Genomic DNA, 61518 nt, shown 5'->3' with positions numbered 1-61518 from the left:
AATGAGGATTTAGACACAGAATCTGCACCTAAATCCTGAACATGTGCTCATAGCTTGTAGGTTATACCCAGTTATTTATCTGAGAGGACGGAGCGTGACTCCCATCAAAGGGAGAATCTCAAGACACCAGATGTGGCATTGAAGCCCAAGCAGGAAGACATGTCCACCACAGGAATGATGGCATGTAGTCACTGAAGAAGACATGTTTTAAATGGATTGGTCCATCTTGCACATTGATAGCATATCTCTAAGATATACCACGGATGTCAGATAGGTGGGGGTCCTACATCTGGCACCTGCACCTATTTCTAGAATGCGGCCCCCAAAGTGAGCGAGGGTGCACTGCACTAGGGTGGCCACCCTACATACACTTCTATGGGGTGCTGAAAATAGGCTATCGCCATCTTGGCTATTTCCAAAACTCTCATAAAGGTGAATAGCAAGGTGTTTGCGCTTGCGCGGCACGTTCTGAATTCACTTCTATGAGAGTTCCAGAAATAGCTGAGTTCTTTACAGGACTCCCATAGAAGTTAGTGGAGAGCACGCCACGCATGTGCCATGGTGATATGCCACCAATGTGTGAGAGGAGCAAACCCCTTTAAGGGGTTAACTCATGATTATTATTTAAAAAGAAATCTGTAAAAAATGGAAATCAGACATATAGTACATGATAATCTCTCTGTGACAAAGCTATAACCAGCCCTATACCTCACATGGATCCAGAAATCTCCACATTCATTGCTGCAATTGCTCTACGTGCCCTTTCTGCAATGACACTCTCCCCATCTCAGCTCAGGAGCCTCGAGTCCTTTCTGCTGTAGCACTTCTCCTCTCACAGCTCAGGGGGGAGTTTCTTTTCTGCTGCAGCTCTCTCCCTATCACTGCTCAGAAGGTGTGTCCTTTAGTAGCAGCTCTCTGTATGTAACTGTTACAGCTTCTAACAGTACTAATGGCAGTTGAAGGAAGAAATTGAGCATGTGCAACCACCTAAGAAATGCTAGGTGGACATAGAAAACTGGAAAATAAACAGCGGGTAGCTCTATGCTAATTTATTTTATTGAATAACTCAGTAGCTATACTAAATTTCTAATTACGTATAATTTCAAATATTTTGAGATCCAGGTGCTGGTTTGAAAATTATAAAATATTTTCCATGGGACAACCTCTTTAAAGGGGCAGTCCATCCAAAATTGATCTTCTGCAATGTTGTGGAAACTCTTTAGGATATGATAACTTTTTGTGAGTAGTGTATGTGGATCTTGGTCTCCTCGTCCAAGATCCACATACACTACTCACAAAAAGTTAGGGATATTTGGCTTTCGGTTGAAATTTATGGAAAATGTTAAAAGTTCACACTACAGCGATAATATATCATGAAAGTAGGGCATTTCAGTAGAAGCAGCAATGGTGATTTCCTCATCTCCAACAATTTATTGAAACAAAAGCCAACACCAGTGGTGGGTCTACCTCCACAAAAATGTCACTGTCTCGAAAACTTGTCATGTGGCCTTCAGCATCAATTACAGCTTGACAACGATGTCTCATGCATTTCACAAGTCGACTTATTGTCTGCCAAGGCATGGCATCCCACTCTTCTTGAAGGGTGGCCCTCAGGTCATTGACTTTCTGGGGTACAGTGTTACAAGCCTCTACACGGCGACCCAGCTGATCCCACAGGTTTTTAATGGGATTCAGGTCGGCAGAAAATGCAGGCCACTCTATTTGAGGTACCCCAGTCTCCAGCAGCCGTTCCCTAATAATGCGACCTCAATGAGCTGTTGGATTGTCCTCCATGAAGATGAAATTTGGCCTGTGTTGTTCACGCAGAGGCACAATGACTCGATTAATGATGTTATTCAAGTAGTATGGGCTTGTCACTGTACCATTAACAGTGTAGGGCAGTTCTGTATGGACTAGACACTCCTGCCCACACTGTAACAGCACCACCACCAAATGGTCATCTGGTGACAACAGTGACTGATGCATAGCGCTCTCCTTGACGTCTCCAACAATGTTGGTGGCCATCATTTCTGCTCAGCATTGACTTTCATCAGTGAACAGCACTAAGGCCTACTGGTCCCTCATCCTGCGTAGATGCTCCCTGGCCCATGCAAGACGATGATGCCTGTGGTCAGATACCCTTCCAGGTCATCTAGCATGCAGACCACGCTGATGTAAATGGTTTTGAATTGTCTGATGTGACACTTGGGTGCCTCTCACCTTCCTTAAATGTGCCTGTAGTTGTGTGGCATTCATCATCCGGTTCCGCAGGGCATTGTTCACAATGAAGCGGTCATCAGTGTGGGATGTGGCTAAAGAACAACTCTTCCAGTCTCTCTGTTGCAATCTGCTGATGACACTCTGTGACACTATAAGCTCAGTGGCCACTTCTGTCTGAGAACATCCTGCTTGAAGCCTTGCAATGGCCAGGTATTGTTGATCAATTGTTAGGCGTCGTCTTGGTCTCATTATGTCAAAATGTGAACAGCATGTGGAGTACAGTTTAAATACCAATTCTAAGTAATTTATTGGCCGATTCATGGATCAAACACTGGTTGTGAATTTTGTCATCAACCACTTCCCAACCGCCCATTGACTATAAACCTCCTGGGCGGTTGGGTTTATCTCTGAATGGACGTTCTGGAACGTACTTTCAGAGATGGCAGCTGCACGCTAATTGTGCAGCTGTCGAGCTGGGGGCCTGCGGTCAGTAACAGCAGGGCACCCCAGAGAGAAGGCAGTGACCGTTCTTGGGTGTCCCTGCTTTCTAGATCACTGTATGCTATGCCGCTTCCTGTCCCGGCCCGGTGGTCATGTGACCTCCGGGGCCGTGAGAGTGCAGGAGCTGTCGGGTCTTCCATAGACCTCAGTCCTGCGCTGTAAATGCTGTATAGCCTCTCTGGGGGGTGTATTTCCCTTGTAACTGGGGCTACTAGGTCATCCCCAGTTACAGAAGAAATCAATAGTAAAAAAAAATGAAGTTAAATGTCCTCTAGAGGTCTTAAATGACCTTATGGGGTACACAAAGTGTAAAAAAATAAATAAATATATATATAGTGTTTTGAAAAAAATAAAAATAAAAAGTTTCACATAAAAAAAAAATTCCCCCCAAATCCGTTATAATATAAGAAAAAAAAAAGACAGATTTTGTATCACCGCATCCACAATGACCGGCTCTATAATAATATCATATGATCTACCCCATCTGGTGAATGCCGTAAAATAAATAAATAAACATTGTGCCAAAACACAGCTCACCTCCAAAAAACATAGTTTTAATCAATTAAAAAGTCGTATGTACCCCAAAATGGTAGCAATAAAGACATCACCTCATCCCTCAAAAAATGAGCCCCCACACAAGACCATAGCCAGTAAAATAAAAAAAATATGGCTCTATGAAAATTGCAACACAAAAACATGATTAAAAAAGAAAGTGTTTTTATTGTGTAAAACTTTAAAATAAAAAAAATATACATATTTGGTATCATTGCGTCCGTAATGACCGTAAAAACCATATGGCGCTTCTTGCCTTCTGTGCCCTGTCGTGTGCCCAAACAGTGGCATATGACCACATATGGGGTGTTTCTGTAAACTGCAGAATCAAGGTAATAAATATTAAGGTAACATAACATAGTAACATAGTACATAAGGCCGAAAAAAGACATTTGTCAATCCAGTTCGGCCTGTTTTCCTGCAAGTTGATCCAGAGGAAGGAAAAAAAAAAACTGTGAGGTAGAAGCCAATTTTCCCCACTTTAGGGGAATAAAAAATTCCTTCCCGACTCCAATCAGGCAATCAGAATAACTCCCTGGATCAGCGACCCCTCTCTAGTAGCTATAGCCTGTAATATTATTATGCTCCAGAAATACATCCAGGCCCCTCTTGAATTCCTTTATTGTACTCACCATCACCACCTCCTCAGGCAGAGAGTTCCATAGTCTCACTGCTCTTACCGTAAAGAATCCTCTTCTATGTTTGTGTACAAACCTTCTTTCCTCCAGACGCAGAGGATGTCCCCTCGTCACAGTCACAGTCCTGGGGATAAATAGATGATGGGATAGATCTCTGTACTGACCCCTGATATATTTATACATATTAATTAGATCTCCCCTCAGTTGTCTTTTTTCTAAAGTGAATAACCCTAATTTTGATAATCTTTCAGGGTACTGTAGTTGCCCCATTCCAGTTATTACTTTAGATGCCCTCCTCTGGACCTTCTCCAGCTCTGCTGTGTCTGCCTTGTTCACAGGAGCCCAGAACTGTACACAGTACTCCATGTGTGGTCTGACTAGTGATTTGTAAAGTGGTAGGACTATGTTCTTATCACGGACATCTATGCCCCTTTTGATGCAACCCATTATCTTATTGGCCTTGGCAGCAGCTGCCTACCCTGGTTTTTACTGCTTAGTTTGCTGTTTATTAAAATTCCTAGATCCTTTTCCATGTCAGTGTTACCGAGTGTTTCATCCTTTAGTATGTACGGGTGACTTGCATTATTCCTTCCCATGTGCATAACTTTACATTTGTCAGTGTTAAACCTCATCTGCCACTTATCTGCCCAAGCCTCCAATCTATCCAGATCCCTCTGTAGCAGTATACTGTCCTCTGTAGTATATATATACAGTATACTGTCCTCTGTAGTATATATACAGTATACTGTCCTCTGTAGTATATATACAGTATACTGTCCTCTTCAGTGTTAATTACTTTACAGTTTAGTGTCATCTGCGAAAATTGATACTTTACTGTGCAAGCCTTCTACAAGATTATTAATAAATATATTGAAGAGAATAGGGCCCAGTACTGACCTCTGAGGTGCCCCACTAGTGACAGTGACCCAATCTGAGTGTGTACCGTTAATAACCACCCTCTGTTTTCTATCATTGAGCCAGTTACTTACCCACATACAGACATTTTCTCCCAGTCCAAGCATTCTCATTTTATATACTAACCTTTTATGTGGTACAGTGTCAAATGCTTTGGAGAAGTCCAGATACACGACATCCATTGATTCGCCGCTGTCAAGTCTAGAACTTACCTCCTCATAGAAACTGATTAAATTCGTTTGGCATGACCGATCCCTCACGAAGCCATGCTGATATGGTTTTATTTGCTTATTTCAGTTGAGATGCTCTAAGATAGCATCCCTCAGAAAACCTTCAAACAGTTTACCCACAACAGATGTTAAACTTACCGGCCTATAGTTTCCAGGCTCTGTTTTTGGACCCTTTTTGAATATTGGCACCACATTTGCCATGCGCCAATCCTGTGGGACATTCCCTGTCAGTATAGAGTCCGCAAATATCAGAAATAAGGGTCTGGCTATGACATTACTTAATTCCCTTAGGATACGGGGGTGTATGCCACCCGGTCCTGGCGATTTGTCTATTTTAATCTTTTTAAGTCGCTGTTGTACTTCTTCCTGGGTCAGACAGGACACTTTTAATGGGGAATTTATTTCAACATTCTGCATGTCATCTGACAGTTTATTTTCCTCAGTGAATACATTGGAGAAAAAAATATTTAACAGCTTTGCTTTCTCCTCATCGCTCTCTGCGACTCCCCCCTCATTACTCTTTAACGGGCCGACACCTTCAGATTTATACTTTTTAACATTTATATAATTGAAGAACATTTTAGGGTTAGTTTTACTCTCTTTGGCAATTAATCTCTCAGTCTCTAGTTTGGCCGCTTTTATTTGTTTTTTACATGTTCTATTTATTTTTTTCCTTATAGTTTTTCAGTGCTTCCGTGCTACCTTCCTGTTTTAGTGTTTTATATGCTTTCTTTTTGTCATTTATTGCTTTCTTTACAGTTCTATTTATCTACATTGGTTGGTTTCTTTTTGTTCTTTAACCTTTTATTCCCATAAGGTATGTACCTCTCACAATGAGATTTTAGGATGCTTTTAAAGATATCCCATTTTGTGGCTGTATTTTTATTTGTGAGGACTTTATCCCATTTAGTTAGGCCTATGGCCTCTCTTAGTTGGCTAAATTTAGCTTTTTTGAAGTTTGCTATTTTTGTTCCTCCCTGTAGAAACGCTCTCTTGAATGATAATTGGAGGGTTATTACTTTGTGGTCACTATTTCCCAGGTGTCCCCCAACCTGCACATCTGTTGTTCTGTCAGGCCTATTGGTTAATACTAAGTCCAGTATGGCCATCCCTCTAGTCGGGTGCTGAACCAGTTGGGAGAGGTAATTGTCTTTGGTTATTGCCAAGAACCTGTTTCCTTTGAGATATACAAGTTTCAGTTTCCCAGTCTATATCTGGGTAGTTGAAGTCCCCAATAACCACCTCATTATGATCTGCCGCCTCGTCTATCTCGTTTAGTAGTAGATTTTCTGTGGACTCCGGTATATTAGGTGGTTTATAGTAAACTCCTATTAGTAATTTATTATTGTTTTTAGCGCCATGTATTTCTACCCACAGTGACTCCACATGTTCATGTCCCTCACTTATATCTTCACGGAGTGTGGGCTTTAGACAAGACTTTACATAAAGGCAGACCTCTCCCCCTCTCCGGTTTTGACGATCCTTTCTAAACATACTGTAACCCTGTACATTAACTGCCCAGTCATAGCTATCATCCAGCCATGTCTCAGTTATTCCCACTGTCATAGCTATCATCCAGCCATGTCTCAGTTATTCCCACTGTCATAGCTATCATCCAGCCATGTCTCAGTTATTCCCACTATATCATAGTCCTCCTCACACATCACCAGTTTTATTAGTCAGGCTTCTGGCATTAGTATACATACATTTGAGAGGTTTATGTATATTTTTTTACTCTACACCTTTCCTTCTGAACTGTTCTAGTCCCTCCTTCCATTCCTCCCCCAGTCCCATTACCTTGCCCCCGGTCTCTATCTGCTCTATCTTCCCATCCTATAACATAATTACCCTCCCCCCCAGTCCCTAGTTTAAACACTCCTCCAACCTTCTAGCCATCTTCTTCCCCAACACAGCTGCCCCTTCCCCATTGAGGTGCAGCCCGTCCCTGCGATAGAGCCTGTAGCCGATAGAGAAGTCGGCCCAGTTCTCCAGGAACCCAAACCCCTCCTTCCTACACCAGTTCTTGAGCCACTTGTTAATCTCCCTAATCTCCCGCTGCCTTTCTTGTGTGGCCCGTGGTACAGGTAGTGTTTCGGAAAATACTACCTTTGAGGTCCTTGCCCTTAGCTTTTGACCTAAATCCCTGAAATCATTTTTAAGGACTCTCCACCTACCCCTAACTTTGTCATTGGTTCCGATATGGACCATGACCACTGGATCTTCTCCAGCCCCTCCCAGTAATCTGTCAACCCAATCCGCGATGTGTCGAACTCTAGCGCCAGGAAGACAGCACACTGTTTGGTGATCACGGTCTTTGTGACAGATTTCCCTATCTGTTCCCCTAATAATTGAGTCTCCCACTACCAGCACCTGTCTGGCCTGCCCTGCTCTCCTGGTCCCCTGCTTACCGGAGCTGACATTCCCCTGACTGTCAGAGGAAGTGTCTGGCTGCGGCAGTGCCATCCCTGGACTGACATCCCCCTCATCTGCCAAAAGTGCAAACTTGTTGGGGTGTGTCAGATCAGGGCTAGCCTCCTGTCACGGCTGAGGATGGGGGAAACCCTCAGCCGTGTGATGCCAGGTGATGTAGTGGCTACTCGGCCATGAGAACAGGATAGGGAGCAGGTCACCTCCTGACGCATCCCTAACCTGACCCTAACTCCTAACCTGCATGGGCCGACCTTGATGGTAGGAGGACCCATGCGCAGGAACCTCAGAGCCCTGACTTACCCTCCGCAGGTCCCTGAGCTAGGAGCTGGGTGAGACGACCTACTCCTCCTAGGCACGGAGGAGCAGGAGTCTCAACGGCCAATCTGTTGGGCAAAGGGGGACATAAACAGCCTTACGGGAATAGCAGGCGAACACCAAGTTCCACCAACCTGCCACAGCCATGCTGACTGGATCCCTGAGCAGACAGGAATCCAGAACCGTGAGCTGCAAAAACGTAGGAAGGTCCCAACAGAACAACATACCACATCACACACATAAAGACATCAACAACACGGCAAACTTTAACATAGCAACAATACTTTATGACCACAGGGGTGGCTCTCACTGGCAAGGAAGATGGAGGTCACAGGAGGCTGCTCCAGCAAGCATGGCTGAAGCAACCCACTGAGCCATGCTAAACACCCAGGCTATATAGGCCAAGAAGCCACACCCCACAGTCGGACACCCCCAGTGACATCACACACACACTGGGAAGGGAGTTAACCCTTCCAGCACCACAGGAGGGAAACTCAACATAAAGGGGAAGTGACCAAACTAAGATCACACTGTGGCTGTTGCCGCAGGCAACGACATGGGTGTCAGCCGTCCTGGGAGACAGCCCGAAGGCCAGGACACTGCCACCACATGTACAACATACCAAACGTTGCCACGGGCAGCCACAGAGAAAGGAAGATGTCAAAGTGCACACCAGACAACACAAAGTGCACACCAGACATACAAACGTGCAAACACACACGCACACAACTCCCAGGGAACCGCACACATCACTGTTGTCCGCGGCAACTGCACTTGAGGCAAACAACAACATGCCCCAAGCTGCTGGTGAAACAACTACCCAAACCGCGGGCAACTGTATGCGGCTCCCAAGGAGTCACGGCCATAACCGTGGCCGTGACACCTCCCTAGCACTCTTCCCTCTACTCCGCTTTCTAACTGTTACCCAGCTAGCTACCTCACTTTCCTCAGCCTCCTCTCTGTCACCCTCCCCCTCATCTACCCCAAAGAGTACTTGCTCGGTGAGAAGCAAACTCTTTTGCAAATTGTCAATGCCTCTCAGTGTTGCAACTTGCCCATTTAGAGACTCGATTTGCGATTCCAAACGGGTAATTTGCTCACATCTTGAACAAAGATATGCACCCTGGAACTCCTGTTCCAGGACTGCATACATCATGCAAGATGTGCACTGGACTGCGTTGTCAATTGTGCAACACATACTAAATGGGGATTACACCAGCAAAGCAAAAAATACATTATAATGTAGTACTAAGAAACTGGCTAATTACAGTCCCCCACTGAAGTCCCTGAATCTAAAGTCACTTAATCTTAAGTCACACACTTACGCAACCAGACACTTAATCAACCACGCGTCGCGGTCAAACTCGCGTTATATAGCTCCTTATATAAATAAATATAGATGCAGCTCACTACACCAGCCTGGTTTGTTTTCCCTCATGTTCCGTTATTTGTCTTGTCTATCTTCCCAGCACGTATCCTAAGATTAGGGACTGCAGTCTAGTTGTCCCCTGTCATTAGGACTTGCGATGTGAGGGTGGAGCGCAGTGGTCACTATCCTCCCACCTGTGTGTAGTGTACGTGACCGTCACACCAGGTTCTGATTTGAGAAATGTATCATTTTAACAGGACAACTAGTTTAAAGGGACGGTCTACTCAAAATGCATCATCTGCAACGTTGTGGAAACATGTCATAAGAAGGCTTTGGCTGGATGTACCCTGTATATGATCAGGGAATGAGTTAAATTTGTAAAGTAAACAGTTGAGGCCTACATATCATTAAGTCATTAGGTCTGCTGAGAAATATTTCATAAGGACATAGCTGGGAAAGTACAGCTTCCTTAGGACAACAAGCGGGGGGGGGGGGGGGGGGGGGGGGAGCTCGGCACATGACATATATAAAAGGGAAGGGTCTTGGCTATAACTTTATCTTGAAAGTACTTGCTGCTTCTGGAAGACCAGTGTAAACTTCTTGAGGCCGCCATGCGTGTGCCAGTACTACTACTGCTGGGAATGGTGTCCGGGCTCTGTAGCAGTGATCAGTCATGTCCGGGTGAGTACTTCATGAGCAACTGATCATTACTCTTTAGGCGGTGTTCACAGGTTATAATATGATTCTGTGAAAATTAAGACAACAGTAGCACAGATTTATGATACCACAGCCATTTTACGACAATATTAAAAAAATAATATGAAAAAAGGAGAAAAGCAATGCATTGTGTGAACACAGCCTTAACCACACGTCATATATTAATATGAGGGTGAGTCAGAAACCAGCACAATATCAGTAAATGAACTTATACTGTGTATAAATGTATCTTGTATTTGTTCCTTTGGTCTTCATTTAATTTCTATTTGCGTGTTTGTTACATGCTTGTAATATTTTAGCTGTCCGTTATATGCGTGTAATTTTTTTTTTATTGACAGAAGTGAAAGTTTTAGGTATCGGGGACACCGACAAATTGTCAATTCTTCGAGGCTGCCCTGGTCATCCTGGCCTTCCAGGTCAAAAAGGAGATGTTGGGGCACCGGGAGTAAAAGGTTGGTACAAAGATAATAACTATTGATGTTTATGGAACTCTTGTATATCGCCATGTGTTTCATTTTATAAAGTGTCCCTCTACTCTCATAAATCTATGAATTTACAATAGGTGGGCACACATACCATAGAGGTAGTCCATGCGGCTGCTATGGGGCTCGAGTTTGGTTTTGACCCCATTGTGATGGATGGTGAGATCTGGCACAGGGATGTGGTGGCGTCAAGCAGCCTAATTTTTACCTTTTGCTACGGGGTTCCTATTGTCTGTGTATCACGCTGAATGTAAGTCTATTGTATTGCTATTTTTTTCCAGGGCAAACAGGATCTGAGGGAGGACCAGGAAAAGTTGGACCTCCAGGAGAAAAGGGTTAGTAAAGAACTTTAACATATAATAATATATTACAATGTGAAATTCAGATAAATCTGTATTCTTTCGTTAACTGAAAGCATGGCAAGGGTGTCATCTTTCTGGTGCCTTCAACTTTTAAGGACTTACTGAGCCATGGCTCCTGAGACTTTGAATAAGGCTGGCCATACCTATGAGATAGCTGTCAGAAAACATATCTCCATGTTCCCCTCATAAACATTCCCGCTCAGCTTGGCCAGTTCTGCATGTGTAGGGAATGGGGAGAGGGGGTAAGTTGCTGCCAGACAGATCTGGTGATGGCTTATCTCCTTGAGAACAAAAGATTGATTTCATCTGCTTGATCCTCGTCTCCCATAACATCTGCTGGCGTGGGAGAATTGAGAACCATACATGTTACATGGTTGACAAAATCAGCAAGTATTGGCTGACATTTATCTAATGTCTATGGCCATCTTTACCATCGGCCGTTGCATTCCAAGATACATGTCACCTTTTTGAGAAGGTTCCAGGAAGCTGAGATATTGCTAGCTGTTTGGTGCTCTGACCATTTTTGTGCCCTCATAGAAGATGTAAGATGCTCATTTCTCAGCTGATAGCAGAGGGATGTTCACATGATAGCCAATGATCGGGAATGAAGGTTCAGGTTCGTTCACATGATTACTGTCCTGTGTAGAAAGGCCTTTATACAGCTCTGCGCTATAAGAACTCCACCAAACAGCTCCACATATCTCAGCTTCCTGGTGCTCTACAGTGTGGAATATTGGAGTCAGAACTCCAGTCAGAACTGATCATGTTTTATGGATTCTAAATATGTTGTCCACTTTGACATGGTTGGCCTGGCCCCACAACCAGAGGGTCACAAGATCCCTTGCTGAACCCAGGCTCTGATACAATAATGAGCCCAAGTTCTCATATAGTTGGTGGAGATTAGTGTTGAGCGCAAATATTTTAATCGTGAATTTTTATTGCAAATATCAGCACTTCAAGAATTCGCAAAAGAGTAGAATATAGTGCTATATATTCATAATTACAAATATTCTAGATTTTTTTAGCACTAGATAAACCTCTAATCTTTTTTTATTTATTGTATATAGCTTCTCTTTATCCTTATTATGCTATTTATCATCCATACCTTTTTATTTTATAATTATTTTACCTATCATTAACAATATCATTTTATAGATGCTATTTTATTTTTAAAATAAATCATTCCCTATAACACACAAATTTACAATTGTTGTCACCCTAATGATAATGATCTAGGTTCGCAGGTCCCCCAAGCTATCCAATTCAAATCAAGCGACTTTGAGGCTTACTGGTTCTCAGTCAGATGAGTCTGGAATGTCTCACTGTACACAAGGCTGCCATTGTAAGGTATGCTGACAGTATCTGTCTCATGGATAGATTGTCGGCTTGCACATACCCAGCCATTGGCATATAGCTTTTGCGTGATTGTTTTTTTTTATAAGTAATGAAATTGTGCGTGCAAAATACATGCATATTACATTGCTGATTTTTGCAATTGCAAATATTTGAATTTGTGAATTTATGGTGAATATTCAGCTAAAAATTCACAAAATTGACAGAAGTAAAAGTTTTAGGGATTGGGGACACCGACAAATTGTCGATTCTTCGAGGCTGCCCTGGTCATCCTGGCCTTCCAGGTCAAAAAGGAGATGTTGGGGCATCGGGAGAAAAAGGTTGGTACAAAGATAATAACTAATGATGTTTATGGAACTATAGAATATCGCCATGTGTTTCATCTTATAAAGTGTCCCTCTACTCTCAGAAATCTATGAATTTACAATAGGTGGGCACACATACCATAGAGGTAGTCCATGCGGCTGCTATGGGGCTCGAGTTTGGTTTCGACCCCATTGTGATGGATGATGAGATCTGGCACAGGAATGTGGTGGTGTCAAGCAGCCTAATTTTTACCTTTTGCTATGGGGTTCCTATTGTCTGTGTATCACGCTGAATCTAAGTCTATTGTATTGCTATTTTTTTCCAGGGCAAACAGGATCTGAGGGGGGACCAGGAACAGTTGGACCTCCAGGAGAAAAAGGTTAGTAAAGAACTTTAACATATAATAATATATTACAATGTGAAATTCAGATAAATCTGTATTCTTTCGTTAACTGAAAGCATGGCAAGGGTGTCATCTTTCTGGTGCCTTCAACTTTTAAGGACTTACTGAGCCATGGCTCCTGAGACTTTGCCTAAGACTGGCCATACCTATGAGATAGCTGTCAGAAAACATATCTCCATGTTCCCCTCGTAAACATTCCTGCTCAGCTTGGCCAGTTCTGCATGTGTAGTGAATGGGGAGAGGTTGTAAGTTGCTGCCAGACAGATCTGGTGATGGCTTATCTCCTTGAGAACAAAAGATTGATTTCATCTGCTTGATCCTCATCTCCCATAACATCTGCTGGCGTGGGAGAATTGAGAACCATACATGTTACATGGTTGACAAAATCAGCAAGTATTGACTGACATTTATCTAATGTCTATGGCCATCTTTACCATCGGCCGTTGCATTCCAAGATACATGTCACCTTTTTGAGAAGGTTCCAGGAAGCTGAGATACTGCTAGCTGTTTGGTGCTGTGACCATTTTTGTGCCCTCATAGAAGATGTAAGATGCTCATTTCTCAGCTGATAGCAGAGGGATGTTCACATGATAGCCAATGATCGGGAATGAAGGTTCAGGTTCGTTCACATGATTACTGTCCTGTGTAGAAAGGCCTTTATACAGCTCTGCGCTATAAGAACTCCACCAAACAGCTCCACATATCTCAGCTTCCTGGTGCTCTACAGTGTGGAATATTGGAGTCAGAACTCCAGTCAGTCAGAACTGATCATGTTTTATGGATTCTAAATATGTTGTCCACTTTGACATGGTTGGCCTGGCCCCACAACCAGAGGGTCAGAAGATCCCTTGCTGAACCCAGGCTCTGATACAATAATGAGCCCAAGTTCTCATATAGTTGGTGGAGATTAGTGTTGAGCGCAAATATTTTAATCGTGAATTTTTATTGCAAATATCAGCACTTCAAGAATTCGCAAAAGTGTAGAATATAGTGCTATATATTCATAATTACAAATATTCTAGATTTTTTTTAGCACTAGATAAACCTCTAATCTTTTTTTTATTTATTGTATATAGCTTCTCTTTATCCTTATTATGCTATTCATCATCCATACCTTTTTATTTTATAATTATTTTACCTATCATTTACAATATCATTTTATAGATGCTATTTTATTTTATTTTTAAAATAAATCCTTCCCTATAACACACAAATTTACAATTGTTGTCACCCTAATGATAATGATCTAGGTTCGCAGGTCCCCCAAGCTATCCAATTCAAATCAAGCGACTTTGAGGCTTACTGGTTCTCAGTCAGATGAGTCTGGAATGTCTCACTGTACACAAGGCTGCCATTGTAAGGTATGCTGACAGTATCTGTCTCATGGATAGATTGTCGGCTTGCACATACCCAGCCATTGGCATATAGCTTTTGCGTGATTGTTTTTTTTTATAAGTAATGAAATTGTGCGTGCAAAATCCATGCATATTACATTGCTGATTTTTGCAATTGCAAATTTTTGAATTTGTGAATTTATGGTGAATATTCAGCTAAAAATTCACAAAATATCATGAATTTGAATATTGCCTATGCCGCTCATCACTAGTAGAGATTCCATGGGCACTGTCATAGCAGACCAAAAAATATCAGGATGTATAATCTTTCTTTCCGGCCTGCATTTTCAGATCTTTCAAACCATGGGCATTTTTGGTGAAGTCGGATTGTACGTTCTACCATCTACCTGAGCGCTGAGGGGGGATATGGAAGGACAACTGCTCTAATAATACTCCTTTACATTTATATATATCTTTTCCTTATAGGAGAGAAAGGAGAAAGAGGGGCGACTGAGCCAGTGTATGGTAAGTTAGGTGTCTAAAGACCCCATTACACGGGGCAATGGTCGTCCAAGTGATCATTCCCTATCATGGCCCTGTGTAAGCACGTCCATCAATCAACAAACGAGACAGCGCTCATTTATTGTTAATCATCTTTTATGTGAACATAGAAATTATGGCTAGTCGCCAGCATATCCCATCAGTTAACGCAGAAGTGCTGCTGACAGATACGCAAACCATATGAGGAACTACGACCATCCTCAAATACAAATTGAAAAATATGAGCAACTTATGGTCCCATTAGACGGATCAATTCAGTAGGCAATTGTCAGGAAGAAAACCTTCCTTTCCGGCAATCACCTGCTCATCAGTGGAGGAGATTGCTGCATTTACATGCAGGGATCTCCTCCACAGTATTTAGACAACAGAATTTTCTGCCGGCAAACAGCGATTTAGATGCCTGCACAAATGATCCAGCTACCCGAAGAACGAACATTTCACTCATTCATTGGGTAATCGGCAGAACCTTTTCACCACCAGATAATCGCTAATGAGCGGATTCTTAGCCCATGTAAAGGGACTGTTACTATACACTACGTGCAGAATTATTAGGCAAATGAGTATTTTGACCACATCATCCTCTTTATGCATGTTGTCTTACTCCAAGCTGTATAGGCTCGAAAGCCTACTACCAATTAAGCATATTAGGTGATGTGCATCTCTGTAATGAGAAGGGGTGTGGTCTAATGACATCAACACCCTATATCAGGTGTGCATAATTATTAGGCAACTTCCTTTCCTTTGGCAAAATGGGTCAAAAGAAGGACTTGACAGGCTCAGAAAAGTCAAAAATAGTGAGATATCTTGCAGAGGGATGCAGCACTCTTAAAATTGCAAAGCTTCTGAAGCGTGATCATCGAACAATCAAGCGTTTCATTCAAAATAGTCAACATGGTCGCAAGAAGCGTGTGGAAAAACCAAGGCGCAAAATAACTGCCCATGAACTGAGAAAAGTCAAGCGTGCAGCTGCCAAGATGCCACTTGCCACCAGTTTGGCCATATTTCAGAGCTGCAACATCACTGGAGTGCCCAAAAGCACAAGGTGTGCAATACTCAGAGACATGGCCAAGGTAAGAAAGGCTGAAAGACGACCACCACTGAACAAGACACACAAGCTGAAACGTCAAGACTGGGCCAAGAAATATCTCAAGACTGATTTTTCTAAGGTTTTATGGACTGATGAAATGAGAGTGAGTCTTGATGGGCCAGATGGCTGGATTGGTAAAGGGCAGAGAGCTCCAGTCCGACTCAGACGCCAGCAAGGTGGAGGTGGAGTACTGGTTTGGGCTGGTATCATCAAAGATGAGCTTGTGGGGCCTTTTTGGGTTGAGGATGGAGTCAAGCTCAACTCCCAGTCCTACTGCCAGTTTCTGGAAGACACCTTCTTCAAGCAGTGGTACAGGAAGAAGTCTGCAAGGTAAGAAAAACATGATTTTCATGCAGGACAATGCTCCATCACACGCGTCCAAGTACTCCACAGCGTGGCTGGCAAGAAAGGGTATAAAAGAAGAAAATCTAATGACATGGCCTCCTTGTTCACCTGATCTGAACCCCATTGAGAACCTGTGGTCCATCATCAAATGTGAGATTTACAAGGAGGGAAAACAGTACACATCTCTGAACAGTGTCTGGGAGGCTGTGGTTGCTGCTGCACGCAATGTTGATGGTGAACAGATCAAAACACTGACAGAATCCATGGATGGCAGGCTTTTGAGTGTCCTTGCAAAGAAAGGTGGCTATATTGGTCACTGATTTGTTTTTGTTTTTGAATGTCAGAAATGTATATTTGTGAATGTTGAGATGTTATATTGGTTTCACTGGTAAAAATAAATAATTGAAATGGGTATATATTTGTTTTTTGTTAAGTTGCCTAATAATTATGTACAGTAATAGTCACCTGCACACACAGATATCCCCATAAAATAGCTAAAACTAAAAACAAACTAAAAACTACTTCCAAAAATATTCAGCTTTGATATTAATGAGTTTTTTTGGGTTCATTGAGAACATGGTTGTTGTTCAATAATAAAATTAATCCTCAAAAATACAACTTGCCTAATAATTCTGCACTCCCTGTATAGTATCCACATTTGTTATGGCTGATTATCTGTCCGTGTAAATGGATCCTCAGTGAGAGTTGAACCTCTGCTCCACCAAGGGTCCCCCTGACAATAAGTTGACCACAAGGTCTTCTGCTGCCAGGACCCAATGTGATCAGTTGTAATTTGTGAGGGGACCTGGGAGCAAGTGTTTAGTTCCCCTACAACAGCACCACAGGGGAGATCAAGTATTACACAGTTTCTATTGAGATTGGTTGTTGATTATGAGAGGGGTCGTTGATCCAGGGAGTTATTCTGATGCCTGATTGGAGTCGGGAAGGGATTTTTTTTTCCAAAAGTGAAGAAAATTGGCTTCTACCTCACAGCCGTATTTTGCCTTCCTCAGGATCAACTTGCAGGATAACAGGCCGAACTGGATGGACAGATGTCTTTTTTCGACCTTATAAACTATGTTACTATGTAACTCAATGGTCTGTCTGTGCTCAGAAATGTAGGGTCTTCTGAAATGAAAGATGTTCTTTATAGCTGCTTTCTGCTTCTCGTGATAGGTGACAATCCTAAATGGAGAACCCTATCCTTCTATTAACTCAAAATTGACTAAAATAATTTTTCTATATGTCTCCTAGCTGCCAGGAACTGCAAAGAAATACGACATAAGGGTGCAGTCCTCAGTGACTGGTACACCATATACCCAGATGGCAGCCGGCCCCTGAAGGTCCTGTGTGATATGGACACAGATGACGGAGGATGGATTGTAAGTATATACAACATGTGAACGGGAAGTCACAAGGAGGTAATTTATTAGGAAAATATGGATCCATTACGACCATATAATTTCCTATGGGATTAAGCCTTAGCTTAGAGGGGCTGAAACATCATATTTTACTTTTGTATAGTTTCTATAATAATGGAAGCCTTCTAGTAGATTCTATTATTTAGACCAGAACTATTCCTTTCTTTAAATGAACTGCAATGAATAGGCATGTCCCGATTATCTGGTCGTCTCTTGCCTTTAGGTCATACAGAGACGTTGGGATGGGTCAGTAGACTTCTTCCGCACTTGGGATGCCTATAAGAAAGGCTTTGGAAGTCGGCTAAGTGAATTTTGGCTGGGGAATGACAATATTCACCAAATAACTTCAACAGGTAATGAGGAACCCGTAAATCATCTTCTTATAGATTTTTTTCTGCTCGTAGCTGGACCCTTTACTGTGTATCAAAGGTTGAAGGGTCTATAAGTGGCTGATGCTGGCTTGTTATAGACTTGCTGACCTGGAGCTCCATTATTTGAGGACACTGCTCATCATCTTCCCTGATTTATGAAACTATGGGAAGTAGATTAGGTTAGAGTTTTTAGAGTTGAACTTACATGAGAGCCACACTATTCTGCAGATCCTCCACCATCTCTCTCTTTGCCATACCTAATGACTATGTAGGACTAAAGTAGGCCATAAACATAAGACAGCTGTTGGACTAATGCTACTCAACACCCTCCCTATCTGAATCATGATAAGTACTTCTCAGATCTGTTCTAGTAATTTCCTGGTGGGCCGATGCCCAGGAAGCCACGCAAGGCCTCCAGACAGGTACATAAAGATCTGATGCTCTCAGCATTAAATAATGTAGGAGCGTCAGGCATTTATGCACCTGGCCAGCGGCTGCAGGCGCCCTCCTGAATTTAGCTGTATTGCTGTCCGCAAGACGATGATACAGCTTCATACTGTGTGGCTGGCGGCAGAACTTTGTGCTGCACTGTGGTATTTGGGGCGGTATTTTGCTCTGCACTACAGTACTGCTGGCCCAGCCTTCTAAGTTCCCAGTCCACCCCTGCTAGTGTAACAGACAGTGGGCATGGACCCACTGTGCCAACTAATCAGAGAGACAGGTCAACACAACTTCACTGGTTAACTAGACAACCAAGAACTTAACGCTCAGGCGCCCTTCCATTGAGGGAGCTGCCCTAATTACCCAAGGACAGCTGGGACTAGTTGCCTCCACTTGTAGAGCTTCCTAGGGGGTGAGGGCCTCACAACAGACTACACTGCTCTACATGGATGGTAATGATATTATCCTGCCTATGATATGCTATAATGGCTGAGGAGCCTGCCAGAAACACTTGCCAATATATAGTATATGCAAGTGCCAGAGCGTAATGTGTAGTGATATAGAGAGTAAATAGGGGAAAGCTATATAAACCCTGTTTATGACCTAGTGCAGGGATGCCCAACCTGCGGCTGTCCAGCTGTTTTAAAACTACAACTCCCAGCATGCTTGAACAGCCTACATCTATTAGGGTATGCTGAGAGTTGTAGTTTTGCAAAAGATGAAGGGCCACAGGTTGAGCATCTCTGATCTAGTGTATTAAAACTTTTATTTAATAAAGTAAAAAACTTTATGTTTTAATACCTAGGTCATAAACAGGGTTTATATAGCTTTCAGCTATCTAGTCTCTATATATTTATTGTACCCTAGGTCGAACAGGGGGAGATTTATCCTTCCCTATGCACCTGAAAAAGTCACATGTGCTATAAATTGAGGCATCTACCACTTTTTGTCGTCCTCGCCACTTTTCTGAAAGGGGCCGTGGCAAGGGCGTAAAAGGGGACCTGGTCATCCGCTGCAACAAATTTCAGTTTTCTTGTGTAAATGAAGCCAGTAATCTACGGCAGCTCTGAGCTATTGGGCGCACGGACTACAGGAGGATGAGCCTTATTTAGGACGAGGTGTGCATCTTTTCATAAATTACGGCATCCTCCGGCAACGCAGGGGATATCAAGACAGGCACAGAAAACACCAGTCTTGATGAATCTCCCCCATTTTAGAACAGGATGCTGGTGGCCATTTTAAATGATTCCTGCAGAACCCCTTTAAGTACCCTGGGACAGCCAGTAAAATGTAGGGGAAGACTTAGGTCAGGCAGGCATCGGCCCATTCAGGAAGCACGCACACACCGTATGAGAGCAGGAAACAGACTGTGCAGAAGACAATCCTTGCTATGGGAGAGGACGAGCAGAGACAGAGGCGACTGGCCAGTACAGAAGAGGTGCGTAAGACAGCGTCCATTCCCGCCCAGGAGAGCGGAACATTGGTGGGCATGGACCATCGTGCTAACATCTGGTCCTAAGACCAGGTATTTAACAGAGCCCCTGGCTTCAATGTAGGGACCTGTCCCAGATCTCTGCTGCACTAACGGTTGCATAGACTGGTTTACTCTGAGTGTGGTCTTCTCTATGTTGTGGGAATGAGTTGCGTTTTGGAAGCTTAGGGCCATGCTTTTGTAGCCATTTTAGTTTCTAATTTCTAAATGTCCTGTGTATATCTTTTTCTAGGAACATGGGAATTACGTGTTGATCTACAAGATTTTGAAGGTAAAATGGTGTTCGCCAAGTATGCAAGCTTCAAAGTATTGGATGAATCGGAGAAATACAAAGTATTAATAGGACGGTTTCAAGAAGGAACTGCAGGTGAGACACAATTTATCCAGAATGTCCTTCACAGAGGTTGGTTTAAAAGGGTTTTCTGAAATGTTAATACTGATGACCTATCCTCTGGATAGGTCATCAGTATCTGATCAGTGGGAGACCAATCAGCTGAAGATAGGTCATCAGTAAAAAAGAATCTCAGAAAACCCTTTTAAATCCATAAAAAAATAACCTCTAGTATGCTGACTAGAAGGAAGCAGTAGGCCTACAGGTGGCCCTGGAATAATGTCCCTCTGATAAATTGATTGTTCAAGTTAAATTCTGACTTTGCGATATTGGCATTCTACTCTTCCACATTGGTGGGCATCTTGCAAAAGTGGTTCTGCTGCCACAATGGTTGTCACTTTTGCAGTACCTTCTCAGCAACACTCATTTGTTAAGGAAAGGAAAATTGCCAGCAAAGGTCTACAGCATGAGAGCCATTCTATGTCGGCTTCCTAGACCCCTATAGGACATGGGACAATGATAGAATATTGGGCCCACAATCTTATATTTACTATAGTGAATCCTTAGGTTTTAAGGAGTTGTTCTGTTTCCCTATTAAGGAATTCTAATTATCCGCTGTTCAAGATCTTCATCTCCAGAGTGAAGCGATTATAAGGAGTGTCTCTCACTCTGGAGGACTTGTCCTGTCCTGTAAGACACAGACAACCCATTAGTTTGAATAGGCACTGTGCAATGCCTCACTTCCCCTGTGGTGGCGCTGAAGGAAAACTGAGCAATTACTGCCAGACCTCCCCACCAACTATGTGGTTTCCTTATTGTCAAAGGACCATTTCTAACAAGCAGGGAATGTTCAAAGCAGAGAACCCCTTTAAGTGGAATTAAACATTGTAAAGTGGCTGCAATGGGGAAAGGAAATCCAGTCCTGGTTGGATCCATTCTCTTTGTTACAGGGTGAGAGAACAAAAAAGTTGGTGGGGAACTCGCTCAAGGGTGGTGGAAAAGGAAGGAAAGGAAAAGCCTTTGGGTATGATGACATGGATGCGGCCAAATCCTAATGGCAACATGGCCGCCCCATGTGGTCGGACCCTTTCTGTCCTTGATGGTAAAACTATAATTTGTGGTGCATTTTGAACTTTGCAACTGGGCTCTACCTCTTCTATGTACATCTCTACTTGTATAAAGTGGAGTTTTCAGTAGAATAAAGTCAGTAGATGTGAGGATGTAGACTGGTGACTCTTAAACCGTTCTGGTATTTGTCTCTGTCATTTTGCAGGAGATTCTATGGGAGATCTAAACAACATGAAATTTACTACTAAAGATGAAGACAACGACATTTATGACGGCCATTGTTCCTCACTGTATAAAGGCGGCTGGTGGTATAACAAGTGTCACAGTGCCAACCTTAATGGACTCTACCACCTAGGAGAGCACAAATCTGGTGCAGATGGCATCAACTGGTATAGTTCCAGAGGGTATAACTACTCGTACAAGCATGCTGAAATGAAGATTAGGCCTGTTTAGATGGAGGAACAGTCCTAGCAATTTGTGGATTTTCTACTATTTGTTAAAAATTTCTTGTATTGATTTTATAAGAGTCTTGACGGATGTTAAAACACACACTGGAGGTGCCCCTGGCTGCACGGGCCTGGTGGGTGAAGGGATGGGTTTGGCTGCAGTAGGCTGAGGGTACTGGCTGCCTGGTCATAGCCTTAGCTAGGCTTTCCTTCACCTGGGGAGACCATTATGTTCTGTGCTCTAGGCCTGTATCTAAATACCCTGACCAGTGTGCGGTGGCCCAGCACCCAGTGCAAATGTCTCACCAGCTTCCGTTCCCCATAGTTAGTCCTTGTAAATAGCTCCCTGTAAGGGCTCATTCACACGACCGTGCTGTTTTTTGCAGTCCGCAAATTGCGGATTCGCAAAATACGGATGCCGCCCGTTTGCCTTTCGCAATTTGCGGAACGGAACAGGAGGCCCATTATAGAAATGCCTATTCTTGTCTGCAAAATGGACAAGAATAGGACATGACTTTTTTCATGACTTCTTTTATTTTTGCGGGGCCACGGAACGGAGCAACGAATGCAGACAGCATACGGAGTGCTGTCCGCATCTTTTGTGGCCCCTTTGAAGTGAATGGGTCCGCATCCGAGCTGCGGCTCGGATGCGGATTAAAACCACGGTCGTGTGAATGAGCACTAACTCTGGTTGTAGGTAGGACTGGGAAAGTGTAGACATCCTGGGCCCAAGTGCAAAAGCAATAACTGGGCCTCCAAATACTGTAACTAACGATGACTCCATATGAAACCATTTCTAATGCTGATATCCTATATATAAAATGTATGTAAAACAGTAAATCTATGACATTCCTTTATTTTCATTGACTGCTTTACTGATATGAGTTTCAGGAACTTCTTCTGATTAAAACAGGATCATGGGCCTCATATGTCACAACTGTCCACAGAACCTTCCTCACCCTCCATGTGTCATTTATAATAATAGTCATATTTTTTGTGTCAGTGCTTCCCATAAGGAGAGCCCCATCTCCTCCTGTTTATGGGGAAACTCTGATTGTCACGTAGTATTAGGCCGGGATACAGTGTCGGACTGGGGTACTTAGGGCCCACCAGTGTTACTGATTCTGGGGGCCCACCTTAGGGCTCCTGCACACAAACGTATTTTTTTCCATGTCCGTACCGTTCTCTTCACTTCAATGGGGCAGCAAAAAAAAAAAAAAAAAAGACTCCGTGTGCATTCCGTGTCTGTAAAATGATAGAACATGTCCTATTATTGTCCACCTCACAGACAAGGATCGGACGGTTCTATTAGAGGCCGGCTGTTCTGTTCCGCATAATGTGGAATGCACACACCCGGTATCCGTGTTTTGCGGATGCGCAATTTGCAGACTGCAATACATCCAACGGTCGTGTGCATGAGCCCTTACAGTGATAACAGAAATATTAAAGATGAAGTATGATGGCGGACAGTCACAGCAACATGCACAAACATACATGTGGCAGAAGTTACACATATCTGGATACAGGGGCGTACATAGAAATCACCGGACCCCATGGCAAGAATCTGAATTCGACCCCCTTGTGAGTGACCCATCGCACCCCTTAGGGTACGTGCACATCTACTGCAGAGGTTCCAGCAAAAGCCTCCGTTGCAGATTCTAGCAAAAACAAAGGGCAAAACAGTCTTGAATGACCCCATTATTGTGAATGGATCCGGCAGGTGGCAGCAGTGTTTGGCATATGCTGGATCTGGCGATTCTGGTATTCTGCTGGTGGCTGGAACAGAATACCAAAATCTGATCGCAAGTGATAATACACACCTCAGCTGCTTCAGAACCTCCTAATACACACCTCATCTGCTGCAGAACTTCATAATACACACCTCAGCTGCTGAAGAACCTCCTAATACACACCTCAGCTGCTGCAGAACCTCATAATACACACCTCAGCTGCTGCAGAACTTCATAATACACACCTCAGCTGCTGCAGAACTTCATAATACACACCTCAGCTGATGCAGAACCTCCTAATACACACCTCAGCTGCTGCAGAACCTCCTAACACACACCTCAGCTGCTGCAGAACTTCATAATCTGATGCTAGAGAACATAAAAGGCTTTGGCCACATCTGTGTTGGGGCCTCATTCACATATCAGGTCATAAATTCTGGACACAATTTTATAGCCTGGCAGATGGAAACCCGTCAGATCTCATCATAGTCAGCGGGATCCGTCGGGTGTTGTTGTCCATGAAGTGCCAGATCTGGAACTGCAGTGATTTTCGTTGATTTGTTCCTATGACTGAGAAAAACAGCGAACGTCACCAGCACAGATGTGAACAAAGCCTAATACACACCTCAGCGGCTGCAGAACTTTATAATAGAGACAAGGGAACTATAAGTCTCATCATCACCAGATTGTTATTATTGGAAATTAGAGAGCAACACAGGAAGAGGTAAAATGGAGAGAACTACAACTCTCAGCATGTCCAGGCTGTTATTATCGGATACAAGTAGATATTACACAGAGAGTATAAGGCCGAGTTCACATCACCGTTTAGTTTTCCGTTCTTCTGATCCGTCAGGTGAACAGAAAAATAAAGAAAACACAGATCCTGTATTTCAAGCATCAGTTCTTCACATTTGGCATCCGTTTAAGCCATTTCTGTCGGCGATACGTTATTTTAGATGGAAAAAAGTCCTGCACGCAAAATGGAAAACTAAACAGTGATGTGAACCCAGCCTAAGAAGAGAGAACTACAACTCCCAGCATGTCCAGATTATTATAGGTGGGAGCTTTAACCACCTCAGCCCCCCAAACTTAAACACCCTTAATGACCAGAGCACTTTTTACACTTCTGCACTACACTACTTTCACCGTTTATTGCTCGGTCATGCAACTTACCACCTAAATGAATTTTACCTCCTTTTCTTCTCACTAATAGAGCTTTCATTTGGTGGTATTTCATTGCTGCCGACATTTTTACTTTTTTTGTTATTAATCGAAATTTAGCGAAATTCTGGCAAAAAAATGTAATTTTTTCACTTTCAGTTGTAAAATCTTTTTAAAAAAACGACATCCATATATAAATTTTTCTCTAAATTTATTGTTCTACATGTCCTTGATAAAAATAAAATGTTTGGGTAAAAAAAAATGGTTTGGGTAAAAGTTATAGCGTTTACAAACTATGGTACAAAAATGTGAATTTCTGCTTTTTGAAGCAGCTCTGACTTTCTGAGCACCTGTCATGTTTCCTGAGGTTCTACAATACCCAAACAGTAGAAAAAAACCACAAATGACCACATTTCGGAAAGTAGACAACCTAAGGTATTCGCTGATGTGCATAGTGAGTTCATAGAACTTTTTATTTTTTGTCACAAGTTAGAGGAAAATTATGAATTTTTTTTTCTTTTTTTTTTTTTTTTTCTTACAAAGTCTCATATTCCACATATTCCAAAATTCATCATTTTCCTCTAACTTGTGACAAAAAATAAAAACTTCCATGAACTTACTATGCCCATCATGAAATACCTTAGGGTGTCTTCTTTCCAAAATGGGGTCACTTGTGGGGTAGTTATACTGCCCTGGCATTTTAGGGGCCCAAATGCGTGCGAAGTAGTTTGAAATCAAAATCTGTAAAAAATGACCTGTGAAATCCGAAAGGTGCTCTTTGGAATGTGGGCCCCTTTGCCCACCTAGGCTGCAAAAAAGTGTCACACATGTGGTATCACCGTACTCAGGAGAAGTTGGGGATTGTGTTTTGGGGTGTCATTTTACATATACCCATGCTGGGTGAGATAAATATCTCGGCAAAAGACAACTTTTCCCATTTTTTTTATACAAAGTTGGCATTTGACCAAGATATTTATCTCACCCAGCATGGGTATATGTAAAATAAATATCTCGGCAAAAGACAACTTTTCCCATTTTTTTATACAAAGTTGGCATTTGACCAAGATATTTATCTCACCCAGCATGGGTATATGTAAAATGACACCCCAAAACACATTCCCCAACTTCTCCTGAGTACGGCGATACCCCATGTGTGACACTTTTTTTGCAGCCTAGGTGGGCAAAGGGGCCCACATTCCAAAGAGCACCTTTCGGATTTCACCGGCCATTTTTTACAGATTTTGATTTCAAACTACTTTGCACGCATTTGGGCCCCTAAAATGCCAGGGCAGTATAACTACCAACAAGTGTCCCCATTTTGGAAAGAAGACACCCCAAGGTATTTCGTGATGGGCATAGTGAGTTCATGGAAGTTTTTATTTTTTGTCACAAGTTTGTGGAATATGAGAATTTGTAAGAAAAAAAAAAATCATAATTTTCCGCTAACTTGTGACAACAAAAATTTTTTTTTAGGAACTCGCCATGCCCCTCACGGAATACCTTGGGGTGTCTTCTTTCCAAAATGGGGTTACTTGTGGGGTAGTTATACTGCCCTGGCTTTTTAGGGGCCCAAATGCATGAGAAGTAGTTTGAAATCAAAAAACAACTTTTCCAATTTTGTTATACAAAGTTGGCATTTGACCAAGATATTTCTCTCACCCAGCATGGGTATATGTAAAATGACACCCCAAAACACATTCCCCAACTTCTCCTGAGTATGGCGATACCACATGTGTGACACTTTTTTGCAGCCTAGATGCGCAAAGGTGCCCAAATTCCTTTTAGTAGGGCATTTTTAGACATTTGGATCCCAGACTTCTTCTCACGCTTTAGGGCCCCTAAAAAGCCAGGGCAGTATAAATACCCCACATGTGACCCCATTTTGGAACGAAGACACCCCAGGGTATTCAATGACTGGCATGCCGAGTTCATAGGAAAAAAAAAATTTGCACAAGTTAGCGGAAATTGATTTTCTTTGTTTTTTTTCTCACAAAGTCTCCCTTTCCGCTAACTTGAGACAAAAATTCCAATCTTTCATGGACTCAATATGCCCCTCGGCAAATACCTTGGGGTGTCTTCTTTCCAAAGTGGGGTCATTTGTGGGGTGTTTGTACTGCTCTGGCATTTGAGGGTCTCCACAATCATTACATGTATAGCCAGCATTAGGAGTTTCTGCTATTCTCCTTATATTGAGCATACAGGCAGAATTACATCTTTTTGGGTTAAGAGCTATGCATATCAGAGGTTGCTCCAATATTCAAGCGGATCTTCTGAGCAGGAAGATAGTCAGTCAAGCAGAATGGGAACTAAATCCTATTGTCTTCCAAAACATTGTAGCCAAATGGGGATGTCTGTCCTGGGACCTGATGGTGTCTGCAAAGAACAAGAAGTTGAACAAGTTCTGTTCCCTAAAGATCTCTGACAATCCCGCAGTGGTAGATGCCTTCTCGATGAATTGGAAAAACCTGTCCGGAAGATAATAGAAGAGAAGCCTCAAGTAATAATAATAATAACCCCCTTTTGGCCAAGGAGGTCATGGTTCCCCCTCCTTCTCCATCTGTCCAGAGGGGAATTCTGGAAACTTCCTCTACGTCCAGATCTTCTTCAGAATGGCCTATATCACCAGAATCTAGACCGTGCACATCTTACGGCCTGGAGGGAAAGAGGGAAAGGGTCTCTCACAATCTGTTATTAATACTCTACTTGCCTCTCCCAAAGACTCGACTAATAAGAAATATGCTAAGATATAGAGAAAATTTGTTTCCTGGATGTCCGAGTCTGGCCATGAAGATCTTGATGTCTCATCAATTCTGCAATTTCTTCAGGATGGTTTTCAGAAAGGGCTCAAGCCCAATACTTTGAGAGCTCATATGACTGCTATTAACTACATGACGGAAAATATATTCCTTTATCACCCGCTGGTCTTCAGGTTCTTCAAGGCAATTAGAAGATTAAAGCCAGTGCATAGGGATCCTACACCTATTTGGGACCTCTCCATAGTTTTAAAAAGACTTACATCAGCACCTTTCGAGCCCTTACAGGATGTAGACCTCAAATGGCTCTCTTATAAGGCTTTGTTTCTCACGGCTATTACATCCGCCAAAAGACTGGGAGAACTGCAAGCCTTGTCATCCAGGTTTCCATACGTACGCTTCCTGCCGGATGGAGTATTACTGCCTACAGTTCCATCTTTTCTGCCTAAAGTTCCTTCTTCAGCTAATAAAAACAGAGAATCTGTTTCTTCCGGTATTTTTTCCTGATCCAGTTAATGAGCAACAGAACCTTCTGAATACTCTAGATGTAAAAAGAACATTACAGATCTACCTTCAATGAACTAAGGATTTTAGAAGAACTGAAAATCTTTTTTTTCTCTTTGCTGGTCCAAGAAAGGGACATCTACCTTCCAGGGACTCTCTTGCAAGGTGGATAAAATCTATGATTATGGAAGCCTATTCTCTTGAGGCCATGCCTCCACCCTTTCCAGTCAAGACCCATTCCACCAGAGCTGCAGCAACCTCCTGGGCAGGGATGGTGCAAGTTCCTATTGAAGATATTTGCAATGCTGCATCATGGTCCTCGTCTCTGACGTTTGCGAAACACTATCGTCTTGACATTAATGCTAGGAGCTCAGCTTTTGGTACTGGGGTTTTGTCAGCAGCTTTGGATGAAATTCCCTCCCTTTGAGATCTATAAATATCCCATTCTGTGCTGCCGGAGGACGAATGGGGAAAGGGAAAATTCGTACCTGGGATTTTACTTTCCTTGAATCCGGAGGCAGCACAAGTATACCCTCCCTAATAAATTACTTTTTTTGCATATATTTTTGTCCGGGTCTATTCCTTTTAAACACGTCTGTCCATTGTGGCAGGTGACCCTTATAGGGCAAGCTATTAAAGTAATTGATTAATTGATTTACTTGTTTTGGCTAGTAAATCGGTCCTAGAAAGAAGATGACAACCTATTAACCCATTCTGTGCTGCCTCCGGACTCAAGGAAAGTAAAATCCCAGGTATGAATTTTCCCTATGAACCTGAAGGTAATTGGGTTTGTATAAAAGACATAGAATGCAATGTATTTGGAGAAGAACACCAGGCCCCCCCCCCCCCCAAACTTTTTCAAACTTAGGTTCACACTTCCTATGCTTATAAACAATATTTTCGTACGGGAAATTTGTGTTGATTAAACCTTTCCATTGAGAAATTGAGGGAGCACGATCCCCCCATCCATCTTAGAACTATCGCTTTTCTTGCCTTTTCCCGAAGGAAGGTTTTAGTATAGTGGGTATATATCTCATCGTCTAGTATGTTTAGTAGACACAACTTAGGGTCCATGGGGACCAGTATATGGATCAGTCCAGAAAGGAAGTTAGTCACTTCCGACCAGAATGTCTCGATGTAAGGGCAAGCCCATAGGAGATGCCAAAATTCTGTGTTCTCCGTGTGATTCAATCTTCCTATTTTATTTAACCTAACTGGGGATAAATAGCTCTGATGAACAATGCACACCTGTATGAGTCTATTATTTATTGCCGGGGAAACTGATTCCAAGACTTCGGATATATCATCCTCTGTTAAGTCAGGGATCAGATTCTGCCATTTATGTATCACAGGTAATTGAGATGAATTAATTTGGGTATTTATCAGATGAGCGTATATGAAAGAGATAAGCCCCTTAGGGCCCTGTGACTTCAGGACTCCTATTAGGGGAAATTTAAATATAGAAGGACCTCCCGGGAATTTAGTATTGAGAGCATGCCTGAGCTGTAGGTAGCGATAAAATGCATTATGAGGTAGTTGGAGTCTAATCTGGAGATCGCTACTGTAACGGGGTGCCGAAGGCGCACTCGGTCTCCCATCAGCTGCAGAGCTGCTGCTTAGCTTCGGGAGCGAGGATCTGTGTTTGACCTGTTGCCTGTTAATTTAGGTTCCTGGCATTTGTTGGATACCTATATACTTACCTGATCCTGTTCCCTGACGATCCTTTGCCTGCTCCTCCTGTACTGCGCATCCCTCCTGGTATTTTGACCTCAGCTTCCACCTGATTCTTCTTTGCGGATTTCTTTGGTACTTCTCGACTCTCCTGGTATTTATGACCCCGGCTTCTCCTGACCATTCTTTGCTTATCCCTCTGTACTGCGTTGTCCTCTTGGTTTTGACCCGGTCTATTCACTATCTGTTATTTGTCTTGTCTGCACTTCCCGCACGTATTCTAAGTTAGGGACTACCGTCCAGTTGTCCCCTGTCATCAGGACTCGTGAGGCAAGTAGGCAGGGACAGGGGTGAGGGTGGAGCGCAGTGGTCACTATCCTCCCCACTGTGTGTGTGTGCACGTGACCGTTACAGATTAACAGGCCCAATAACCACTGTATAATGAATCCTCTGGTGACCCTGACTGACCATGTCTCTAATCTGATGCAGATGGTGCAGGAGCTAGGGGAAAAACTCTGTTCTTTTGAGTTAGGGCAAGGTTCTTCCACTCCTCAGGCCTCCAGTCCGCATTTTGAGCCCCAGATTAAGCTCCCAGAACCCCTTTCTGGAGACCGGAAGAAGTTTCTCTCTTTTAAGGAGAGTTGCAGACTTTACTTCTGTTTGCTCCCCGTGTCCTCTGGCCCCAAGAGTCAACAGGTGGGCATTATCATTTCCCTACTACAGGGTGATCCCCAGGACTGGGCGTTCTCTTTACCTGCTGGCACCAGTTGTTTAACTTCTGTGGAGGGGTTCTTTCAGGCCCTGGGTACCCTCTATGATGAACCAGACAGGGCTCTGGTAGCCGAAACGGCTCTAAAGGCACTGGTTTAGGGCAATCTACCTGCGGAGGATTATTGAACCCAATTCAGAAGGTGGTGTGTCCTCTCAGGATGGAACAAACCAGCCCTGAAGATAATTTAAAGGATCTTCTGGTCAGTTATCAACTTCCAGAGACCTTAGAGGAGATGATGACCCTTGTTGTCCGAGTTGACCGACAGGTTAGAGAGAGACGACAGGAATGACAGTTCTCTTCCCAGATGGTGGTCCAGCCAGAGGCCTATCCCAGAGACAATGCTGAGGTCTCCACCGAGGAACCCATGCAGGTTGGCATGACCCGAGGGAATCTTCGCCGCAGACATGGAGAATGCTTTTACTGTGGAGATCCTGACCATTGGATCAACCAGTGTCCTAAGAAGGTCCTCTCTGTCAAGTCTCCTAAGGCAAGGCAACCTAAAGACCAGGTACACCCTGATTTTTCTAAATGTAAGCTTTTGGTACCTATTACAATTTCCCTGGGGGCAGATAAATGGCCGGGTGAGGCCTTTATTGATTCTGGCTCAACGGCTAGCTTTATTGACTCTGAGTACACTGTAAGATTGGGTATTCCAATGTTTGCTTTACCAACTCCTATCCATGTCATGGCTATTGATGCTACTCCTCTTATTGGTGGTACGGTGAGCTCATGTACCTCAGAGATTTCTCTAACCGTAGGTGTGTGCCACTCAAAGAGATGTTCCCTTTTAGTCCTGGAGAACCTACCAGTTGAGGTGGTACTAGGGTTGCCTTGGCTCCGACTACATAACCCCACTATAGATTGGTCCAAGGGGGAGTTGGTGAGATGGGGGCCTAAGTGCTTGTCCGTGGTACAGGCTGGGGTCTCAGTAAAGTCTGATACTTTACCCACTGTTGTTAGGGAATATTCTGATGTATTCTCCTCACCAACCCCGGAAGTTCTACCCTCCCATAGACCTTATGATTGTACTATAGAGCTAGTAGAGGGGGCCAAGTTTCCTAAGGAGCGAATTTATAATCTTTCTAAGCCCGAGCGCAAGGCCATGGAAGATTATATTAAGGAGAGCCTTGGTAAAGGGCATATTAGACCTTCTGTCTCTCCGATGGGGGCGGGGTTTTTCTTCGTTAAGAAAAAAGATGGTGGTCTTAGGCCTTGTATTAATTAACGGAGATTAAATAAAATCACTGTCCAAAATAGATACTCTATCCCATTGATTCTGGATTTATTTAACCAGGTTCTGGGGGCAACCTGGTTTTCCAAGATTGACCTGTAAGGGGCATAAAATCTAATCCGAATCAAGGAGGGAGACGAATGGAAGACGGCGGGACACTTTAAATATCAGGTGATGCCTTTTGGACTCAGCAATGCCCCAGCTGTGTTCCAAAACGTTATGAATGACATTCTTAGGGAGTTCTTAGGTAAATTTGTTATTGTCTATCTTGACGTCTTTGATATTCTCTCCTGACTTCGAATCCCATGTGTCTCATGTTAAACAAGTATTAGAGGTGTTGAGGGGGAATCAGCTATCCGCTAAGCAAGATAAATGTGTCTTTGGTGTACAGGAGATTCTGTTTCTAGGGCATGTTCTGACACCTCACGCCTTCAAGATGGATCCTGGTAAGGTACTAGCAATTAAGGAATGGGTAAGACCTTCATCCTTAAAGGCCTTACAACGGTTCTTAGGTTTCGCCAATTACTATCGTAAATTTATTATGAATTTTTCTGTAATTGCTAAACCGTTGACCGACCTTACTAAGAAAGGGGCGGATTTTGAGAACTGGTCTACTGAGGCCATTACTTCGTTTGAAACACTAAAAAAGGCATTCAGTAGCGCTCCCATTCTGATCCAGCCAGATCAGGAGAGACCTTTTATTGTGGAGGTGGATGCGTCTGAGGACGGCGCAGGAGCAGTCCTTTCACAAGGTCCTGCTAGTCTAACTAACCTGAGACCGTGTGCATTCTTTTTCAGAAAATTTTCTTCCACCGAGAGAAACTACGACATAGGGAATCGGGAGTCGCTGGCCATTAAGTGGGCATTTGAGGAGTAGAGACATTTTCTGGAGGGGGCAAGGCATTGTGTAACTGTTGTCACTGACCATAAGAACCTTATGTTTCTCGAATCTGCTAAGAGGTTGAATCCCCGTCAGGCTAGATGGGCACTGTTTTTTACTCGTTTTGAATTCTCCATTACTTTCAGGCCTGGAAGTAAAAACGTGAAGGCTGATGCATTATCTCTGAGCTTCCATGCTTTTCAGCCTACAGAGGCACCGCCTGAATCCATCCTACCAGCAAATATCTTCGTAGCAGCCTTAACCCAAGATATCTCGGCTCTCATTAAGGCTGAACAACATCTGGCACCGGCAACCACCCCAACAGATAAGTTGTTTGTCCCCATACAATTTCGTATCCAGCTGTTGGGTGAGTGTCATGATTCTGCCTTTTGTGGACATCCTGGTTTTGAGGGCACTAGAGAGCTGATTTCTAGATCTTATTGGTGGCCCACTCTATTTAGGGATGTCAAGTCCTACGTGTCAGCCTGTGAGGTTTGTGCTAGGTCTAAGACACCTAGGACTCGCCCTTCTGGTAACCTACGACCCCTACCCATTCCCAGTAGACCCTGGTCCCATATCTCGATGGACTTTACTACTGACCTGCCGCCGGCGGAGGGTAAGACTGTGGTTTGGGTAGTGGTCGATAGGTTTAGCAAGATGGTTCATTTCATTCCTCTATCTAAACTCCCGAATGCCAAGACCCTGGCGTCTATTTTTGTGAAAGAAATTGTACGGTTACATGGTATCCCGGAAAAAATTGTATCTGACAGGGGTGTGCAGTTTGTGTCCAAATTTTGGAGAGCTTTCTGTCAAAGATGTCAGATTTTGTTGTCTTTTTCATCCGCCTAACACCCTGAGAGTAATGGGCAGACTGAACGCCTTAATCAGTCTGTGGAACAATTCCTGAGGTCATATGTTGCCGATTACCAGCAATTATGGGTTAACTACCTTCGGTTGGCAGAATTTGCTTTGAATAACCGTGTTAATTCTTCTGCTGGGGTCTCCCCTTTCTTTTGTAACCATGGTTTTCATCCCAGTTTTCATTCTGGGTCGTCCGTCTCCTCCACTAACCCTGAAGCGGATAAACTCTTCTCCGAACTGTGCACAGTTTGGGACCGGGTTCAATCGAACCTAGAAAAGGCTCAAAGTTCCCAAAAACTCAAGGCCGATAGGAGACGTTCCAAGGGGGTGAACTTTCAGGTTGGGGATAAAGTATGGTTGTCCTCCAAGAATCTATCTCTCAAGGTAGCTTCTAGAAAATTTGCTCCTCGTTTTATTGGACCGTATAAGATCACGGATTAATCCGGTATCTTTTAAGTTGGAGCTGCCTGAGTCGTTCCACATTCATAATGTATTTCATAAATCTCTACTTAAAAAATATTTTGAACCTGTTGTACCGTCGAAAGCCTCGCCTCCGCCGGTTCTTGTTAATGATGCTGTCGAGTATGTGGTGTCTAAGATAGTGGATGTCAGGAAAGTGGGTAATTCCTTACAGTACCTGATTCACTGGAAGGGGTATGGACCCGAAGAGAGATCTTGGGTTCCTGCTAGGGAGGTTCATAAATTTCATTTAGAACACCCTGAAAGACCATCGCCTGAAGTCTTGGGTCTGGTGGCCCCTCGTAAAAGGGGGGGTACTGTCACGGGGCGCCAAAGGCGCACTTGCTCTCCCATCAGCTGCAGACCTGCTGCTTAGCTTCGGGAGCGAGGATCTGTGTTTGGCCTCGTTCCCAGGGTGGCTTTGCTAGCTGGGAGGCTCCCTGCTGCTAGGTCTGCCTTGAGCGCCGAGCTGATCACTCGGTGCTCGACTTGTCTGTCTGTCGGTCATGTGACGCTGGCCACGTCACATGACCCTCAGACCCCACTATAAATACAAGCAGCTTGCTGGCCACAGGTTGACTGTTAATTCTAGGTTTCTGGCTAATTGTTGGACTACTGAATACTCACCTGATCCTGTTCCCTGACGATCCTTTGCCTGCTCCTCCTGTACTGCGCATCTTTCCTGGTATATTGACCCCGGCTTCCACCTGACGATTCTTTGCGGACTCCTGTTGTACTTCATTTCTCTCCTGGTATTTGACTTTGGCTTTTCCTGACTATTCTCTGCTCATTCCTTAGTACTGCGTAGCTCTCGAGGTATTGACCCGGTCCGTTCACGTTCCGTTATTTGTCTTGTCTGTCTTCCCAGCATGTATCCTAAGTTAGGGACTGCAGTCTAGTTGTCTTCTCTCATTACGACTTGTGATGCAAGTAGGCAGGGTCAGGGGTGAGGGTGGAGCGCAGTGGTCACTATCCTCCCCCCTGTGTGTAGTGTACGTGACCGTCACACCAGGTTCTGGTTTGAGAAATGTATCATTTTAACAGGACAATTAGTTTAAAGGGACAGTCTACTCAAAATGCATCATCTGCAACGTTGTGGAAACATGTTGTCACGAGGGTGTCAAGAGCCACGTCTGACTCCGTTATACCCGGGGTCAGGAAGTCGCAGCGGGTGGCTGCGCGCTCTATGTCTAAAGATTACGCTGTTTCTTAATGATAGTTTTCTGTGTTTACCTTACTATCCTTTTTGTCTCACTCAGTGATCCGTAGCTTCTCCTCCTCAGCTGTTTCTTGTGCAGGATACGGGTAGGCTACCCGACACTGCTAGATTGAAATGTGTATTTCCCTTTAAGCCAGTCAGGCCGGTTACCGGCAATTCTTGTCACAGCCAGCAGAGGGAGCCCCCAGTTCAGTATAAATAGGCTAGGGCCTAGCTCAGGAAGGCAGAAGTTTCTAGACTCAGTGCTGAGAGGGTAGAGAAAGCCCTGTAACCGGATTCCAGTTCTGAGGAGAAGGTTTCCCTCCTGAGTCCGTATTCATAGAAGCAAGAAGGGCATAGTTAAACAGCCTGAAGACCCAGAATACAACAGAAGGCGAGTCTAATCAGCAAGAGGTACTCAAGGTAACAGAGGAGGTACTTGATAAAGACAGATTCAAGGATACGCCAGAGTTAGGGCATCAGACCTTGGAGAATAAGTCACATGTTTCAGGATCAGTCAGGAATAGAGTGCAAGCCTCCTGTACTACAAGTCCTGTGTTTAACCCTCTGCAAATCACCTTGCTACAGCCGGCCTGTCTGTAATTCATATGTAAAACCAACTGTCTTCATATGGAACTGCGCTTCCAATGACCACCATGCTAAATGACTATTGAAAATCACAGTAAAGTTCCCGTTTTTGGTTGGCTATCCTGTGGTTGTTCCGTTATTCCACATAACTTTACACGGCGTGTCACCGTTTAATTGACACTGGCGTCACGAACATTAATCACCTGCCTGTTCCAGTCGCTGCCCAGATTGAAGACGACAGTGAATCCCAGGTTAGTGGGTTGCTCTGCACTACAAAGCCCAGCATACACTACTGACCCCCTGGGACACTGCATCGCTCTTTTTGGCGTCACGAACAGGATCCGCATACTTCTGAAGTGCAGAGAAGTGTGAACTGTGTGCTTTAACTATTCCACCACCGTATTGCAAAGACTGCAACCTTTATTCCCAAATCTGTGGATTACAATTGTGCCTGGGAGGAATTGGAGGCGCTGTACTGTGTTGCGCTACCCCTAGAGAGAAAATCGTATTTGTGGACTGTGTTTTATTGAACTCTTCATCAACCTGCTTGCTGTCAGGGAATGGTGATCAAGATGGCCACCAGCCGCCTGGAGTAAAGTTTCCCGCGCTGCTGAGGAACTTCGTGGGCGGATCCCTTCAAGGACACCGAAAAGCCCGCCCCTCTTCATCATCGCACCGCCGCGGCCCTGTTTCCTCTACGTCACCGTGGTCGCAGGAAGTCCGGAGTATCTCGAGATTTGGCCTGCGCACACCCGGCGATACCGGTAAGAACTTGTATCCGGAGGGAAGGGGATTGTTCCGGCCCCTTTAGTCACCAGCGGCCACCTCGTAATAAGTTAACATGTCAGATCCGGGAGTTGCCGAGCGGCCGGACCCGGGAGAGCTTGCGGCTCCTAATCATCCTATAGCCCCCAGCATGATGCCCTTTACCATGCCTTACTATTTTGGGGCCCCATGGTTTCCCCGCTATAACGGAGAGGCCCATACCCTAAGAGACTTTAAAGAAAAGTTGCTGGCCTTATTCAAACTGTACCCCATAAATGCCGATCAGCAAATGGAAATCTTGCTAGCGCAACTGGAGGGGGCTGCCCGCAGAGAGGTATTATCCTGGCCTGCTGCTGAAAGGAGTACTCTGGAGCAGATATTCACCCGCCTCAGGGCCACTTTTGAAACGAGGACTGCCTCAGAGGTAAAGATGCACTTCTTTGGCAAGAAACAAAAGTCCGGCGAGTCCCTCCGTGACTATGCCCTATCACTTCAGGAGGCTTTGGGGGCTGTAATCCAGATAGATCCCAGGGAGGCTGATAGTCAGGACCAGACCCTGAGGGAACAATTTATCACAGGGGTGTCTAGTGAGCAAATAAGGACTCAATTAAAAATGCTGTCAGCCCAACACCCCAGCAGTACCTTTCTGGATTTTAAAGAACTGGCTATAAAAATTCTGGGGTCAGCAGTATCCACAGAGTTGAGCACCCCACCTGAGTTATCAGCCTGCAGGTCAAAACCGCTTATCATTAACCGAGCTGAGGCCGGTCAAGCTGTTTAAGCTACAGCTACCGATACTATCGCCATGCTGACAGAGCAAGTAAATCACCTCACTAAAAGCCTAGAGAGAGTGTGCAGAAAAATGGAGGAATGGGAAAAACCCATGATGTCAGAAGAAGAGTTCCTGTCACCTCCCAAGCCGTTCCCACCTCCATACCAAGAGACTCACCCCAGGGATCCTGGGAGGCGCAATAGGGATCGCAAGCGGCCCGTGTGTACATACTGCAAAAAGGCGGGACACACAGAATCCACGTGCTGGCAGTTAAACGGGCAACCCCTGAGGCTGAGGACCACCCCTCGGGAGGTAGAACACTAGGTCCAAAGGATCCAAATTGGATGCCACGGTATGTAGGATCCCATCCTAAAATCAATGTAGAGATCAATGGGGTCTCCTTTGAAGCCCTATTAGATACTGGGTCTCAGGTCACTACTATTCAGCTGCCCGCCTTTGAAAGATTCTGGGACACCAACCAATTGACCCAGCCGCCTGAATCCTGGGTAGAGATTATCGCCAGCAATGGCAAACCAGTAAAGATTCATGGATACTGGGAACCCACCCTGCAGGTGGGAGAAGTAACCTTACCTCAACAGGGGGTGATAGTAGTACAGGCCGGCGACAGAGGAGGACATCCTGTCATTCTAGGCACCAATGTCTTCAAAAACTGTTATGCAGAAATACTTGCCGTATTACACCAGACTCTACCCACTGCTTCCTCTGCATCCAAGAGGGTGATTCAAAAGACTATCACTGTGCTAAGTGCCCAGCAGAGGTTTGCTAACGGGAAAGGAGAGATTTGTACTGCCAGGATCCGGGATAATAAGCCTGTGACTTTACCTCCTAATTCCCAAACTCTCTTATGGTGTCGTGCTGTCCTGGGAGTCCAAGGCCAAGATTATCCAGCCCTGGTGGAACCAATCCAGATGGAGAACTACCCTTATGTGAGAGCTGCCAAGTGCCTGGTGAACGTCTCCCAAGGTAAAGTACCTGTCCATCTGATTAACCTGAGTGATCATCCTGTTGCGTTTCCTAAGCATTACCCTGTTGCCCAGCTTTCTCAGGTGTTCTTCCAAGACATCATCCGTCTTCCAGTGGCAGAAAAGCCGCCAGCTGCAGTCAGCGGATGTCCGCCGGTGCCCCAGTCACAAGTGCCCTGGTGGGAAGAGCTCCATGTCGGGGACGAGACTACCCCCCAACGTCAACAAGAAGGGATACTACAGCTTGTCAAAGAGCACCACCAGGCCTTCAGTAAACATGCTACTGATTATGGAGAGGTTAGTGCCATACAGCACACCATACCTACTGGCTCTCATCCTCCTATCAAGGAGAGATACAGGCCCTTACCGCCTACTTCCTATCAGACTGTAAAGGAAATGATCCAAGAGATGAAAGACTCTAATGTAATCCGGGATAGTCGTAGCCCGTGGGCAGCACCCCTGGTCCTTGTAAAGAAGAAGGATGGTGGTATCCGTTTCTGCGTGGACTATAGAAAAATTAATCAAATAACCCACAAAGACGCGTACCCACTGCCCCGCATTGAGGAGTCACTAACTGCTCTGGGCTCCGCTGCCTATTTCTCCACGTTGGACTTGACCAGTGGCTACTGGCAAGTACCCATGGCCCCGGCAGATAGGGAAAAGACTGCTTTCACCACTCCCATGGGCCTGTTCGAATTCAATTGCATGCCGTTCGGGTTATGTAATGCCCCAGGAACTTTCCAGAGACTAATGGAGCGGTGCTTGGGTCACAAAAACTTCGAAACAGTGCTGCTGTATCTAGATGACGTCATTGTGTACTCAAAAACATATGAAGACCATCTGAAACACTTAGCAGAGGTATTTGAAATCCTTATCAAATATGGCCTGAAGGTAAAGCCATCCAAGTGCCACTTGCTCAAACCTGCAGTAAGATACCTGGGGCATGTGGTAAGCGGAGAGGGCGTACAACCTGACCCTGATAAGTTAGCGGCTGTCCGTAACTGGCCGGTCCCCACTACCGTCAAAGAGGTGAGGGGTTTCCCTGGTTTTGCCGGCTACTATAGACGATTTATCCCCCATTTTGCTCAAATAGCCGATCCTATCCAGGAACTCTTGAGGGGGCAGCCCAAGAAAAGTCCTAGAACTCCAGTGCCCATTGAGTGGAATGAAGAAAGAGAGATAGCGTTCCAGTTGTTAAAAAAGAAACTGACCGAGCCTCCTGTGTTAGGTTATCCAGACTACAGCAAGCCCTTCCATCTGTATACTGATGCTAGCAAGCGAGGCCTGGGGGCTGTGTTAGCCCAGATCCAAGAGGGAAAAGAAAGAGTGATAGCTTATGCAAGCCGCTCCCTGAAAGGAGCTGAGAAAAATGACCAGAATTATAGTTCCTTCAAACTAGAGTTCCTGGCATTAGTGTGGGCAGTGACGGAGAAATTCAAAGATTATCTAGCCGCTACCCCCTTCATTGCATTCACTGATAATAACCCTCTGGCACATCTAAATACAGCTAAATTGGGGGCTTTGGAGCAAAGATGGGCCTCTCGCCTCGCCAACTATGATTTCTCTGTAAAATATCGTGCTGGACGTACTAATGACAATGCTGATGCTTTATCCAGGCTTCCCACAGAGACAGCTCCTGATGATGTGCGAGATGCTTGGGAAGATGTAGAAATGCCGGCCTTCTACCATAAATTTGCTCAACAGGATCAGGCTCGGGCTACCAGTGACAGAGCTGCAGATCCTTCACCCTCCAGTAGGCCTGAACTCAAAGAAGAAAGGTGGGTGAAACTACAGTCTGAAAGTAGAGTGCTGGGTGAATTGTTGGACTTCATTACCAGTGGCAGAGCCCCTGAGAGGATTCGGCGTAAGAGTACAGATCCTGAGCTCATCAAACTGTGGAGACAGCGCCATCAGCTCTTCATACAAAAGGGCCTGTTGCTACGGAGAAGCCTAGACCCAGTGTCCAACGAAAGAGTGCATCAGATTCTCATACCCCGACGAGATGCAGGTATGGTGTTGTAGATGTACCACAATCAATCCGGTCACTTTGGGGTCCAAAAGACTGAGGCAAATATCCGCCAGCGGTTTTACTGGGTGGGCATGAGAGAAGACATGGAGAAGTGGTGTCGAGAGTGTGTAGCCTGTACCTTGAAACGAGGTGAACACCATGATCAGAGGGCACCACTGAGACCCATTGTAAGTACTCGTCCTCTTGAACTTGTCGCCATCGACCATGTGAAACTGGAACCTAGTCGCTCAGGGTATGTGTACGCTATGACTATTATTGACCATTTCACTAAGTTTGTTGTAGCGGTGCCTGTGAGAGATCAGACGGCCAAGACTACAGCCGAACTGTTCTGGAAACACTTCCTCCTGCCCTACGGTTGTCCAGAAAAGATCCTCACCGATCAAGGTCCTGCTTTTGAATCCCATCTGTTCCATGAACTATGCCGCCTGCACAACTGTAAGAAGATCCGGACGACGGCCTACCATCCGCAAGGTAATGGATTGTGTGAAAAAATGAATCAGACCTTGATAGAGATGCTGAGGACCGTGCCTCCTGAAACCAGGGGAGATTGGCCTAATCTGTTGCCACAGCTCATGTTCACGTACAATCATACCATACACTGTTCCACCGGGTATACCCCCTTTTATTTGATGTTTGGGCGCCAAGGGTTATTGCCTGCTGATCACTCCTTGGACGTACTCGTACCTGATTGCATCAACCCATTACCTAATACCGACTGGGTTGCTGAACACCAAAGGCGATTGAACACGGCCCAAGCTATTGTTCAGGAACGTATGGACTATGCTAGAGACCGGCAGCAGAGAGACTATGACCAAGCAGCCCATGCAGAACCCTTGACAATAGGGGCTGTGGTATGGTTAAAAAATAACCGCCGTACCAGTAAACTGGACAGTAAATGGGAGCAAAGTCCCTATGTTGTCACTGCAATCCCAAATGTTGGAACTCACACTTATGAGATCACCCGGGAAGGCAGGGGATCCCAAATTGTACACCGAAACCGGTTAAAGCTCTGCCTGACACCAGAACCCAGTGCCGAGAGTTCTATATCTGAACCCCCTGTGTCAGAGTCATCAATACAGCCCGAGGATCCTATGCAGGCTGTCCGTAATCTAAGGTATGACGCTGATCCCATGCATTGGCTTCTGACACCTTGGTTGAACTTGTTGGTGCCCGCTCCGGCACCTACTGTACCTTTACTTCCAGAAGAGCCGGTTCAAGATGCCCCGGATCCAGCTCCCCCTCTAGTGGATCCTGTTGTTCCTGTTGTTCCTGACCAAGGTCTCACGGATGGAGATCCTCCTGTTGCTACTCTCTCTTCTACCTCGGTGCTAAGAGAAGAGGAAACCCCTGTGTTGAGAAGGTCCACCCGGATAACCAGGGGACGTCCGCCAGTCCATTTAGGAGACTTTGACTATGCTGGTGGTGTCTCCCCCCGAACAGTTGTTACTAGAAATAGCCTGCTTGACGTTTGTGCGCAAGAATGGACTCCTCCACGTGAGCCCTTGCCTGTTCTACACCCACGGGGAAACCCTGTGTAGTTCTTTATTATACTTCAGTCAAGAAAAAAAATAGACTAACCTGGTTCACCTTAAGTCCGCTGTGCCAGGTCAGCAGCCGTGCCTAGGAAGAAAGAAGACGCCCTTTTTCTTGCGTCATTTGTTCATCAAGTCGCAAATGTTATATTTTTGTGTGAAATAGTTGTTTATCATATTTATAATGTAATGTTTAAATTATGCATCAGCTTATGTTGGTTCAGGCATGTGTGTGAGTACGAGGCCTTACTCACGTTAAAGTCTGGGGGTGTGCAGCATACGGGTAGGCTACCCGACTCTGCTAGATTGAAATGTGTATTTCCCTTTAAGCCAGTCAGGCCGGTTACCGGCAATTCTTGTCACAGCCAGCAGAGGGAGCCCCCAGTTCAGTATAAATAGGCTAGGGCCTAGCTCAGGAAGGCAGAAGTTTCTAGACTCAGTGCTGAGAGGGTAGAGTAAGCCCTGTAACCGGATTCCAGTTCTGAGGAGAAGGTTCCCCTCCTGAGTCCGTATTCATAGAAGCAAGAAGGGCATAGTTAAACAGCCTGAAGACCCAGAATACAACAGAAGGCGAGTCTAATCAGCAAGAGGTACTCAAGGTAACAGAGGAGGTACTTGATAAAGACAGATTCAAGGATACGCCAGAGTTAGGGCATCAGACCTTGGAGAATAAGTCACATGTTTCAGGATCAGTCAGGAATAGAGTGCAAGCCTCCTGTACTACAAGTCCTGTGTTTAACCCTCTGCAAATCACCTTGCTACAGCCGGCCTGTCTGTAATTCATATGTAAAACCAACTGTCTTCATATGGAACTCCGCTTCCAATGACCACCATGCTAAATGAATATTGAAAATCACAGTAAAGTTCCCGTTTTTGGTTGGCTATCCCGTGGTTGTTCCGTTATTCCACATAACTTTACACGGCGTGTCACCGTTTAATTGACACTGGCGTCACGAACATTAATCACCTGCCAGTCGCTGCCCAGATTGAAGACGACAGTGAATCCCAGGTTAGTGGGTTGCTCTGTACTACAAAGCCCAGCATACACTACTGACCCCCTGGGACACTGCACTTGTCTGTCACTCCCAATCTCCTTATATTCTCCTCTCTCACTTCTCTGGTTGCCAGATATAGAGCTTCCTGCCTGGACTTCTATACCGACCCACTGGAGCTGTGAATCCTGGTTGTTGTTCCAGAGTGTTACCCTCCGGATCCCTGTTGGGCTTTTTGTTGTCTTCTGTTGTCGCCCACCTGGGATTATATGTTGTCTGTATTGTCTGTCCTCCCCTTCGTGTTTTCCTTTAGAGTTAGTGGTGCGGACTAGTGTTCCCACCGCCCTATTCACTACGTAGGGCTCATCTTAGGGAAAGCCAGGGTTTTAGGCACGCGATCGTCGTACGGGTGAGGAACCCGTCTAGGGACGTCAGGTGCCAGCCGCAAGGTGAGATAGGGGTCACCACCTTTCCCTCTCCCTTGGACAGAGCCTTCCCTTTTCCCTCCCTTTGTGTCACGTATGTGATAGGCACGCCGGTCGTGATATTATATCTGGCCCTTATTTTTTGGGAAGAAAAAAAAATGAATTTTTTATTTTTTTTCTCTCTCTCTATTTAGAATCCAGTATGGATCCTATTGCTGCTTTGGCAAAACAACTTCAAGGCCTGTCTTTGGAGGTGGCAGGATTGAAGGCGTCGGTCCTCCAGCAACAGCAGCAAATGCAGCAGACTGCAAGCCCAGCGGTTGCTTTGGGTAACCAGGTTGTTGCAGAACCCAAGGTTGTTCTTCCTGACAGATTTTCTGGGGAAAGGGACAAGTTTGTGACGTTCCGTGAGGCCTGTAAATTATATTTTAAGCTGCGCCCTTACTCATCTGGTAATGAAGAACAGCGGGTGGGGATTGTTATTTCCCTGCTTCAGGGGGACCCGCAATCCTGGGCGTTCTCTTTACCCCCTGGTTCCCAGGCTCTCCGGTCAGTGGATGAATTTTTTGGGGCCTTGGGTCTCATATATGATGACCCTGACCGAGTCGCCCTGGCTGAGTCGAAGTTACGGAGACTCCTACAGGGAGATCGGCCAGCAGAGGAATATTGCTCTGAGTTCCGTAGGTGGGCTACGGATACTCAGTGGAACGACCCGGCTCTCAGGAGTCAGTTCTGCTCTGGGTTATCCGAAAGGGTTAAGGATGCGCTTGCGCTGTATGAGACTCCCCTTTCCCTTGATGCTGTTATGTCCCTCTCTATCAGAATAGATAGACGTCTTAGGGAGAGATTGAAAATTCCTGAGCAATTGGTAACCTCTCCCAAGCAGCAGTTAGTCTGTACGGACTTAGATGAGCCAATGCAGCTAGGAGGAACTACTCGTCAGGTCCATCCTCCTGAGGCTCGCCGTAGGCGTGGGGCTTGTTTTTTATGTGGGGAAAGGGGTCATTTCATTAATGTCTGTCCTTCCTTTCTCAAAAACAAAAGACCGTCGGAACCACTAACCCCAGGCTGTGCGGAGGATGTCAGCCGGGGGGTATACGTTTCCTCCATACGAACATCTCAATTTGTGTTGCCAGCGGTTATTGTTTTTGGTGTTAAGACGGAGACTATTTCTTTCTTTTTAGACAGTGGAGCAGGGGTAAATTTGATTGATGCCCATTTTGCCCGCACTATGGGTTTGTCTCTCTGTACGCTGCAGAGACCTATTCCCATATTCGCTATTGATTCTGCTCCTCTGTCTCAGAGAAACCTCACTCACATTGTCCATAACTTACACCTTCGGGTAGGGGACCACCATAATGAGTGTCTTTCATGTTACGTTCTGGAGGGCCTTCCCTCTCCTGTGGTATTGGGTGTTCCCTGGTTGGTAGCGCACAATCCTGTGGTGGATTGGCAGGCCAGGGAGATATTGGAGTGGAGTGAGCATTGCAGAGAAAATTGCTTAAATAGCAATTGCTTAGTCGCCTCCATAGCTACCCTACCTACATTTATTTCGGACTTTGAGGACGTTTTTTCTGAAAAGGGTTGTCAGAAGTTACCACCTAACCGTCCTTATGATTGCCCGGTTAACCTGATTCCCGGTGCAAAATTACCCAAGACCAGGTTATGTAATCTTTCGGGTCCCGAGAGACAAGCTATGAAAGATTATATCTCCGAGAGTCTGGCTAAGGGACACATCAGACCCTCTTCTTCACCCGTGGCTGCAGGGTTTTTCTTTGTTAAAAAGAAAGATGGGGGCCTGCGTCCTTGCCTAGATTTCCGCGAGCTAAACTGGATAACCATCCGAGACCCATACCCTCTTCCTCTCATTCCTGACCTTTTTAATCAGATTGCGGGTGCTAAGTGGTTCTCCAAACTTGATCTTAGGGGGGCCTACAATCTGATTCGTATCAAGGAAGGGGATGAGTGGAAGACAGCTTTTAACACCCCTGAGGGGCATTATGAAAATTTAGTCATGCCTTTCGGTCTGACCAATGCCCCTGCTGTCTTCCAACATTTCGTTAATGATATTTTTAGTCATCTTATCGGCAGGTTTGTGGTGATATACCTAGATGATATCTTAATTTATTCGGCTGATCTGAAAACACATGAAGTACATGTCAGACAGATACTGCAGGTCCTACGAACGAATAAATTATATGCAAAAATTTAAAAGTGTGTCTTCGCCGTTCAGGAAATACAGTTCCTAGGATATCTATTATCTGCTTCAGGTTTCCGTATGGATCCTAGGAAGGTCCAGGCAATTTTAGATTGGGATCTTCCTGAGAACCTCAAAGCACTGCAACGGTTTTTGGGTTTCGCAAATTTCTATAGAAAGTTCATTAAAAATTATTCAGTGATCGTCAAACCCCTTACTGACATGACTAGGAAGGGGACTGATTTTTCTAAATGGTCTGACGCCGCAAAAATTGCATTTTCCTCTCTAAAAGAGAGATTTACTTCGGCACCTGTTCTAATCCAACCCGATGTTTCCCAGCCTTTTATGGTTGAAGTAGATGTGTCAGAGGTGGGAGTGGGGGCTGTACTGTCTCAGGGTCAGTCTCCTGGCAAATGGCGTCCTTGCGCTTTCTTTTCCCAAAAATTATCTACAGCTGAGAAAAACTATGATATTGGAAATAGGGAACTGTTGGCGATTAAACTGGCGTTTGAAGAGTGGCGTCACTTCTTAGAGGGAGCAATCCACCCCGTCACGGTGATTACGGATCACAAAAACCTTCTGTACCTCGAATCGGCTAAGCGTCTCACCCCTAGACAAGCTAGGTGGTCGCTATTTTTTACCAGGTTTAACTTTGTCATCACCTATCGTCCTGGGGCAAAAAATACCAAGGCAGACGCATTATCTCGTAGTTTCCCTGGAGGGGGTAATGTTAGTGATCCGGTACCCATTTTACAAAGAGGAGTGGTTGTCTCTGCTGTACACTCTGTTCTGGAGGGGAAGGTGTCAGAGGCCCAGGGTCACGCCCCGGTCTCTTGCCCCTCAGAGAAATTGTGTGTACCGTTAAACCTGCGTCTCGAATTATTAAAGGAACATCATAATTCGGCACTTGCTGGGCACCCGGGTAGTAAAGCAACCTTGGAGCTATTGTCTCGTCGTTTTTAGTGGCCAAGGTTGCGTCAGGATGTAATGGATTTTGTGTCTACTTGTTCTACTTGTGCACGCCCGAAAGTCTCTCATACACGTCCTGCAGGGTCTTTATTGCCACTTGTCATTCCCAATAGGCCATGGACACATCTGTCAATGGATTTCATCACTGACTTACCTTTGTCTGCAGGTAAAACAGTTATCTTGGTTGTAGTAGACAGGTTTAGCAAAATGGTACACTTCATTGCGTTACCCGCACTTCCTAATGCTAAGACTCTTGCTCAGGTGTTCATCAGTGAAATCGCGAAGCTTCATGGGGTCCCTTCCGATGTGGTTTCGGATCGGGGAACCCAATTTATTTCTAAGTTTTGGAAAGCTTTTTGTTACTGTTTGGGGGTACACTTATCTTTTTCCTCAGCTTTCCATCCTCAGTCGAATAGACAGACTGAGCGTACCAACCAAAACCTTGAGACATATCTAAGGTGTTTTGTGTCTGAAAATCAAGAGGTGTGGTCATCATATTTACCGTTAGCTGAGTTTGCCATAAATAATCGCCGTCAGGAATCCACTGGCAAGTCACCATTTCTTGGTGCATATGGTTTTCATCCCCAATTCTGTACTTTCAAAGAGGGGGGGTCTTCTGGGGTTCCCGAAGATGAACGGTTTTCTTCATCTCTTTCATCTGTATTGCAGAAGGTGCAAGCTAACTTGAAAAATATGGGAGGTAAATATAAATGCATGGCTGATAAGAAACGGTCGCCAGGTCCGGACCTAGGAGTGAATGACTGTGTGGTTATCTACTAGGAAATTAAGTTGAAGGTTCCCTCTTGGAAACTGGGTCCTAGGTTCATTGGTCCTTACAAAATAGTAGCCGTCATTAACCCCGTGACTTTTCGCCTGGAGCTACCTCAGACTTTTAAGATCCATAACGTCTTCCATAAGTCGTTACTCAAGAAGTATGTTCCACCTCTAGAACCATCACCACTGACACCCCCTCCTGTTATTGTGGATGGTAATCTGGAGTTTCAAATATCCAAAGATGTTGCCTCTTGTCTGGTCCGCCGCTCTCTTCAGTATCTGGTGCATTGGAGAGGTTACGGCCCCGAGGAAAGAATGTGGGTTCCAGAGTCAGAGGTAAACGCCAACAGGTTAGTTCAGGCTTTCCATGCCTCTCATCCTGAGAGACCTGGTCCTGAGTGTCCGGAGGCCCCTCGTAGAAAGGGGGGTACTGTCACGAGGGTGTCAAGAGCCACGTCTGACTCCGTTATACCCGGGGTCAGAAAGTCGCAGCGGGTGGCTGCGCGCTCTATGTCTAAAGATCACGCTGTTTCTTAATGATAGTTTTCTGTGCTTGCCTTACTATCCTTTTTGTCTCACTCAGGGATCCGTAGCTTCTCCTCCTCACCTGTTTCTTGTCTGTCACTCCCAATCTCCTTATATTCTCCTCTCTCACTTCTCTGGTTGCCAGATATAGAGCTTCCTGCCTGGACTTCTATACTGACCCACTGGAGCTGTTGTTCCAGAGTGTTACCCTCCGGATCCCTGTTGGGCTTTTTGTTGTCTTCTGTTGTTGCCCACCTGGGATTATATGTTGTCTGTATTGTCTGTCCTCCCCTTGGTGTTTTCCTTTAGAGTTAGTGGTGCGGACTAGTGTTCCCACCGCCCTATTCACTACGTAGGGCTCATCTTAGGGAAAGCCAGGGTTTTAGGCACGCGATCAGCGTACGGGTGAGGAACCCGTCTAGGGACGTCAGGTGCCAGCCGCAAGGTGAGATAGGGGTCACCACCTTTCCCTCTCCCTTGGACAGAGCCTTCCCTTTTCCCTCCCTTTGTGTCACGTATGTGATAGGCACGCCGGTCGTGATACATGTCATAAGAAGGCTTTGGCTGGACGTACCCTGTATATGGTCAGAAAATTCTACTTAACTTCCCATCCTTGGAGGGAATGAGTTAAATTTGTAAAGTAAACAGTTGAGGCCTACATATCATTAAGTCATTAGGTCTGCTGAGAAATATTTCATAAGGACATAGCTGGGAAAGTACAGCTCCCTTAGGACAAGCGCGGGGGAGGGGGGGGCACATGACATATATAAAAGGGAAGGGTATTAGCTATAACTTTATCTTGAAAGTACTTGTGGCATCTGGAAGACCAGTGTAAACTTCTTGAGGCCGTCATGCGTGTGCCAGTACTACTACTGCTGGGAATGGTGTCTGGGCTCTGTAGCAGTGATCAGTCATGTCCGGGTGAGTACTTCATGAGCAACTGTTGATTATTACTCTTTAGGCTGTGTTCACAGGTTATAATACGATTCTGTGAAAATTAAGACAACAGTAGCCCAGATTTATGATACCACAGCCATTTTACGACAATATTTAAAAAATAATATGAAAAAAGGAGAAAAGCAATGCATTCGCATTGTGTGAACACAGCCTTAACCACACGTCATATATTAATATGAGTCATAAACCAGCACAATATCAGTAAATGAACTTATACTGTGTATGAATGTATCTTGTATTTGTTCCTTTGGTCTTCATTTAATTTCCATTTGTGTGTCTATTACATGCTTGTAATATTTTAGCTGTCCGTTATATGTGTGTATTTTTTTTTATTGACAGAAGTGAAAGTTTTAGGGATTGGGGACACTGACAAATTGTCGATTCTTCGAGGCTGCCCTGGTCATCCTGGGCTTCCAGGTCAAAAAGGAGATGTTGGGGCACAGGGAGAAAAAGGTTGGTACAAAGATAATAACTAATGATGTTTATGGAACTATAGTATATCGCCATGTGTTTCATTTTATAAAGTGTCCCTCTACTCTCATAAATCTATGAATTTACGATAAGTGGGCACACATACCATAGGGGTAGTCCATGCAGCTGCTATGGTGCTGCAGTTTGGTTTTGAACCCGTTGTGATGGATGGTGAGATCTGGCACAGGGATGTGGTGGTGTCAAGCAGCCTACTATTTACCTTTGCTATTGGGTTCTCATTGTCTATGTACCACGCTGCATGTAAGTCTATTGTATTGATATTTTTTTCCAGGACAAACAGGATCTGTGGGGGGACCAGGAACAGTTGGACCTCCAGGAGAAAAGGGTTAGTAAAGAACTTTTACACATAATAATATATTACAATGTGAAATTCTGATAAATCTGTATTCTTTCGTTAACTGGAAGCATGGCAAGGGTGTCATCTTTCTGTGCCTTCAACTTTTAAGGACTTACTGAGCCATGGCTCCTGAGACTTTGAATAAGGCTGGCCATACCTATGAGATAGCTGTCAGAAAACATATCTCCATGTTCCCCTCGTAAACATTCCTGCTCAGCTTGGCCAGTTCTACATGTGTAGTGAATGGGGAGAGGGGGTAAGTTGCTGCCAGACAGATCTGGTGATGGCTTATCTCCTTGAGAACAAAAGATTGATTTCATCTGCTTGATCCTCATCTCCCCTAACATCTGCTGGCGTGGGAGAATTGAGAACCATACATGTTACATGGCTGACGAAATCAGCAAGTATTGGCTGACATTTATCTAATGTCTATGGCCATCTTTACCATCGGCCGTTGCATTCCAAGATAAATGTCACCTTTTTGAGAAGGTTCCAGGAAGTTGAGATACTGCTAGCTGTTTGGTGCTGTGACAATTTTTGTGCCCTCATAGAAGATGTAAGACGCTCATTTCTCAGCTGATAGCGGAGGGATGTTCACATGATAGCCAACAATCGGGAATGAAGGTTCAGGTTCGTTCACATGATTACTGTCCTGTGTAGAAAGGCCTTTATACAGCTCTGCGCTATAAGAACTCCACCAAACAGCTCCACATATCTCAGCTTCCTGATGCTCTACAGTGTGGAATATTGGAGTCAGAACTCCAGTCAGTCAGAACTGATCATGTTTTATCGATTCTAAATATGTTGTCCACTTTGACATGGTTGGCCTGGCCCCACAACCAGAGGGTCAGAAGATCCTTTGCTGAACCCAGGCTCTGATACAATAATGAGCCCAAGTTCTCATATAGTTGGTGGAGATTAGTGTTGAGCGCAAATATTTTAATCGTGAATTTTTATTGCGAATATCAGCACTTCAAGAATTCGCAAAAGTGTAGAATATAGTGCTATATATTCATAATTACAAATATTCTAGATTTTTTTAGCACTAGATAAACCTCTAATCTTTTTTTATTTATTGTATATAGCTTCTCTTTATCCTTATTATGCTATTTATCATCCATACCTTTTTATTTTATAATTATTTTACCTATCATTAACAATATCTTTTTATAGATGCTATTTTATTTTTAAAATAAATCATTCCCTATAACACACAAATGTACAATTGTTGTCACCCTAATGATGATGATCTAGGTTCGCAGGTCCCCCAAGCTATCCAATTCAAATCAAGCGACTTTGAGGCTTACTGGTTCTCAGTCAGATGAGTCTGGAATGTCTCATTGTACACAAGGCTGCCATTGTAAGGTATGCTGACAGTATCTGTCTCATGGATAGATTGTCGGCTTGCACATACCCAGCCATTGGCACATAGCTTTTGCGTGATTGTTTTTTTTTATAAGTAATGAAATTGTGCGTGCAAAATCCATGCATATTACATTGCTGATTTTTGTAATTGCAAATTTTTGAATTTGTGAATTTATGGTGAATATTCAGCTAAAAATTCACAAAATATCATGAATTTGAATATTGCCTATGCCGCTCATCACTAGTAGAGATTCCATGGGCACTGTCATAGCAGACCAAAAAATATCAGGATGTATAATCTTTCTTTCCAGCCTGCATTTTCAGATCTTTCAAACCATGGGCATTTTTGGTGAAGTCGGATTGTACGTTCTACCATCTACCTGAGCGCTGAGGGGGGATATGGAAGGACAACTGCTCTAATAATACTCCTTTACATTTATATATATCTTTTCCTTATAGGAGAGAAAGGAGAAAGTGGGGCGACTGAGCCAGTGTATGGTAAGTTATGTGTCTAAAGACCCCATTACACGGGGCAATGGTCGTCCAAGTGATCGTTCCCTATCATGGCCCTGTGTAAGCACGTCCATCAATCATCAACAAACGAGACAATGCTTATTTATTGTTAATCACATCTTTTATGTGAACATAGAAATTATGGCTAGTCGCCAGCATATCCCCTCAGTTAAAGCAGAAGTGCTGCTGACAGATACGCAAACCATATGAGGAACTACGACCATCCTCAAATACAAATTGAAAAAAATGAGTGACTTATGGTCCCATTAGACGGATCAATTCAGTAGGCAATTGTCAGGAAGAAAACCTTCCTTTCCGGCAATCGCCTGATCATCAGTGGAGGAGATTGCTGAATTTACATGCAGCGATCTCCTCCACAGTATTTAGACAACAGAATTTGCTGCCGGCAAACGACGATTTAGATGCCTGCACAAATGATCCAATTACCCGAAGAACGAGCATTTCACTCATTCATTGGGTAATCGGCAGAACCTTTTCACCACCAGATAATCGCTAATGAGCGGATTCTTAGCCCATGTAAAGAGCCTGTTACTATATAGTATCTACATTCATTATGGCTGATTATCTTCCGTGTAAATAAATCCTCGGTGAGAGCTGAACCTCTGCTCTACCAAGGGTCCCCTGACAATAAGTTGACCACAAGGTCTTCTGCTGCCAGGACCCAATGTGATCAGTTTTAATTTGTGAGGGGACCTGGGAGCAAGTGTTTAGTTCCCCTACAACAGCACCACAGGGGAGATCAAGTATTACACAGTTTCTATTGAGATTGGTTGTTGATTATGAGATGGGTCGTTGATCCAGGGAGCTATTCTGATGCCTGATTGGAGTCGGGAAGGGATTTTTTTTCTCTAAAGTGAGGAAAATTGGCTTCTACCTCACAGGGGTATTTTGCCTTCCTCAGGATCAACTTGCAGGATAACAGGCCGAACTGGATGGACAGATGTCTTTTTTCAACCTTATAAACTATGTTACTACGTAACTCAATGGTCTGTCTGTGCTCAGAAATGTAGGGTCTTCTGAAATGAAAGATGCTCTTTATAGCTGCGTTCTGCTCCTCATGATAGGTGACAATCCTAAATGGAGAATCCTATCCTTCTATTAACAAAAAATTGACTAAAATAATTTTTCTATCTGTCTCCTAGCTGCCAGGAACTGCAAAGAAATACGACATCAGGGTGCAGTCCTCAGTGACTGGTACACCATATACCCAGATGGCAACCGGCCCCTGAAGGTCCTGTGTGATATGGACACAGATGACGGAGGATGGATTGTAAGTATATACAACACGTGAACGGGAAGTCACAAGGAGATAATTTATTAGGAAAATATGGATCCATTATGACCATATCATTTCCTATGGGATTAAGCCTTAGCTTAGAGGGGCTGAAACATCATATTTTACTTTTGTATAGTTTCTATAATAATGGAAGCCTTCTAGTAGATTATATTATTTAGACCAGAACTATTCCTTTCTTTAAATGAACTGCAATGAATAGGCATGTCCCGATTATCTGGTCTTCTCTTGCCTTTAGGTCATACAGAGACGTTGGGATGGGTCAGTAGACTTCTTCCGCACTTGGGATGCTTATAAGAAAGGCTTTGGAAGTCGGCTAAATGAATTTTGGCTGGGGAATGACAATATTCATCAAATAACTTCAACAGGTAATGAGGAACCCGTAAATCATCTCCTTATTGATTTTTTCCTGCTCGTAGCTGGACCCTTTACTGTGTATCAAAGGTTGAAGGGTCTATAAGTGGCTGATGCTGGCTTGTTATAGACTTGCTGACCTGGAGCTCCATTATTTGAGGACACTGCTCATCATCTTCCCTGATTTATGAAACTATGGGAAGTAGATTAGGTTAGAGTTTTTACAGTTGAACTTACATGAGAGCCACACTATTCTGCAAATCCCCCACCATCTCTCTCTTTGCCATACCTAATGACTATGTAGGACTAAAGTAGGCCATAAACATAAGACAGCTGTTGGACTAATGCTACTCAACACCCTCCCTATCTGAATCATGATAAGTACTTCTCAGATCTGTTCTAGTAATTTCCTGGTGGGCCGATGCCCAGGAAGCCACGCAAGGCCTCCAGACAGGTACATAAAGATCTGATGCTCTCAGCATTAAATAATGTAGGAGCATCAGGCATTTATGCACCTGGCCAGCGGCTGCAGGCGCCCTCCTGAATTTAGCTGTATTGCTGTCCGCAAGACGATGAAACAGCTTCATACTGTGTGGCTGGCGGCAGAATTTTGTGCTGCACTGTGGTATTTGGGGCGGTATTTTGCTCTGCACTACAGTACTGCTGGCCCAGCCTTCTAAGTTCCCAGTCCACCCCTGCTAGTGTAACAGACAGTGGGCATGGACCCACTGTGCCAACTAATCAGAGAGACAGGACAACACAACTTCACTGGTTAACTAGACAACCAAGAACCTAACGCTCAGGCGCCCTTCCATTGAGGGAGCTGCCCTAATTACCCAAGGACAGCTGGGACTAGTTGCCTCCACTTGTAGAGCTTCCTAGGGGGTGAGGGTGCAGGACCTCACAACAGACTACACTGCTCTACATGGATGGTAATGATATGATCCTGCCTATGATATGCTATAATGGCTGAGGAGCCTGCCAGAAACACTTGCCAATATATAGGTATATGCAAGTGCCAGAGCGTAATGTGTAGTGATAGAGAGTAAATAGGTGAAAGCTATATAAACCCTGTTCATGACCTAGTGCAGGGATACCCAACCTGCGGCTGTCCAGCTGTTGTAAAACTACAATTCCCACCATGCCCTGCTGTAGGCTGATAGCTGTAAGCAGTCTAGGCATGCTGGGAGTTGTAGTTTTGCAACAGCTGGAGAGCCACAGGTTGGCCAGCCCTGATATAGAGAGTAAATAGGTGAAAGCTATATAAACCCTGTTTATGACCTAGTGCAGGGATGCCCAACCTGCGGCTGTCCAGCTGTTTTAAAACTACAACTCCCATCATGCTTGAACAGCCTACATCTATTAGGGTATGCTGAGAGCTGTAGTTTTGCAACAGATGAAGGGCCACAGGTTGAGCATCTCTGATCTAGTGTATTAAAACTTTTATTTAATAAAGTAAAAAACTTTATTTTTTAATACCTAGGTCATAAACAGGGTTTATATAGCTTTCAGCTATCTAGTCTCTATATATTTATTGTACCCTAGGTCGAACAGGGGGAGATTTATCCTTCCCTATGCAGCTGAAAAAGTCGCATGTGCTATAAATTGACGCATCTTCCTACTACTTTTTGTCGTCCTCGCCACTTTTCTGAAAGGGGGCGTGGCAAGGGCGGGAAAGAGGGCGTGGTCATCCGCTGCAACAAATTTCAGTTTTCTTGTGTAAATGAAGCCAGTAATCTACGGCAGCTCTGAGCTGTTGGGCGCACGGACTACAGGAGGATGAGCCTTATTTAGGACGAGGTGTGCATCTTTTCATAAATTACGGCATCCTCCGGCAACGCAGGGGATATCAAGACAGGTGCAGAAAACGCCAGTCTTGATGAATCTCCCCCATTTTAGAACAGGATGCTGGTGGCCATTTTAAATGATCCCTGCAGAACCCCTTTAAGTACCCTGGGACAGCCAGTAAAATGTAGGGTAAGACTTAGGTCATGCAGGCATCGGCCCATTCAGGAAGCACGCACACACCGTATGAGAGCAGGAAACAGACTGTGCAGAAGACAATCCTTGCTATGAGAGAGGACGAACAGAGACAGAGGCGACTGGCCAGTACGGAAGAGGTGAGTAAGACAGCGTCCATTCCCGCCCAGGAGAGCGGAACATTGGTGGGCATGGACCATCGTGCTAACATCTGGTCCTAAGACCAGGTATTTAACAGAGCCCCTGTCTTGAATGTAGGTATCTGTCCCAGATCTCTGCTGCCCTAACTGTTGCATAGACTGGTTTACTGTGAGTGTGGTCTTCTCTATGTTGTGGGAATAAGTTGAGTTTTGGAAATGCTCTTCAAGCTCAGGGCCATGCTTTTGTAGCCATTTTAGTTTCTAATTTCTAAATGTCCTGTGTATATCTTTTTCTAGGAACATGGGAATTACGTGTTGACCTACAAGATTTTGAAGGTAAAATGGTGTTTGCCAAGTATGCAAGCTTCAAAGTATTGGATGAATCTGAGAAATACAAATTATTAATAGGACGGTTTCAAGAAGGAACTGCAGGTGAGACACAATTTAGCCAAAATGTCCTTCACAGAGGTTGGTTTAAAAGGGTTTTCTGAAATGTTAATACTGATGACCTATCCTCTGGATAGGTCATCAGTATCTGATCAGTGGGAGACCAATCAGTTGAAGATAAGTCATTAGTATAAAAATCTCAGAAAACCATTTTAAATCCATAAAAAAATAACCTCTAGTATGCTGACTAGAAGGAAGCAGTAGGCCTACAGGTGGCCCTGGAATAATGTCCCTCTGATAAATTGATTGTTCAAGTTAAATTCGGACTTTGCGATATTGGCATTCTACTCTTCCACATTGGTGGGCATCTTGCAAAAGTGGTTCTGCTGCCACAATGGTTGTCACTTTTGCAGTACCTTCTCAGCAACACTCATTTGTTAAGGAAAGGAAAATTGCCAGCAAAGGTCTACAGCATGAGAGCCATTCTATGTCGGCTTCCTAGACCCCTATAGGACATGGGACAATGATATAATATTGGACCCACAATCTTATACAGTTGCAAGAAAAAGTATGTGAACCCTTTGGAATTATATGGATTTCTGCACAAATTGGTCATAAAATGTGATCTGATCTTGATCTAAGTCACAACAATAGACAATCACAGTCTGCTTAAACTAATAACACACAAAGAATTAAATGTTACCATGTTTTTATTGAACACCCCATGTAAACATTCACAGTGCAGGTGGAAAAAGTATGTGAACCCTTGGATTTAATAACTGGTTGAACCTCCTTTGGCAGCAATAACTTCAACCAAACGTTTCCTGTAGTTGCAGATCAGACGTGCACAACGGTCAGGAGTAATTCGTGACCATTCCTCTTTACAGAACTGTTTCAGTTCAGCAATATTCTTGGGATTTCTGGTGGGAATCGCTTTCTTGAGGTCCTGCCACAGCATCTCAATCGGGTTGAGGTCAGGACTCTGACTGGGCCACTCCAGAAGGTGTATTTTCTTCTGTTTAAGCCATTCAGTTGCTGATTTACTTCTATGCTTTGGGTCGTTGTCCTGTTGCAACCCCCATCTTCTGTTGAGCTTCAGCTGGTGGGCAGATGGCCTTAAGTTCTCCTGCAAAATGTCTTGATAAACTTGGGAATTCATTTTTCCTTTGATGATAGCAATCCGCCCAGGCCCTGAAGCAGCAAAGCAGCCCCAAACCATGATGCCCCCACCACCACACTTCACAGTTGGGATGATGTTGGTGTGCTGTGCCTCTTTTTCTCCACACATTGTGTTGTGTGTTTCTTCCAAACAACTCAACTTTGGTTTCATCTGTCCACAGAATATTTTGCCAGTACTGCTGTGGAACATCTAGATGCTCTTGTGCAAACTGTAAACGTGCAGCAATGTTTTTTTTGGCCAGCAGTGGCTTCCTCTGTGGTATCCTCCCATGAAATCCATTCTTGTTTAGTGTTTTACGTATCGTAGATTCGCTAACAGGGATGTTAGCATATGCCAGAGACTTTTGTAAGTCTTTAGCTGACACTCTAGGATTCTTCTTCACCTCATTGAGCAGTTTGCGCTGTGCTCTTGCAGTCATCTTTACAGGACGGCCTCTCCTAGGGAGAGTAGCAGCAGTGCTGAACTTTCTCCATTTATAGATAATTTGTCTTACCGTGGACTGATGAACAGCAAGGCTTTTGGAGATACTTTTATAACCCTTTCCAGCTTTATGCAAGTCAACAATTCTTAATTGTAGTTCTTCTGAGAGCTCTTTTGTGCGAGGCATCATTCACATCAGGCAATGCTTCTTGTGAAAAGCAAACCCAGAACTGCTGTGTGTTTTTTATAGGGCAGGGCAGCTGTAACCAACACCTCCAATCTCCTCTCACTGATTGGACTCCAGTTGGCTGACACCTCACTCCAATTAGCTCTTGGAGATGTCATTAGTCTAGGGGTTCACATACTTTTTCCACTTGCACTGTGAATGTTTACATGGTGTGTTCAATAAAAACATGGTAACATTTAATTCTTTGTGTGTTATTAGTTTAAGCAGACTGTGATTGTCTATTGTTGTGACTTAGATGAAGATCAGATCAGATTTTATGACCAATTTGTGCAGAAAACCATATCATTCCAAAGGGTTCACATACTTTTTCTTGCAACTGTATCTACTACAGTGAATCCTGAATTGTTAGGTTTTTGAGGAGTTGTTTAAGGAATTCTAATTATCTGCTGTTCAAGATCTTCATCTCCAGAATGAAGCGATTATAAGGAGTGTCTCTCACTCTGGAGGACCTGTCCTGTCCTGTAAGACACAGACAACCCATTAGTTTGAATAGGCACTGTGCAATGCCTCACTTCCCCTGTGGTGGCGCTGAAGGGAAACTGAGCAATTACTGCCAGACCTCCCCACCAACTATGTGATTTCCTTATTGTCAAAGGACCATTTCTAACAAGCAGGGAATGTTCAAAGCAGAGAACCCCTTTAAGTGGAATTAAACATTGTAAAGTGGCTGCAATGGGGAAAGGAAATCCAGTCCTGGTTGGATCCATTCTCTTTGTTACAAGGTGAGAGAACAGAAAAGTTGGTGGGGAACTCGCTCAAGGGTGGTGGAAAAGGAAGGAAAGGAAAAGCCTTTGGGTATGATGACATGGATGCGGCCAAATCCTAATGGCAACATGGCCGCCCCATGTGGTCGGACTCTTTCTGTTCTTGATGGCAAAACTATAATTTGTGGTGCATTTTGAACTTTGCAACTGGGCTCTACCTCTTCTATGTACATCTCTACTTGTATAAAGTGGAGTTTTCAGTAGAATAAAGTCAGTAGATGTGAGGATGTAGACTGGTGACTCTTAAACCATTCTGGTATTTGTCTCTGTCATTTTGCAGGAGATTCTATGAGATATCAACACAACATGAAATTTAGTACTAAAGATGAAGACAACGACCTTTCTCAGAGCAGTTGTTCCCTAACGCATAAAGGCGGCTGGTGGTATAATAGTTGTCACCAGGCAAACCTTAATGGACTTTACCACCTAGGAGAGCACACATCTAATGCGGATGGCATCAACTGGTTTACTGCCAGAGGGCGTAAATACTCGTACAAGCATGCAGAAATGAAGATTAGGCCTGTTTAGATGGAGGAACAGTCCCAGCAATTTGTGGATTTTCTACTATTTGTTAAAAATTTCTTGTATTGATTTTATAAGAGTCTTGATGGATGTTAAAACACACACTGGAGGTGCCCCTGGCTGCACGGGCCTGGTGGGTGAAGGGATGGGTTTGGCTGCAGTAGGCTGAGGGTACTGGCTGCCTGGTCATAGCCTTAGCTAGGCTTTCCTTCACCTGGGGAGACCATTATGTTCTCTGCTCTAGGCCTGTATCTAAATACCCTGACCAGTGTGCGGTGGCCCAGCACCCAGTGCAAATGTCTCACCAATTTCCCTTCCCCATAGTTAGTCCTTGTAAATAGCTCCCTATAAGGGCTCATTCACACAACTGTGCCGTTTTTTGCGGTCCGCAAAATATGGATGCCACCCGTGTGCCTTTTGCAATTTGTGGAACGGCACAGGAGACCCATTATAAAAACGGACAAGAATAGGACATGACTCGTCATTTTTGCGGGGCCACGGAACGGAGCAATGAATGCAGATAGCACACGGAGTGCTGTCCTCATCTTTTGTGGCCCCATGCGGCTCGGATGTGGACCAAAACCACGGTCGTCTGAATGAGCCCTAACTCTGGTTCTAGGTAGGACTGGGAAAGTGTAGACATCCTGGGCCCAAGTGCAAAAGCAATGACTGGGTCTCCAAATACTGTAACTAACGATGAGTCCATAGGAAACCATTTCTAATGCTGATATCCTATATATAAAATGTATGTAAAACAATAAATCTATAACATTCCTTTATTTTCATTGACTGCTTTACTGATATGAGTTTCGGGAACTTCTTCTGATTAAAACAGGATCATGGGCCTCATATGTCACAACTGTCTACAGAGAAACCTCCCTCACCCTCCATGAGCCATTTACAAGTCAATTTATAATAATATAAGTGTGCATTCCGTGTCTGTATGTCCGCATGGCCGTTCTGCAGAATGATAGAACATGTCCTATTATTGTCCACCTCACAGACAAGGATCGGACGGTTCTATTAGAGGCCGGCGGTTCTGTTCCGCATAATGTGGAATGCACACACCCGGGATCCATGTTATGCGGATGCGCAATTTGTAGACTGCAAAACATCCAACGGTCGTGGTCATGAGCCCTTACAGTGATAACAGAGATAATAAAGATGAAGTATGATGGCGGACAGTCACAGCAACATGCACAAACATACATGTGGCAGCAGTTACACATATCTGGATACAGGTGCGTACATAGAAATCACCGGGCCCCATGGCAAGAATCTGAATTGGGCCCCCTTGTGAGTGACCCATCGCACCCCTTAGGGTACGTGCACATCTACTGCAGAGGTTCCAGCAAAAGCCTCCATTGCAGATTCTAGCAAAAACAAAGGGCAAAACAATCTTGAATGACCCCATTATTGTGAATGGATCCGGCAGGTGGCAGCAGTGTTTGGCATATGCTGGATCTGGCGATTCTGGTATTCTGCTGGTGGCTGGAACAGAATACCAAAATCTGATCGCAAGTGATTACCAAGCCTTACCCGATGAATTGTGCCCGCTGCTGCTACTTTTTACATCGTGTCATCCTTCCCCCATGGACTGTGCCGCTGCTGCTTCACCTCCTCCCCGATGCCGACTTACTGTTTGTGCTGCTGGCAGAGCGCGGTCAGGGCCTGGGGCAGATCTTCACAGCAGTGGTCTGGAGTCTGGACTGGTGACGGTGCGGGATCAGGTCAGGGCTGGACTGGTCAGTCAGGTCTCAGTGTGACGCCTGCTGGCAGAGGAAGAGGACAGGGGCATTTTCCAAAGTGCAGAGACAGAAATCTAAAGGATTTTATCCAGTCACAACTGATGCTTTTCTGACTGCTGCAGAACCTCCTAATACACACCTCAGCTGCTGCAGAACCTCCTAATACACACCTCAGCTGCTGCAGAACCTCCTAATACACACCTCAGCTGCTGCAGAACCTCCTAATACACACCTCAGCTGCTGCAGAACCTCCTAATACACACCTCAGCTGCTGCAGAACCTCCTAATACACACCTCAGCTGCTGCAGAACCTTCTAACACACACCTCAGCTGCTGCAGAACCTCATAATACACACCTCAGCTGCTGCAGAACCTCCTAATACACACCTCAGCTGCTGCAGAACCTCCTAATACACACCTCAGCTGCTGCAGAACCTCCTAATACACACCTCAGCTGCTGCAGAACCTCCTAATACACACCTTAGCTGCTGCAGAACCTCCTAATACACACCTCAGCTGCTGCAGAACCTCCTAATACAAATCTCAGCTGCTGAAGAATCTCCTAATACACACCTCAGCTGCTGCAGAACCTCCTAATACACACCTTAGCTGCTGCAGAACCTCCTAATACACACCTCAGCTGCTGCAGAACTTCGTAATACACACCTCAGCTGCTGCAGAACCTCCTAATACACACCTCAGCTGCTGCAGAACCTCCTAATACACACCTCAGCTGCTGAAGAACTTCATAATACACACCTCAGCTGCTGCAGAACCTCATAATACACACCTTAGCTGCTGCAGAACCTCCTAACACACACCTCAGCTGCTGCAGAACCTCCTAATACACACCTCAGCTGCTGCAGAACTTCATAATACACACCTCAGCTGCTGCAGAACCTCATAATACACACCTTAGCTGCTGCAGAACCTCCTAACACACACCTCAGCTGCTGCAGAACCTCCTAATACACACCTCAGCTGCTGCAGAACCTCCTAATACACACCACAGCTGCTGCAGAACCTCCTAATACACACCTCAGCTGCTGCAGAACCTCCTAATACACACCTCAGCTGCTGCAGAACCTCCTAATACACACCTCAGCTGCTGCAGAACTTCATAATACACACCGCAGCTGCTGCAGAACCTCATAATACACACCTTAGCTGCTGCAGAACCTCCTAATACACACCTCAGCTGCTGCAGAACCTCCTCATACAAATCTCAGCTGCTGAAGAATCTCCTAATACACACCTCAGCTGCTGCATAACTTCATAATACACACCTCAGCTGCTGCAGAACCTTATAATACACACCTCAGCTGATGCAGAACAT

General features: G+C 44.6%; 1 protein-coding gene across 3 annotated transcripts; it reads left to right on the top strand.

Moving 5' to 3' along the window:
* The first annotated feature begins 9757 nt into the window (after nt 1–9757).
* Nucleotides 9758–58809, top strand: LOC122946109 (ficolin-2-like). Of its 3 annotated transcripts, none has more exons than XM_044305458.1 (8): nt 9758–9851; nt 12291–12404; nt 12716–12769; nt 14614–14652; nt 17375–17502; nt 17765–17894; nt 20078–20212; nt 21450–21697. In XM_044305458.1, the coding sequence occupies exons 1-8, from the start codon at nt 9782–9784 to the stop codon at nt 21695–21697; spliced, it is 918 nt and encodes a 305-aa protein (XP_044161393.1). In that variant the 5' UTR covers nt 9758–9781. The 3 variants fall into 3 exon arrangements, with proteins under 3 accessions (XP_044161393.1, XP_044161395.1, XP_044161394.1); XM_044305460.1 differs by lacking the exons at nt 12291–12404; nt 12716–12769; nt 14614–14652; ... (2 more) ...; nt 20078–20212; nt 21450–21697 and adding exons at nt 48758–48871; nt 49182–49235; nt 51072–51110; ... (2 more) ...; nt 55212–55346; nt 58193–58809 and having other exon boundaries at nt 9779–9851; XM_044305459.1 differs by lacking the exons at nt 9758–9851; nt 12291–12404; nt 12716–12769; ... (3 more) ...; nt 20078–20212; nt 21450–21697 and adding exons at nt 48267–48382; nt 48758–48871; nt 49182–49235; ... (3 more) ...; nt 55212–55346; nt 58193–58806.
* Nucleotides 58810–61518: the final 2709 nt, after the last annotated feature.

This window comes from Bufo gargarizans, chromosome 9 (assembly GCF_014858855.1).
Source record: "Bufo gargarizans isolate SCDJY-AF-19 chromosome 9, ASM1485885v1, whole genome shotgun sequence".
NCBI lineage: Eukaryota > Metazoa > Chordata > Amphibia > Anura > Bufonidae > Bufo > Bufo gargarizans.
This window is presented reverse-complemented; position numbering and strand designations above follow the sequence as displayed.

Coding starts and splice junctions, on each gene's coding strand:
- LOC122946109 (XM_044305460.1), top strand. CDS start 9,782: ATGCGTGTGCCAGTACTACTACTGCTGGGAATGGTGTCCGGGCTCTGT. Junction 52,417..52,678: donor CAGATGACGGAGGATGGATT/GTAAGTATATAC, acceptor TCTTGCCTTTAG/GTCATACAGAGACGTTGGGA. Junction 55,347..58,192: donor GTTTCAAGAAGGAACTGCAG/GTGAGACACAAT, acceptor GTCATTTTGCAG/GAGATTCTATGAGATATCAA.